We start from the raw sequence: 72,089 nt of genomic DNA, 5'->3' as shown, positions 1-72,089 counted from the left end.
CTTAGACCATGATAATATCATAGACTGGGTTACCAAATGGTTACTTTGAGGTTGCCAAATGTTACTCAATAATTAAGTGATTATAAAGGTGAGTTTTGTATACGAGAAAGTATGATGTGGTGCTAGATATGTCAAGACTAGGATTTTCTCCTCCTACTATGCAAAGATACACTCCATGTCCACTCGGTATTACGTTGTCCATCATCGTCTGTCAGATATTGTGACTAAGGAGTTCATCATAGGGAACTGGAATACGGTAACGAGAAGAGAGTACAAACCGGTAATGATGATAACTAGGTGTGATGATCAAGGAGTTGATCATGGGGACACCATCAAAATCTCACCTAATATTGTGTAATGTATTGCGAGTCAAAGGGAATTATATGTCGTAACACATGGTTCGCTTGATAAAGATCTTTAATGTTAGGTGGGAAGTATTATGTGTGTCCAGTTCCCGCTAGTAATTATTGACTGGTAGGTGTTCCAAACATGTACACGTATTCTAGAACCTATATGGTCAGATGCTTAATGACTAGTGACATTTAGGAAATATGTGAGATAATGGAGAATGAGAGCGAAGGGTTCTGAAAGTGTTTCTAAAGGTCTAACAAAATGTTTCAGGAGATCTCGGAGTATTCAGGTGATATCCAGACCAGTTTTGGAAGCTTGAATGTTCTAGAACATAACAGAAGCTTGGGGAAGGTCCATAAGATTCTAGAGCATTTTGTTGGGTCCCACTTGGCCAACCTCACACTTTCTTGAGGGTCAAGGTAGACCATAGGGGCCTAATGCAGCCAAGCCCAACCCCCATGCCTTGGGAGGCAAGCAAACCCTAGAGGGGAGTCCTAGGAGGACTCCACCTCCTCGTGGGGCTACCCCCTAGCCCCACCACTAGTATATAGGTGGGGAGTGCACTACGAGAGGCATCAGACTCCCCATGGTATATAACCTAGTTGTGGGAATTGGCGTGCTACACCGACAATCTTCTTTACTTTCTCTGTGTTGGTTGTTTGTATGATCATGGTTACCTATTCCTCTAGTGATCCTGGGCTTGCTCATGCGCAGTAATAATTTTATGTTGCATAGGATGTTCTCTCACACCGGGGCGACATGCTGCTTATGGCTCACCCTCGATAGGAGGCGATGACTCTGGAACAAAGAGGGGATATTCGCCTGCTGTCAGTCGCGACCGCTGATGGATGCGTGCATGGAAGGTCGTCTCACCCCATCACATGAAGCTCTAACTGGCACTCTGTGGCCATCCCCGATGATGGGAATCCTTGGTTAGGGACTCGCGAGAGCCCGGATGACCATGCGCTCATGTCATTCATGGTCGGCAGTGCAAACATACTCATATAGCTCGTACGACTGGAAGGAGTGCTCCATGGCGGCTTGCATATCTTGCTGAAATTCCTCGTCAATGATGAGGGCGCGGTGTAGATTGGCAATGCCGAGGGATTCAGTTGTGTGGCAGCCTGATTAGAGGGGGGTAGCGCATCAGAACGATCGCGCGGGCGAACAAGGGGGAGCACGAGAAAAGGAAGGCATCGACCCTGGTTGGCCACGACGTGTGGCCATCGGCGCCTCATGTGTGGCGGGAGGCAAGGAGGCTAACATGTTGGGGGGGGGGGGGGACCACGGTGCCATGTGTACATGGGCATATGCTTACCCACTCTTGTGCGACACTGTGTATATCACACACGATGGGTGTTACTGAACCATGCGCTCCACTTCACACATGATACACCTAAATGAAATCGGTGCGGGGGTTCTCTTCATTGTAAGCAATACATTTATTTCAATTGTGTGCACATTAACACATAAGTTTCATTTCGGGCATATGGTTGGTTTTTTTGTAATGTGCGTGTTGTATTCACCGCACGCAATTTGACATTAGAGTGTACAACAAGGGATTTAATAGCAAGATTCTGCATTTGAGAATTGTAAGTATGCTCGTTTCTACGTGTATGGCAACGACGGAACTAGAGACTATTTGTGTGAGGCCAGTATAGCCGATTCATCCACAAATTAATGGCGATGAAAATAGGTTCAACCATGGTAATTCAGAGATTGCAGCACCAAACCACCAGTGCAGTTTAGTCCAACGCAAACGGTTAAAATCATCTTTCGCTGACACAGTTTTGAACTCTCACATTGCAAAGGTGTGTGATATGGGCCCCTGTCGCACACGATATGGGTTAACCCTCTATGATAAGCCCCAATGTTTAGGAAAAACAAACTGTATCGATGCCTAAACATATCACACACATGAATCTTGCGGCAAGCATTTGCAATATATCAAATGTATCAAATGCTCCATCCGTCAAAATCGTGTGAGGTGATATATCTATCACACCCCCTCTTCTGTGGTGCAATATTTGTGATGTCATTTGTGTGCTATAAGATGCATATCACAAACATTTAACCCTACCATGCCATTTGTGATACGTCAAACATCATATACGTTTTAGAAATGTAAAATGTGTGTGGTGCTACCATTGTCGCACACGTTTTCTAGTTGTCCGCACATGTTTGTACCAAGAGAAGTGTGTGTGTGTGTGTGTGTGTGTGTGTTATGGGTTGGTCACACACGTTTGCCGAGAGAGAAATGTGAGTGTTGTTTATGGTTCATCGCACACGTTAGTGCTGGCAAAACGTGTGTGCAGTAATGGCAAAGTTTTGAATTTCAACCAAGAAAATTAATTTCGGCCATTTGGTCCGGGCTTGGAGTATATCTTTTTCAGCCAAATATTTTTGGCCTCATTAGAAAAAAAAACGTGGCTTACTTCCCATCAAGGTATTACCTCAGACAAAATATTATATTTGTACTCTTGCGGGTTATGTTGGACCGCTAACCTTTCCCCGCTTGATTTTAAATTTCAATCAAATGTCGGCCAATTTTATTCCAAAATATGAATTTTGATTTTACTATTTGGTCCATGTATTTTGCTTCTTCATTTTTGGAAATAGCCGAGAATTTCAGCCATCTCGGTCAGAGCCGGGAAAAAACACAAACCAAAAGCCAGAACCTTTGGTCTGCGAGACGTGTTTCCGGTAGAGGTTGATCGAAGACATTTTGGTTTGTCAAAGCATGTGCACCGTATTGATCTGCACAGCTGGGTTTTTTTCTCAATAATTTAATCCGTGTAATTTGAAATCCTCCATGATTTGAATTTAAAAGTAGGCAAACACTTATTTCATATCTCATATATACATACCCATTTTACGAAAGTTCAATAACCAATGCATAATCCTATTCATATGTAGCATATGTTAAAAATTGCAAAATCACAAATTAATAATGATTAGCCATATCTATACCTAATATTAAACTAGCTATTGCTTCTTGTTGTACGTCACAGAAATTTCTCTCAAAGTTGCGAAATATTACCCACCAATGCCATCAATGAGTGATTAAAAGGGTTTCACACAGAGGAATCTTCCGCCTGGCCGGCCCATGCAGTAGGGACCTCCTATACTGTATTGTGCTCTGCATGCTCGGAGAGGATGCAGCGTGCCCGTTTGAGCTGGCCCATATCCGGGCGGCCTGTTTTTAAAATTTGTTTTATTATTATTTTCTTTTTATTTTCCACTATTATTTTCTATTTAAATAATTTGGGAATTCAAAAAAGTTCCTAAAAATAAATAAATTTGAATTTCAAAATAAAATGTTTGTGGATTCAAAAATTGATCGCGATTTTATGAAAATATAATTGCTTATTCAAAAAATGTTTGAAATTTGAAAAAAATTGTTCAGAAAATAAAAAATGTTCATGATTTTCTAAAAATTTCATGTATTAAAAACTGTACGTGACTTACAAAATAGTTTACTCATTCATAAAATTTTCGCTGATTCCAAAAATGATCATGCATTTCAAAAAATGTTCGTCAAATCAAATAAGGGTTTGTTACAAAATGTTCTTGAATTTCAAAAATTGTTCCATCAAGTATCAAAAGAATGTTCCTCCATTCTAGAAATGTTCGCGGATTCAGGAAAATTGTTAAATACTTGTTCACAATTTTAAAAAAATGTTTACAAATAGTATAAAATGTTCATGAATTCAAAAAATGTTCATGAATTCAAAAAATGTTCTTAATTTTAGAAAATGTTCAAAATTTTGTAAAAGTGTTCATGAATTTGAAATTTTTCATGATTTTAGATATGTTGACGAGTTTAAGAAAAATGTTGATGATTTCACGAAATTAAGAGTGATAGTGTATGTCGGTGATGCAGCAAAATATATTCATGGCCATTGAAGATTATGATATTTTTTTTCTTTCCGTTGCAAAGCACGAGCCTTTTGCTAGTAGTAGTATTAAAGACGGTAAAGAACAAGGGGAAGGACATTCTTCCTGTTGGAGATAGTGAAGAAGCGAAATGGTCATATTGTGTCCTCCGTGCCAAAGACGCGACACACGGACCAAACTACGGAAAGCGAGACACAAAGTAATGCACTGGTAATCGGGCACAATCAAGGAAAGAGACACACAAGGTAAACGCACTGGTAATCAAGCACGACCAGCTGGGCCTATTTTTAAGCCGAAGCTGGTACAAAGACAGACTGACGGACTACAACCTCGATCCTTTTGCGAGGGAAGTGCAAATACCAAACTTAACTTGAGTAGTGGTGGAGGTGTACGGATAGCGACCAGCCTCCTTTATTCATAGTAGTAGCAGCAAATAGCGATGCTGCGTGCGTAGTCCATGCAGCCGTGTGTTAGGCAGAGGATGCGTCGAGGCAGACCCACTGGCCGACGAAGATCCTGACGCAGTTGATGTTGGGGTTGAAGCCCAGGAAGTCCTCCTGGGTCAGCCCGGCGTCCTCCGCGAGTGAGGAGCAAGTCTCGCCCTGTTGCACCGCGCTCACCTTGTTGCACGTCAGCGCCGGCACCGCCTTCTTGTTCGCCGCATAACCTGCGAAACGTACAGGCACATTTAGCCACTGCTACTGTACTACACATGCAGATCAACTGGATGATGTTGATTCGTTGACATGGACGTACTTCCTTTAATGCTGTCGCGCTGCACGTTCACGGTGATCCTGGCGTCGGTGAGGGTGACCGCCACCACGAGAAGGGACGCGATCAGGAGAGCGGCGACTCCGTGGTTGGCCATTTGCAGATGCAGATGCTGCCGGCGCGAAGGATAAGCTAAGCGGATATGTGCTTGTTTATGCTCTGCTTTGGTGGTGCTGTGGTGGAGAGAAGCTCATGCCTCCTTTTTATAGTGTAACGACTAACGAACTCGGTGCTTGAAAGTCGATAAGATGGAGGGAGAGTGTGACGCCATGGTTCCGGTCATGGCCTTGGAGACGGCTCCAATGTACGGGCGATACTGCTTATGCTGACAACGGTATGGACATGTCGTTCCTAACATTTACAAGCCGGTCCCGGGTAATCTCATCTGCGATTCCTATGGAACTGCTTTGTAATATTTTTAGCCGTGTGATTTGACCGAGCAAATATATTTTTTACCTTCACGTTCCCTGCTTTTCTTGAAATAAAATAAAAAACATTGTCATGCTCCATCACGAAACAGTAAAACTCAGCTACGCCCTTCCGCAGCGCTTTGACGTCCTTTGCCGTCGGATTTTCATTGGGCAAGAAAAAAGTTAAGTGGGCTAGCCCTATTAACTCATTGGGACCCCATCTTACCCACCAGCCACTTCCCTCGTCAGGTTTCTCTGGTGAAAAGATGAGCTGCCGCGGTGCTGGCACACTCGCACCGGCGCCGCTGCTCGATGCGCGCGGCCACCGCCTAGTCCTCCTTGCATGTAGTCCCTCCCCCGCCTCACAACTTCTGCTGCTCTATCTAATCCAGTGAACAAACAGCGAGACCACTAGCTAAATGAACCACACGCTGATCTACATCTGCTCCGCGTGTTGAGCATCTCCCTGTAGTGAGCAGCAAGTTGAGCCTCCGCAGCTGTACATGCTGTCGGACATTGCTGATGAAGTCGCCGCCCTCTCGTCCATGCACATGCCTGCGGCGGTATCCGGCGCCTGCAACCTCCTTCATTGTCGGTGTCAACACCGCGAGCTGCAGGAGCCCTCGCCGCGCTACACCAGCCGCACCGGCGCCGTCACCGAGGCGCGCTCCAACCTCCTCACCTCCGTGATCGGCTTCTTCGCCACCTTCTCCCTGGCCGCCTTCTCCGCATCGTTGCCCGTCTTGATCGCCGGCTTCCCCACGGTCGGCTCAGACCGGCTGCTGTTGTACTGTTGCTTGCCGCTTTCCTCGTCGTTGATGTTGTGGGCAGCGGAGAGGCCGTGCTCCATCACGGACGACGTGCGCGTCAGCATGGCTGGAGATGGCGGAGGGGCATACCGGCCGTTGTAATACTTCTGCTGGTGGTGATGGTGGTGGCCGTCGTTGCCGTGGTGGTAGTTGCGGCGGCTGTAAGAGCGGCCGAGCAAGAACGATGGTGCCAATGACGACGTTGAATACTCAACTGTGAAGTCCCTGTGCAAATTAGTGTGCTACTCCCTCCTTCCATCTATATAGAGCCTAATGCGTTATTTAAGACCGCCTTTGACTATTGATAAGATTAATAGTACATGACATGCAAATTGTGAGAATTATATCATTGAAAGCTCCTTTCACACACGAATTTAACGGTGTGCTTTGTGTAAATTACATGTCATATATTATTGCTCTAATATTTGGTCAAAATTAGCCTCGAAAAACGCATTAGACCCTATATAGATGGAAGGAGGGAGTAGGTGGGATCCTACTTGTCCCACATAATTTGTGTACGATCTGGCGAAATGCTCAATTACATCCACCAAAAGTATTGGGATTAAGTGGGCTAAAGGTGGGATGCCCAATTATACTCTCACCTGCAGCCTGAGTAGGCAATGATGTTTAAAGCACCTTCAGTCTGGCCCATAGGAACTCTCGATTCGACCTGACTCGAGCGATGTAAAACTGCAGACCTGGGTGACTCGAGCGATGCAACCTAATGAAGGCGTGATAAATGGTGGAAGTGAGGTTGCAGGTGATGCGTTGTGTTAACTTCTAATCTTCTTCATTTATTAGTCAATTTTAATCTACACAAGAGTGCTTCGATTCAAGATAAAGTCTACACGAAAAAGATGCACCTCGACGTTGTGGTCTCATTCACACGATCGATTAGTAGTTTCGTTCACTATAAATGTTCAATTTATGTTCATTTAAAGTTATTTTGAATGAATTTTGTCAAATTTATTGTGCACGGTGGACTGTTCGAAATTTCCTTTGTACGGCAGGTTCATCTCCTTGTTTCCCACGACTTTAGTGTTGCATGTTTTCTGTCTCAAAGATCGTAAACGAGTAGATTTAAATCATAGGTGTGGTATTTTTAATGACACTTCTTAATCTCCTTCATCTAGTCCCTTCTAATCTAAACTACGGTGCTTCGATTCAAGATAAGTTGTATACGAAAAAGGTACATATCGACATTGTTATTCCATTCAGACGACCGGTTTGTAAATTTGTTGACGGTAAATGTTTAAGTTCATGTTTCCAGCTATTCTGGACAATTTTTGTCAAACTCGGCGCGCACGGTCAACTGTTTGAAACTTCCTTTGACTAGTAGTTTCGTTTCATGTTTCTACTGTATTTTTTTGTTTCTTCAGTCATAGATGATTACATGTGTATCTCTCTATTGTACCGTATTAAGATGTTCGTGTGATGGTCCAGAAAAAGTTCAGAATTTTTGTTCTCACTGATCATCGTCAACCTTGCCGCATGGATGTCATGCCATTCCCCATGCTGCCAGCGGCATCGTTCCTCTCGACATCCTCGCCCGCGACCTACTACACTGACACCGACATCGCACGCACACTGCACTTTTCCTCCCCGTGCTCTGCCTCGACGCCCTCTTCCTCATCCTTTCTCGCGGACTTCCCATGCGGCAACGACGCAAGAAACTGGTTCACCACGCCACCGATAGGATTGCTCGCATGCAACTTCATGCTCATCGCGTCAGATGCGGGGCCATGGCCACTGTTCACCCTAGTCACTGACGCATTGTATCGTAACTATGCGTGTCATGTGTGGCTGTTAACTCTTAATTATGCCTAGTGTATGCAATCAAACACCGTGTACTGCATTAGCCTAGCCAACGCAGAGCACCAAACGCCAGGAAAAATTGTTTCCCTAATGTGGTTAGCCTATATGCAACCTACCAAACTACATGCAGAACATGGTGTTTACCCTGTATTCACTCAACCAGGCTCAACTGAGTAACAGATCCACAGAGGGGGAAACGATACAGCCTAAACACTCCCCAAACGAAAAGGGTCGCTACTTTGAAAATGAACCTCGGGGCATTCATGTGAACTGGGTTGTGGCTTCTGGCCGGAAGATTCGATGGCCCAATAAGCTTATCTGCTCCTACCGACCTGCCCAACATCTTTGCGAAAGTGAAATGGTTGAGAGAATGAACTTCTAATTTTATTGATTGAAGAGTAGGGTATTTATACCCCTGTTACAAGGCTCCTCCAAATACATGGCCGCCCTTGAGAATGTTCATCATCTTCGTCTTGAGAGATCATTTATATAATCTTGAAAGTCTCCTCCAAAAACCCTAGGGAAAGATATGAGGAGAATAGTGTAGATATGTTGCTAAAACTCTTTTAAACCCAGTGGGAAAATGATAAGGAGAAAATGGCAACATATAGTGATTATTATCTCTTGATAACTCATATGAGAAACCTTTGAAGAAGGAAAAAAACTCGATGGTGAGTTTAGAGAACAATAAATATGCTTTGTGTACTTTCCTTTAAGAAAAACCCTGTGGGGAAAAACTTGAAAGTATTGCATATGATGTTGAAAAGATATTGCCTCATTAAAAACCGTTATGAGAAACTTTGGGAGAAAACTCATAAGGGAAAAGAGTGCAATGTGATATGCCATTGAAAACTCCTTTAAAACCTAATGGGGAAATATAAGAAAAAAATGATATGGCTTATCCAGACACTTGTGTTTATATTGTCTCGGTAAAAACCTTTTATGAAAAACCATTATAGAAAAACTCATCAAGGGAAAAGAGTACAATATATGCAATTTGATGATTGTTAATAGGTTATATTTGGGTAGATTACTCCCCCTAAACTTTGCAAATCTGGAGGATGTGTCATACCAATTCCATTGATATGATCATGGCATTATGAATAATCTCTAGGATTTTCATAGTATTTTGTTTGCAAATTATTTCCTATCTTTTCTACAATTCGCGAGGATACGAAATTTCGAGCAATGTGGTTTATGATATTTCTCTCATAACCTGTAGGTATTGAGTAACACAAGTAGTGGCATCTTGATAAATCAAGTTATGTTGATTTTGATGAATCTCAACCACATGATTTTGAGTGTGGTTAATCATTCTGCTGAGACATGCATATTTTGCATTGCTTTTAGATAAAGCAATTATGTCAGAATGATAAGTGGAAGTAGTCATTAAAGTATATTTAGATGACTTCCATAAGAAGGCTATTCCAGCAAATTATGTCATTGATATGGCATTGTTGGGATCAAATAAAGTGCCAATATCATTATATCATATCATGGTCATATGTTGTTTTTCTTGGTGGAATTGTCCAAGATTTACTGTGAGCTTGAGATATAAGATCATATTCCTTATATCGACCACATACCTTTTGTTGGGGGTTACACTCTGAACAAAGATAGCAAATATAGTGTCAAGCCTGGTGTAGTTTGCGATTATATGAGTGCTTTGGCATTAATGATATATAAAACTTCGGATCCTGATATCACTTCATTATCACCCCTAGGTATGAATGTATTAGTACCCTATCAGGGAAATATGACCACACATGTCTTCTATTGTTATGATATATCCACATTTAACTTCTCATGTATGTTTTGGATATATGTAGGTTGATATGTATTCTTGAGAAAATGCTTGAATTGTAAATTGTAAGTTAAATTTGGTTTAGTCCAAATTTTCCGTCTTGAGATGATTTTGTCTATGTTTAGATCTTGCATAGACATTGATGATCAAGTCATTGATATACACTAAGTGATATAAGGAAATCAAATTTGGGATTCTATTATTGACACAAAATAATCATCATTCTTGAGTAATCCTTTTGAAGAAGGAACTTATTTAGTCGGTAGTACCATATGATTTTCGACTATTTTGAGTCGTAGAATGACTCTTGAAGGTTTACACTATACATGTTGCGATTTATTTTTGTATTCGGAACTGTAAGGCCTTCATGGACTTCAATATAGATTTCCGAAATGAGTGACTCATATGATTATGTAGCCACTTCATCCATCAACTGCATGGAAATTATTATTATTATTATTATTGCCAACGATATTTAATATCAAAACATAACTCCACTCATAGCAAGAGGGTATGTTACATCGTAATTGATGTCGGGTCTCTGTGTGAACCCTATTTGCTACATGCCTCGCTTCCCCACCACCTCACAGATTTGTTTATGAATGAGAAGTTCTTTGTATTCCATATGTGAGATACTTACGAGGAGGAAGTATTATTGTGGTAAATACAACTCTTTTGTTGAGCGAGTGCTATTCTTCTTTAACATGCTTCCTTTTATGTGAACCAATATGAGTGCAAGAGGCACTCTACCATGGATTTTGGTTCAGGGCCCAAAAGGTTTTAGCAATTTTGCAAAGAAATATATGTCGACAAATGTAGTCTTTGTGTTATATGATTCTTGTGGAATTGATGATATTTTCTGAAACAAGTTTATTTCTTTTTAACTCATTGTGATTTTCTACAACAATGGAGTCAAGGTGTTTTGATGTCCCGGCACCAAAACATTTGTGGACATTTATGTCGGGATTTGGATCATGAGCATCCTATGAGGTGTCTGTCAACTTGATGTTGAATTACATTTACTGGTTGAGTATCTGATTTCCTCTATTTCCACGGAAGCATGTGAGAAATTATATCTCGTGTGGTCAGATTTCTGCCCCTCTTGCTCTCATTTAGGGAGAAGAGTGGTTTATCAGGTACCTCCACTCATTCTGACACTTTACTGTAGGAATATAAAATTTAGTGGCATTGTTGTCATTAGTAAATGCATGTGGCAGATTTGCAATGTGTTGCAAATATATTATTTTCTAAACTTCTACTTCAGATTCTTTGAGTACGGGATATAAGGATTGAATGTCAATAACATGTGCAAGTGAAAATGATTGAGATAATGAACTTCTGATTTTGTTGATTGTAGAGAAAGGTATTTATACCCCCGTTACAAGGCGATAACTACATAGGCGGTAACTAGCGGTTGCTAAACTGCAAAACTGACCTAAGCATGGATTATTAGGATTTAATTAATCCTTAACAATCTTCTCCCCTACTTCTCCATTCTACGTGTCTCCTGAGACTGGTGTAGGCAAAAAAAATGGCGATGGAGCTCAACTGTCTCCCTCCCTGTGTTAACGGTAGTGGAGATGTGTTACGCTTGTTTGCCTCTTTTATCCCTCGAATCTTCCGTAACATTGTGTGTAATCGGCTGTTTTCCTCCTCCCATCTGGCATGCATATCAGATGTGCTTGAAAGAACTGTCCAACAATGTAATGCATTCGAAAGAGTACTCAAGACCCATGTGTTTTCCAAATTTTTAGGGACTCAAAACTACATTGCTAGGGCACTTCTATACCACACGATTATTCAAAGCCATATTTTATAGTATTATACACAAGAGTCATCAAATTATCAAAGGACATTATGAACAATATCATAAATGGATACAAAAAGAATTATGATCTTTATCATGATCAACTATAAACACCAGAGCATAAGTTATTGATAAACTTATTATGAATCTTCATGTGCATACCTCTAAGCATGGGGTGCAATACTAATAAATATGAGAAACTTCTGGATCACACCACGGTTGTTGATAGTATGGCCAAATGGATCACGTTGAAATTAAAATGTGAAGAAGAGACTCCTCCATAGCTGTCTTTAGTAGTGAAAATCAGATGAAGTGTATTAGAAAGATATATAGATGTGTGTGTCAATCCAACATGTGTTGATGTGCAGTGAGAGGGGCATGCTGCAAAACTTGAACATTAGGTGATACTTTCTCCGTCCCATAATATAAGAGCATTTTTTACACTGCACTCACAAGGATCCTAAGCCATTACTCCGCCATCACGGGATATTATTTCTGACGCCATCCCCGTGCCATTGAGACAGACAGACCTAATGCATAAGGGCCCGTCACCGACAGGACGGACAGATTCACGGTTTTTTTTGACCGCCACCCGCCGTGCAATTGAGAGACAATGTTTGCTGTTGGATCAGGTTCTACCTAGTGCATAAGGCCCACCGAAAGGACAGACCGATTCACGAGAATGGGCCCTACGACCTCGCTCATCACTTTGGAGACGGCGGCACTGCCACCGCCTCAACAACTCACGGCCGCCTTGACAAGGAGCTCGCCAAGATTGATGAGTAGTCGCTCGGTGACACCTCTGTTGCTGCCAGCAAGGGCACCGCGGCTGGGGTCGGCATTGGCCGCAGCGGCCTTCTGCATGGCGCAGGAGTAAGCAAAGGGGCTCCTCCGCGCGCGAGAACTAGCGCAACCGGTAAGTAGGTGAGCAAGCGTACAAACGAAGTGCAGCTATAAACCTTTGATCGTCAGTTTGGTGTTTATCATCAGAACTACGTAGGAGATTCCATTCACATAGCTTGTAGATGTGTCCGTTGCCGTGGTAGTCCTAAGAGCATCTCCACCGGACGTGGAAAAAGACGCGCGCGCGGTAAACTGGCCTTTTAGCGTGCGGGACAAGTTTTCGCGTGCTCCAGCGGAGGCGGGAAACTAGCACGCGCCAAAAGCTATTGCGCGCGTGGGAGATAGCGACAGCTCGCGCGATAGATTTGGCGCGCCGCTTTGTGCGCGCCTATAAAATGTGGCGCTCGCCACGCGCTCCACCACACCGCCACGCGCACATTTCCTCGCCTCCTCACCGCTTCCACTGCTTTCTCACCGCTTCCAGTACCCCGCCACCAGCGCACCACCATGCCATTGCGCCGCCGGGGATCTTCGGGCTACCGCGGCGTCCGCAAGCGCCCCAACGGCTGGTACTACGGCGAGATCCGGTCCGACGACGTCCGGCTCAGCCTCGGCATGTTCCAGAGCGCGCACGAGGCCACCCGCGCGTACGACGCGGCGGCGTTGCGCCTAGAGAGGCCTCCATCGCAGATGAACTTCCGTAACGTCTACACGCGTGAACAGGCGCAAGCCGTCGCCCCTCCGCCTCGTCTTATCACGGACCAGGACCGTGCGGACCACCTTCGATGGCAGCGCCGCCTCCTCGTCACCGAGGAGGACGAGCGAGCCATGGCGGAGTGGCGCCGACGCCACTCGGAGAACGTCGCCAATGAGGGCGCTGATGACCCACAAGTATAGGGGGTCTATTGTAGTCTTTTTGATAAGTAAGAGTGTCGAACCCAACGATGAGTAGAATGAAATGACAAGCGGTTTTCAGTAAGGTATTCTCTGCAAGCACTGAAATTGTAGGTAATATATAGTTTTGTGATAAGATAATTTGTAACGAGTAACAAGTAATGAAAGTAAATAAGGTGCAGCAAGGTGGCCCAATCCTTTTTGTAGCAAAGGACAAGCCTGGCTAATTTCTTATAATGAGAAAAGCGCTCCCGAGGACACATGGGAATTATCATCAAGCTAGTTTTATCACACTCATATGATTCGCGTTCGGTACTTTGATAATTTGATATGTGGGTGGACCGGTGCTTGGTTACTGCCCTTACTTGGACAAGCATCCCACTTATGATTAACCCCTATTGCAAGCATCCGCAACTACAAAAGAAGTATTAAGGTAAACCTAACCACAGCATAAAACATATGGATCCAAATCAGCCCCTTACGAAGCAACGCATAAATTAGGGTTTAAGCTTCTGTCACTCTAGCAACCCATCATCTACTTATTACTTCCCAATGCCTTCCTCTAGGCCCAAATAATGGTGAAGTGTCATGTAGTCGACGTTCACATAACACCACTAGAGGAGAGACAATATACATCTCATCAAAATATCGAACGAATACCACATTCACATGACTACTAATAGCAAGACTTCACCCATGTCCTCAGGAACAAACGTAACTATTCACAAAGCATATTCATGTTCATAATCAGAGGGGTATTAATATGCATTAAGGATCTGAACATATGATCTTCCACCAAGTAAACCAATTAGCATCAACTACAAGGAGTAATCAACACTGCTAGCAACCCACATGTACCAATTTGTGGTTTTGATACAAGATTGGATACAAGAGATGAATTAGGGTTTGGAGAGAAGATGGTGCTGGTGAAGATGTTGATGGAGATTGACCCCCTCCCGATGAGAGGATCGTTGGTGATGATGATAGTGATGATTTCCCCCTCCCGGAGGGGAGTTTCCCCGGCAGAACAGCTCTGCCGGAGCCCTAGATTGGTTCCTGCAAGGTTCCCCCTCGTGGCGACGGAGTTTCGTCTCGTGAGCTTGCCTCTGATTTTTTTTCCAGGATAAATGTTGGGGAACGTTGCAGAAAACAAAAATTTTCCTACTCGTTTCACCAAGATCATCTAGGAGTTCATCTAGCAACGAGTGATTAGATGCATCTACATACCTTTGTAGATCGCGAGCGGAAGCGTTCAAAAGAACGGTGATGATGTAGTCGTACTCGACGTGATCCAAATCACCGATGACCAGCGCCGAACGGACGGCACCTCCGCGTTCAACACACGTACGGAACAGCCACGTCTCCTCCTTCTTGATCCAGCAAGGGAGGGAGGAGAGGTTGAGGGAGATGGCACCAGCAGCAGCACGACGGCGTGGTGTTGATGGAGCTGCAGTACTCCGGCAGAGCTTCGCTAAGCACTATGGAGGTGGAGGAGGTGTTGGGGAGGGAGAAGGAGGCAACCAAAGGCCAAGGCATTCAGGTATGAAGTCCCTCCTCTCCCCCACTATATATAGGAGGGCCAAGGGGGGTGGCCGGCCCTAGGAGATCCAATCTCCTAGGGGGTGCGGCGGCCAAGGGGGGTTTCCCTCCCCCCCAAGGCACCTAGGAGGTGCCTTCCCCTCCTAGGACTCTTTCCCCTTCAAACCCTAGGCGCATGGGCCTATGTGGGGCTGGTGCCCTTGGCCCATTAGGCCAAGGCGCACCCCCTACAGCCCATGTGGCCCCCTCGGGACAGGTGGACCCACCCGGTGGACCCCCGGGACCCTTCCGGTGGTCCCGGTACAATACCGATAACCCCGAAACTTGTCCCGATGCCCGAAACAGGACTTCCCATATATAAATCTTTACCTCCGGACCATTCCGGAACTCCTCGTGACGTCCGGGATCTCATCCGGGACTCCGAACAACATTCGGGTTACTGCATATACATATCCCTACAACCCTAGCGTAACTGAACCTTAAGTGTGTAGACCCTACGGGTTCGGGAGACAAGCAGACATGACCGAGACGACTCTCCGGTCAATAACCAACAGCGGGATCTGGATACCCATGTTGGCTCCCACATGCTCCACGATGATCTCATCGGATGAACCACGATGTCGAGGATTCAATCAATCCCGTACGCTATTCCCTTTGTCTATCGATATGTTACTTGCCCGAGATTCGATCGTCGGTATCCCAATACCTCGTTCAATCTCGTTACCGGCAAGTCACTTCACTCGTACCGTAATGCATGATCCCGTGACCAGACACTTGGTCACTCTGAGCTCATTATGATGATGCATTACCGAGTGGGCCCAGTGATACCTCTCCGTCATACGGAGTGACAAATCCCAGTCTTGATCCATGTCACCCAACAGACACTTTCGGAGATACCCGTAGTCTACCTTTATAGTCACCCAGTTACGTTGTGACGTTTGGCATACCCAAAGCACTCCTACGGTATCCGGGAGTTACACGATCTCATGGTCTAAGGAAAAGATACTTGACATTGGAAAACTCTAGCAAACGAACTATACGATCTTGTGCTATGTTTAGGATTGGGTCTTGTCCATCACATCATTCTCCTAATGATGTGATCTCGTTATCAATGACATCCAGTGTCCATAGTCAGGAAACCATGACTATCTGTTGATCAACGAGCTAGTCAACTAGAGGCTCACTAGGGACATGTTGATGTCTGTTATTCACACATGTATTACGATTTCCAGATAACACAATTATAGCATGAATAAAGACAATTATCATGAACAAGGAAATATAATAATAATGCTTTTATTATTGCCTCTAGGGCATATTTCCAACAGTCTCCCACTTGCACTAGAGTCAATAATCTAGTTACATTGTGATGAATCGAACACCCATGGAGTTCTGGTGTTGATCATGTTTTGCTCTAGGGAGAGGTTTAGTCAACGGATCTGCTACATTCAGGTCCGTATGTACTTTACAAATCTCTATGTCTCCATCTTGAACATTTTCACGAATGGAGTTGAAGCGACGCTTGATGTGCCTTGTCTTCTTGTGAAACCTGGGCTCCTTGGCAAGTGCAATAGCTCCAGTGTTGTCACAGAAGAGCTTGATCGGCCCCGACGCATTGGGTATGACTCCTAGGTCAGTGATGAACTCCTTCACCCATATTGCTTCATGTGCTGCCTCCGAGGCCGCCATGTACTCCGCTTCACATGTAGATCCCGCCACGACGCTTTGCTTGCAACTGCACCAGCTTACTGCCCCACCATTCAAAATATACACGTATCCGGTTTGTGACTTAGAGTCATCCAGATCTGTGTCGAAGCTAGCGTCGACGTAACCCTTTACGACGAGCTCTTCGTCACCTCCATAAACGAGAAACATTTCCTTAGTCCTTTTCAGGTACTTCAGGATATTCTTGACCGCTGTCCACTGTTCCTTGCCGGGATTACTTTGGTACCTTCCTACCAAACTTACGGCAAGGTTTACATCAGGTTTGGTACACAGCATGGCATACATAATAGAACCTATGGCTGAGGCATAGGGGATGACACTCATCTCTTCTATATCTTCTGCCGTGGTCGGACATTGAGCTGAGCTCAATTTCATACCTTGTAACACAGGCAAGAACCCCTTCTTGGATTGATTCATATTGAACTTCTTCAATATCTTATCAAGGTATGTGCTTTGTGAAAGACCTATGAGGCGTCTCGATCTATCTCTATAGATTTTGATGCCTAATATATAAGCAGCTTCTCCAAGGTCCTTCATTGAAAAACTTTTATTCAAGTAGGCCTTGATGCTGTCCAAGAGTTCTATATCATTTCCCATCAAAAGTATGCCATCTACATATAATATGAGAAATGCTACAGAGCTCCCACTCACTTTCTTGTAAACGCAGGCTTCTCCATAAGTCTGTGTAAACCCAAACGCTTTGATCATCTCATCAAAGCGAATGTTCCAACTCCGAGATGCTTGCACCAGCCCATAAATCGAGCGTTGGAGCTTGCACACTTTGTCAGGATTCTTAGGATCGACAAAACCTTCCGGCTGCATCATATACAATTCTTCCTTAAGGAAACCATTAAGGAATGCCGTTTTGACGTCCATTTGCCATATCTCGTAATCATAGAATGCGGCAATTGCTAACATGATTCGGACGGACTTCAGCTTCGCTACCGGTGAGAAAGTCTCATCGTAGTCAACCCCTTGAACTTGTCGATAACCCTTAGCGACAAGCCGAGCTTTATAGATGGTCACATTACCATCCGCGTCTGTCTTCCTCTTAAAGATCCATTTATTTTCTATGGCTCACCGCTCAACGGGCAAGTCAGTCAAAGTCCATACTTTGTTTTCATACATGGATCCTATCTCGGATTTCATGGCTTCCAGCCATTTGTCGGAATCCGGGCCCGCCATCGCTTCTTCATAGTTCGAAGGTTCACCATTGTCTAACAGCATGATTTCCAAGACAGGGTTGCCGTACCACTCTGGTGCGGAACGTGTCCTTGTGGACCTTCGAATTTCAGTAGGGGCTTGATCAGAAGTATCTTGATCATTTTCATTAACTTCCTCTCTAATTGGTGCAGGCACCTCAGGAACATTTTCTTGAATTGCGCCATTTTCCGGTTCAAGAGGTAATACTTCATCAAGCTCTACTTTCCTCCCACTTACTTCTTTTGAGAGAAACTCTTTCTCCAGAAAGGACCCATTCTTGGCAACAAAGATCTTGCCTTCGGATCTGAGGTAGAAGGTGTACCCAATAGTTTCTTTTGGGTATCCTATGAAGACACATTTTTCCGACTTGGGTTCGAGCTTTTCAGGTTGAAGTTTCTTGACATAAGCATCGCATCCCCAAACTTTTAGAAATGACAGCTTAGGTTTCTTCCCAAACCATAATTCATACGGTGTCGTCTCAACGGATTTCGACGGAGCCCTATTTAAAGTGAATGCGGCAGTCTCTAAAGCATAGCCCCAAAAAGAAAGCGGTAAATCGGTAAGAGACATCATAGATCGCACCATATCTAACAGAGTGCGATTACGACGTTCGGACACACCATTATGCTGAGGTGTTCCAGGCGGCGTGAGTTGTGAAACTATTCCACATTTTCTTAAGTGTGCCCCAAACTCGTGACTCAAGTATTCTCCTCCACGATCTGATCGTAGAAACTTGATTTTCCTGTCACGTTGATTTTCAACCTCACTCTGAAATTCCTTGAACTTTTCAAAGGTTTCCGACTTGTGTTTCATTAAGTAGATATACCCATACCTACTTAAATCATCAGTGAGAGTGAGAACATAACGATAGCCACCACGAGCCTCAACACTCATCGGACCGCACACATCAGTATGTATGATTTCCAATAAGTCGGTTGCTCGCTCCATTGTTCCTGAGAACGGAGTCTTGGTCATTTTACCCATAAGGCATGGTTCGCACGTGTCAAATGATTCATAATCAAGAGACTCTAAAAGTCCATCAGCATGGAGCTTCTTCATGCATTTGACACCTATGTGACCAAGGCGGCAGTGCCACAAGTATGTGGGACTATCATTATCAACCTTACTTCTTTTGGTACTCACATTATGAACATGTGTAGCATCACGTTCGAGATTCATAAAGAATAAACCATTCACCATAGGAGCATGACCATAAAACATATCTCTCATAAAAATGGAACAACCATTATTCTCAGATTTAAAAGAGTAGCCATCTCGAATTAAACGAGATCCCGATACAATGTTCATGCTCAAAGCTGGCACTAAATAACAATTATTAAGGTTTAAAACTAATCCCGAAGGGAGATGCAGAGGTAGCCTGCCGACGGCGATCACATTGACCTTGGAACCATTCCCGACGCGCATCGTCACCTCGTCCTTTGCCAGTTTCCGCTTATTCCGCAGCCCCTGCTTTGAGTTACAAATGTGAGCAACTGCACCGGTATCAAATACCCAGGAGCCACTACGGGCACTAGTAAGGAACACATCAATTACATGTATATCACATATACCTTTTGTTTTGCCGGCCTTCTTATCCGCTAAGTACTTAGGGCAGTTCCGCTTCCTGTGACCGCTTCCCTTGCAATAAAAGCACTCAGTCTCGGGCTTGGGTCCATTCTTTGGCTTCTTCCCGGCAGCTTGCTTGCCGGGCGCGGCAACCTCCTTGCCGTCCTTCTTGAAGTTCTTTTTACCCTTGCCTTTCTTGAACTTAGTGGTTTTATTGACCATCAACACTTGATGTTCCTTCCTGACTTCTACCTCTGCTGATTTCAGCATAGCAAATACTTCAGGAATGGTCTTTTCCATCCCCTGCATATTGAAGTTCATCACAAAGCTCTTGTAGCTTGGTGGAAGCGACTGGAGGATTCTGTCAATGACCGCATCATCCGGGAGATTAACTCCCAGCTGAGTCAAGCGGTTATGCAACCCAGACATAGTGAGTATGTGCTCACTGACAGAACTGTTTTCCTCCATCTTACAGCTGAAGAATTTGTCGGAGACTTCATACCTCTCGACCCGGGCATGAGCTTGGAAAACCATTTTCAGCTCTTCGAACATCTCATATGCTCCATGTCTCTCAAAACGCTTTTGGAGCCCCGGCTCTAAGCTGTAAAGCATGCCGCATTGAACGAGGGAGTAGTCATCGAAACGTGCCTGCCAAGCGTTCATAACATCTTGTTCTGCAGGGAGAACGGGTGCGTCACCAAGCGGTGCTTGTAGGACATAATCTTTCTTGGCAGCTATGAGGATGATCCTCAGGTTCCGGACCCAGTCCGTATAGTTGCTGCCATCGTCTTTCAGCTTAGTTTTCTCTAGGAACGCGTTGAAGTTGAGGACTACGTTGGCCATTTGATCTACAAGACATATTGCAAATATTTTAGACTAAGTTCATGATAATTAAGTTCAACTAATCAAATTATTAGTGAACTCCCACTTAGATTAGACATCCCTCTAGTCATCTAAGTATTACATGATCCGAGTTAAACTAGACCGTGTCCGATCATCACGTGAGACGGACTAGTCAACATCGGTGAACATCTTCATGTTGATCGTATCTTCTATACGACTCATGCTCGACCTTTCGGTCTTCTGTGCTCCGAGGCCATGTCTGTACATGCTAGGCTCGTCAAGTCAACCTAAGTGTTTGCATGTGTAAATCTGTCTTACACCCGTTGTATGTGAACGTCTGAATAAAACACCCGATCATCACGTGGTGTTTTGAAACAGCGAACTGTCGCAACGGTGCACAGTTAGGGGGAACACTTCTTGAATTTATTGTGAGGGATCATCTTATTTACTACCTTCGTTCTAAGTAAACAAGATGCAAAACATGATAAACATCACATACAATCAAATAATAAACATGACATGATATGGCCAATATCACATAGCTCCTTTGATCTCCATCTTGGGGCTCCATGATCATCTTGTCACCGGCTTGACACCATGATCTCCATCATCATGATCTCCATCATCGTGTCTCCATGAAGTTGCTCGCCAACTATTACTTCTACTACTATGGCTAACGCGTTTAGCAATAAAGTAAAGTAATTTACATGGCGTTTCTCGATGACACGCAGGTCATTAAAAGAATAAAGACAACTCCTATGGCTCCTGCCGGTTGTCATACTCATCGACATGCAAGTCGTGAATCCTATTACAATAGCATGAACATCTCATACATCACATATAGATCATTCATCATTCATCACAACTTTGGCCATATCATATCACAAACCACTTGCTGCAAAAACAAGTTAGACGTCCTCTAATTGTTGTTGCAAGTTTTACGTGGCTGAATTAGGGTTCTAGCAAGAACGTCTTCTTACCTACGTTAAAGCCACAACGTGATTTGTCAACTTCTATTTACCCTTCATAAGGACCCTGTTCATCGATTCCACTCCAGCTAAAGTGGGAGAGACAGACACCCGCCAGCCACCTTATGCAACTAGTGCATGTTAGTCGGTGGAACCGGTCTCACGTAAGCGTACGTGTAAGGTTGGTCCGGGCCGCTTCATCCCACAATACCGCTGAAGCAAGAAAGGACTAGTAACGGCAAGAAAGTTGACAAATCTACGCCCACAACAAATTGTGTTCTACTCGCGCAAGAAGAACTACGCATAGACCTAGCTCATGATGCCACTGTTGGGGAACGTTGCAGAAAACAAAAATTTTCCTACTCGTTTCACCAAGATCATCTAGGAGTTCATCTAGCAACAAGTGATTATATGCATCTACGTACCTTTGTAGATCGCGAGCGGAAGCGTTCAAAAGAACGGTGATGATGTAGTCGTACTCGACGTGATCCAAATCACCGATGACCAGCGCCGAACGGACGGCACCTCCGCGTTCAACACACGTACGGAACAGCCACGTCTCCTCCTTCTTGATCCAGCAAGGGAGGGAGGAGAGGTTGAGGGAGATGGCACCAGCAGCAGCACGACGGCGTGGTGTTGATGGAGTTGCAGTACTCCGGCAGAGCTTCGCTAAGCACTATGGAGGTGGAGGAGGTGTTGGGGAGGGAGAAGGAGGCAACCAAAGGCCAAGGCGTTCAGGTATGAAGTCCCTCCTCTCCCCCACTATATATAGGAGGGCCAAGGGGGGTGGCCGGCCCTAGGAGATCCAATCTCCTAGGGGGTGCGGCGGCCAAGGGGGGTTTCCCTCCCCCCAAGGCACCTAGGAGGTGCCTTCCCCTCCTAGGACTCTTCCCCCTTCAAACCCTAGGTGCATGGGCCTATGTGGGGCTGGTTCCCTTGGCCCATTAGGCCAAGGCGCACCCCCTACAGCCCATGTGGCCCCCCGGGACAGGTGGACCCACCCGGTGGACCCCCGGGACCCTTCCGGTGGTCCCGGTACAATACCGATAACCCCGAAACTTGTCCCGATGCCCGAAACAGGACTTCCCATATATAAATCTTTACCTCCGGACCATTCCGGAACTCCTAATGACGTCCGGGATCTCATCCCGAACTCCGAACAACATTCAGGTTACTGCTATACATATCCCTACAACCCTAGCGTAACTGAACCTTAAGTGTGTAGACCCTACGGGTTCGGGAGACAAGCAGACATGACCGAGACGACTCTCCGGTCAATAACCAACAGCGGGATCTGGATACCCATGTTGGCTCCCACATGCTCCACGATGATCTCATCGGATGAACCACGATGTCGAGGATTCAATCAATCCCGTACGCTATTCCCTTTGTCTATCGATATGTTACTTGCCCGAGATTCGATCGTCGGTATCCCAATACCTCGTTCAATCTCGTTACCGGCAAGTCACTTTACTCGTACCGTAATGCATGATCCCGTGACCAGACACTTGGTCACTCTGAGCTCATTATGATGATGCATTACCGAGTGGGCCCAGTGATACCTCTCCGTCATACGGAGTGACAAATCCCAGTCTTGATCCATGTCACCCAACAGACACTTTCGGAGATACCCGTAGTCTACCTTTATAGTCACCCAGTTACGTTGTGACGTTTGGCATACCCAAAGCACTCCTACGGTATCCGGGAGTTACACGATCTCATGGTCTAAGGAAAAGATACTTGACATTGGAAAACTCTAGCAAACGAACTATACGATCTTGTGCTATGTTTAGGATTGGGTCTTGTCCATCACATCATTCTCCTAATGATGTGATCTCGTTATCAATGACATCCAGTGTCCATAGTCAGGAAACCATGACTATCTGTTGATCAACGAGCTAGTCAACTAGAGGCTCACTAGGGACATGTTGATGTCTGTTATTCACACATGTATTACGATTTCCAGATAACACAATTATAGCATGAATAAAGACAATTATCATGAACAAGGAAATATAATAATAATGCTTTTATTATTGCCTCTAGGGCATATTTACAACAATAAAAGACCTCATATAGCAGAAGATGGGCACCGGAGGGCCACCAGGGGGGCCAAGAGACAGGGGGCGCGCCCTGTAGGGGGGGGGCACCCTCCTAGCCAGGGTGTGGGCCCTCTCGGGTACTTTCTTTGCCCAATATTTCTTATTAAATCCAAAAATGACTTCCGTGGAGTTGTAGGACTTTTGGAGCTGTGCAGAATAGGTTTCCAATATTTGCTCCTTTTCCAGCCAGAATCCCCGCTGCCGGCATTCCCCCTCTTCATGGTAAACCTTGTAAAATAAGAGAGAATAGCCATAAGTATTGTGACATAACATGTAATAACAGCCCATAATGCAATAAATATTGATATAAAAGCATGATGCAAAATGGATGTATCAACTCCCCCAATCTTAGACCCCGCTTGTCCTCAAGCGGAAGCCGAAATCGAAAAATATGTCCACATGTTTAGAGATAGAGGTGTCGATAAAAATAAAATACGGACATGAGGGCATCATGATCATTCTTATAACAGCAACATATATAGAATTTGTCATATGATTTCTTATGCTCAAGTAACAATCTATTCACAATGTCAAGTATGGAACATAAACTTCATTGAAAACTAACAAACTATAATCTTAGTCATTTAAGCAATTGCAATTTATCATAACATCAGAAAGAGTCAAGAATAGAGCTTTTCAGCAAGTCCACATACTCAACTATCATATAGTCTTCTACAATTGCTAACACTCACGCAATACTTATGGTTATGGAGTTTTAATCGGACACTGAGAAAGATAGGGGCTTATAATGTTGCCTCCCAACGTATTCACCTTTAGGCGATGTCAACAATAATAGTTCATGCTAACGTACATCCAATTGGATATATATAGCATGATCTTTCTAACATGAGGTGCTTGCCAAAGGATAAAATGAAAAAGGGAAAGGTGAAGATCACCTTGACTCTTGCATAAAGTAAAAGACATAAAGTAGAAGATAGGCCCTTCGCAGAGGGAAGTAGAGGTTGTCATGCGCTTTTAGGGTTGGATACACAAAATCTTAGTGCGAAAGAACGTCACTTTATATTGCCACTTGTATATGGACCTTTATTATGCAGTCCATAGCTTTTATTGCTTCCATAACAAGCTCGTATAAAGTTTATTTTCTCCGTACTAATAAGTCATGCATATTTAGAGAGCAATTTTTATTGCTTGCACCGATGACAACTTACTTGAAGGATCTTACTCAATCCATAGGTAGATATGGTGGACTCTCATGGCAAAACTGGGTTTAAGGATATTTGGAAGCACAAGTAGTATCTCTACTTGGTGCTAGGAATTTTTGGCTAGCATGAGGGGGAATGGCAAGCTCAACATGTTTGAATGATCCATGACAATATACTTTAACTGAGATGTGAGAAAACATAAACCATTACGCTTTCTTCCTTGTCCAACATCAACTCTTTAGCATGTCATACTTTAATGAGTGCTCACAATCATAAAAGACGTCCAAGATAGTATATTTATATGTGAAAACCTCTCTTTCCTTATTACTTCCTATTAATTGCAACAATGACCAAAACTACGTTTATCAATTCTCAACAACTTTTAAGCCTCATACTTTCTATGTGAAGTCATTACTATCCACAAGATCGATATGAACTCTTTTATTCTTTTTATTCTTTCTATTTTTTCTCAAGATCATAGCAAGATAGCAAAGCCCTTTGACTCAACACTAATCTTTATTATAGATAACTCACGGACTCGATTACATAGAGATCACAAAGCAAAACTCAAAACTAATTCATACCAAGACTTCAGTCTACTAGATCAAGATATTACTAAAAGGATCGAACTAAGTAAAACGATAAAGATTGGAGTGTGATGGTGATACGATACCGGGGCACCTCCCCCGAGCTTGGAAGTTGCCAAGGGGAGTGCCCATACCCGTGTGATTATGTCTCCTTCTTCAAAGTTGGTGTTGTGATCTTTTTGGCGATGATGCCTCTCAGAATACGATTCTCCTCCTCGAGCTTATTCACTTGTTGCTTGAGGTTCATATTTTCCTTGCGGATCTTGCCCGTGACGGCTAAATCTCCTTTTACCCAAGGATGCTGCATAGCTTCTGGAGAACAAGTGACACTCTTTTTCATATTTTCATAAGAAAGAAATTTAACATTAGAAGGGATGACCGAGTTTGGAATAGCTGAGCTCTGTAGTTCCCCCATCATGAATCCTGCTTGGAAGCGAGAGGTGACTTCTTGATCCTCCTCCATGGCATCTATCCTTTTTAAGTTGGCTTCCATCTCATCCTCCGTTGATGGCCCAAGGTGATAAGCATCGCTGTTTGCTCCTGGATCTGGCGTCGGATGGGACACACGACTCTCCCCGACTAACTCTTGAGAAGACATCTTGTTCTAAATCTGCAACAGGAACAACTCGAAACCAAAACAAAGGATTTTTGCGTGATACAGTGGTCAAAACTTTCGGGAGATTATATAATGAATTTTTACTGACCAAAATACGTAACGTGCAAAAAACGGAGTCCGGGAGGCACACACGGTGTCCACGAGATAGGGGGCGTGCCCTGTAGGGGGGGGGGGCGCCCTCCACCCTCGTGGATGCCTCGTGTCCTTCCCGGATTACTTCTTTCTTCCATAAATTTCTAAATATTCCAAAATGGAGGAAAATTGCCATTAGAATTGTTTTGGAGTCGGTTTACTTACCGTACCACATACCTATTCCTTTTCGGAGTCTGAAACGTTCTGGAAAGTGTCCCTTATGTATTCCTCCGGGGTTACGGTTTCAATAATATTAGTTTCAACATTAATAGGATTACCTGAGATATAATGTTTGATTCTTTGACAGTTCACAACCCTCGGACTTGTGCCTTTGAAGTTGTTGATTTTTATGGCACCAGAATAATAGACCTCCTCGACAATGTAAGGACCTTCCCATTTAGAGAGATGTTTTCCTGCAAAAAATCTTAAACGAGAGTTGAATAGTAACACATAATCACCTACGTTAACTTCTCTCTTTTGTATCCTTTTGTCATGCCATCTTTTAACTTTTTCTTTAAATAGCTTGACATTTTCATATGCTTGGGTTCTCCATTCATCAAGTGAGCTAATGTCAAATAACCTCTTCTCACTGGCAAGTTTAAAATCATAGTTGAGCTCTTTAATGGCCCAATATGCCTTATGTCCCAGTTCAAGAGGTAAGTGACATGCTTTTCCATAAACCATCTTATACGGAGACATACCCATAGGATTTTTATATGTAGTTCTATAGGCCCACAATGCATCATCAAGTTTCTTGGACCAATTCTTTCTAGACCTATTAACAATCTTTTGCAAAATTAATTTGAGCTCTCTATTACTTAACTCTACTTGACCACTAGACTGTGGGTGATAAGGAGATGCAATTCTATGATTAACGTCATACTTAGCAAGCATTTTACGGAAAGCACCATGAATAAAATGTGAACCACCATCAGTCATAAGATATCTAGGGACTCCAAACCTCGGAAAAATAACTTCTTTAAGCATCTTAATAGAGGTTTTATGATCGGCACTACTAGTTGGAATAGCTTCTACCCACTTAGTAACGTAATCAACAGCAACTAAAATATGTGTATATCCATTAGAGGCAGGAAAAGGTCCCATATAATCAAATCCCCAAAGATCAAATGGTTCAATAACAAGAGAGTAATTCATAGGCATTTCTTGACGTCTACTAATATTACCAATTCTTTGACATTCATCACAAGACAAGACAAACTTACGAGCATCCTTGAAGAGAGTAGGCCAATAAAAACCGTATTGCAATACCTTATGTGCAGTTCTATCTCCAGCGTGGTGTCCTCCATATGATTCGGAGTGACACTTGCGTAGGATCTATTCCTGTTCATGCTCAGGTACACAACGTCTAATAACACCATCTACTCCTTCTTTATATAGGTGCGGGTCATCCCAGAAGTAATGTCTTAAATCATAAAATAACTTTTTCTTTTGCTGGTATGTGAAACTAGGTGGTATAAATTTAGCAACAATGTAATTAGCATAATCAACATACCATGGAGCAGTACGAGAAGCATTAATGACTGCTAATTGTTCATCACGAAAGCTATCATCAATAGGTAGTGGGTCATCAAGAACATTCTCTAGCCTAGATAAGGTGTCTGCAATGGGGTTCTCAGCTCCCTTTCTATCAATAATATGCAAATCAAATTCTTGAAGCAAGAGAACCAATCTAATAAGTCTAGGTTTAGCATCTTTATTTTCCATAAGATATTTAATAGCAGCATGATCAGTGTGAATAGTAACTTTAGAATCAACAATGCAAGGTCTGAACTTATCACAAGCAAATACAACTGCTAAGAATTCTTTTTCGGTAGTAGCATAATTTCTCTGGGCAGTATCAAGAGTCTTACTAGCATATTGAATACCATTTAATTTCTTATCAACTCTCTGCCCTAGAACAACACCTACAACATAATCACTAGCATCACACATAATTTCAAAGGGTAAATTCCAATCAGGTGGCTGAACAACAGGTGCAGTGATCAAAGCTTTCTTAAGTATTTCAAATGCTTCTACACAATCATCATAAAAAACAAAAGGAATATCTTTTTGCAATAAATTAGTCAGAGGCCTGGAGATTTTAGAAAAGTCCTTAATGAACCTCCTATAAAAATTGGCATGACCAAGGAAACTTTTTATACCTTTAATGTCCTTGGGACATGGCATCTTTTCAATAGCATCAACTTTAGCTTTATCAACTTCAATACCTCTTTCAGAAATTTTATGCCCCAAGACAATGCCTTCATTAACCATAAAGTGACACTTTTCCCAATTTAGGACAAGACTAGTGTCTTCACATCTCTGCAAAACTCGATCAAGGTTGCTCAAGCAATCATCAAAAGAGGATCCATAGACGGAGAAGTCATCCATGAACACCTCACAAATCGTTTCACAAAAGTCGAAGAATATAGCCATCATGCATCTTTGAAAGGTAGCAGGTGCATTACATAAACCAAAAGGCATACGTCTATAAGAAAATGTACCGAAAGGGCAAGTAAAAGTAGTCTTTGATTGATCTTCTGCTGACACAGGTATTTGAGAGAAACCAGAATAACCATCTAGAAAGCAGAAATGTGTATGTTTGGATAGTCTTTCTAGCATTTGATCAATAAAAGGTAAAGGGCAATGATCTTTATTAGTAGCTTTATTTAACTTACAAAAATCAATTACCATCCTATAAACTGTAATAATTCATTGCGGAATCAATTCATCTTTATCATTAGGAACAACAGTAATACCTCCCTTTTTCGAGACACAATGGACAGGGCTTACCCATTCACTATCAGCAACGGGATAAATTATACCAGCCTCAAGGAGCTTTAATATCTCCTTTCTTACCACTTCTTACATCTTAGGGTTTAATCGTCTTTGAGGATCCCTAACCGTCTTGGTGTCTTTCTCCATTTTTATTTTGTGCTGGCATAGAGTAGGACTAATGCCCTTAAGATCATCCAGAGTATATCCAATAGCAGCATGGTGCTTCTTTAGAGTTTTCATTAATCTTTCCTCTTCCTGCTCTGAAAGGTTAGCACTAATAATAACATGATATATCTTCTTTTCATCAAGATAAGCATATTTAAGATTATCAGGTAATGGTTTGAGCTCAAATAATAGATCACCCTTGGGTGGAGGAGGATCCCCTAGGATTTCAACAGGTAAGTTGTTTTTCAAGATAGGCACCTGCTGAAGGAATACTTCTTCTATTTCCCTTCTTTCATTCATAAACATATCATTTTCATGGTCTAGCAAATATTGCTCTAGCGGATCAGTAGGGGGCACGGCAATAGAAGCAAGACCAATTATTTCATCTTTACTAGGTAATTCTTTATCACGGGGTTGTCAATGAAATTTAGCAAAATTAAACTCATGAGTCATATCATCCAAGCCAATCGTAACAATATCCTTTTCACAATCAATCCTAGCATTAACAGTATTCAAGAAGGGTCTACCAAATATAATGGGACAAAAGTCATCTTGTGGGGAACCCAGAACAAGGAAATCAGCAGGGTATTTAACTTTCCCACACAAGACTTCAACATCTCTAACAATCCCAACTGATGAAATACTATCTCTATTGGCAAGCTTAATTGTAACATCTATTTCTTCTAACTCAGCAGGTACAATATCATGCATGATTTCATTATATAAGCAAAAAGGTATTGCACTAGCACTAGCACCCATATCAGATAAGCCATGATAACAATGATCTCCTATTTTAACAGAAATAACAGGCATGCCTACAACAGGTCTATGTATTTTAGCATCTGGTTTAACAATATTAGCAGTTTCACCACAGAAGTAAATAACATGCCCATCTATATTATCATCGAAGAGATCTTTAACCATAGAAATATTAGGTTCAACTTTAATTTGCTCAGGAGGTGTATATGTTCTAGTATTACTCTTACGAACAACAGTTGAAGCTTTAGCATGATCCTTTATTCGAACAGGAAAAGGTGGTTTCTCAACATAAGTAGTAGGAACAATAGGATCATTATAAATGATAGTCTTTTCTTCAACTGTAATAGGTGCAACTACTTTTACTTCAATGCGGGGATTATATTTAAACCACTTCTCCTTAGGGAGATCAACGTGAGCAGCAAAAGATTCACAGAAAGAAGCTACTATCACAGAGTCAAGTCCATATTTAGTGCTAAATCCACGAAAATCATTGGTATCCATAAAAGATTTAACACAATCAAACTTAGGTGTTATACCTGACTCCTTACCATCGTCGGAGCCCCAATCTACAGAGTTGCGTTTAATTCTTTCCAGTAAGTCCCACTTGAATTCAGTAGTCTTCAGCATATAAGAACCAACACAGGAAGTATCGAGCATGGTGCGATCATTGAGAGAAAGCCGAGCATAAATTTTTTGAATAATCCTTTCTCTTGAGAGCTCATAATTGGGGCACGAATATAACATTGACTTAAGCCTCCCCCAAGCTTGAGCGATGCTTTCTCCTTCGCGAGGCCAGAAATTGTAATTACGATCACGGTGAACAAGATGCATAGGATAGAACTTCTCGTGAAATTCCAACTTCAATCATTTATAGTTCCAAGATCCCGTATCATCATATAGCCTATACCATGTCAATGCATCTCCCTTCAAAGATAAAGGGAAAGCCTTCCTCTTGACAACATCATCGGGAATACCTGCAAGCTTAAATAATCCACAAACTTCATCCATAAAAATAAGGTGTAAATTGGGATGCAATGTTTCATCTCCTGCAAAGGGATTAGCTAGCAGTTTCTCTATCATACCTGAAGGAATTTCAAAGTAAACATTTTCAGTAGGTTCAGTAGGTTGAGGAGCAACTCTTTGCTCTACTGGTCGGGATGAAGATACCCCGAACAAGCACCTCAAATGATTAGTTTCCATAGTAACAAGTGATAGAAAATTTCAGCACACTATATAAATGTTTCCTTACCAAGTTCCACTCATCAAAGGCGCTTCACTCCCCGGCAACGACACTAGAAAAGAGTCTTGATGACCCGCAAGTATAAGGGGTCTATTATAGTCCTTTCGATAAGTAAGAGTGTCGAACTCAACGGGGAGCAGAAGAAAATGACAAGCGGTTTTCAGTAAGGTATTCTCTGCAAGCACTGAAATTGTAGGTAATAGATAGTTTTGTGATAAGATAATTTGTAAAGTAACAAGCAATGAAAGTAAATAAGGTGCAGCAAGGTGGCCCAATCCTTTTTGTATCAAAGGACAAGCCTGGACAATTTCTTATAATGAGAAAAGCGCTCCCGAAGACACTTGAGAATTATCGTCAAGCTAGTTTCATCACTCATATGATTCACGTTTGGTACTTTGATAATTTGATATGTGGGTGGACCGGTGCTTGGGTACTGCCCTTACTTGGACAAGCATCCCACTTATGATTAACCCCTATTGCAAGCATCTGCAACTACATAAGAAGTATTAAGGTAAACCTAACCACAACATGAAACATATGGATCCAGCAACCAATCATCTACTTATTACTTCCCAATGCCTTCCTATAGGCCCAAATAATGGTGAAGTGTCATGTAGTCGACGTTCACATGACACCATTAGAGGAGAGACAACATACATCTCATCAAAATATCGAACGAATACCAAATTCACATGACTACTAATAGCAAGGCTTCACCCATGTCCTCAGGAACAAACGTAACTACTCACAAAGCATATTCATGTTCATAATAAAAGGAGTATTAATATGCATTAAGGATCTGAACATATAATCTTCCACCAAGTAAACCAATTAGCATCAACTATAAGGAGTAATCAACACTGCTAGCAACCCACAGGTACCAATTTGTGATTTTAATACAAGATTGGATACAAGAGATGAACTAGGATTTGGAGAGGCGATGGTGCTGGTGAAGATGTTGATGGAGATTGACCCCCTTCCGATGAGAGTATCGTTGGTGATGATGATGGTGATGATTTCCTCCTCCCGGAGGAAAGTTTCCCCGGCAAATTTCCAGGGTAAAAGACCTCATATAGCAGAAGATGGGCACCAGGGGGCCCAAGAGACAGGGGCGCGCCCTGTAGGAGGCGCCCCCCACCCTCCTGGCCAAGGTGTGGGCCCCCTCGGGTGGAGTTGCGGGACTTTTGGAGCTGTGGAGAATAGGTTTCCAATATTTGCTCCTTTTCCAGCCAGAATCCCCGCTGCCGGCATTCCCCTCTTTTTATGGTAAACCAATAGCAAGTACTATGACATAACATGTAATAACTGCCCATAATGCAATAAATATTGATATAAAAGCATGATGCAAAATGGACGTATCAGGCGCCTACTGGGCGGAGAGGACGGCAAGGCGCCGCGCGGAGCTGGCGGACCGGCATCGGCGGAAGGCGTTGGCGATATCGCAGTGCGATACAGTTGAAGCGGGTGGGAGGTCGATCTTCACGTCAGACGATGAATGTTGGGACGACATATTGATCGATACATCGGACAACACCACCAAGGATGAGGATGATGATGAGGACTTGGAGTAGTTCTAGCTGCACCGTAGTTTATCTAGTTGCACCGTAGTTTAATTTTATGTAGTTGCACCGTAGTTCTGTTTTATCTATCTATGTTATGAACTTGTTTATCTATCTATGCTATGAACTATGTAAAATATCTTTGTATCGTTTTTATATCTATGTGAAATTTATTTTGTGTCTAAAATGCAACAAATGTGACATGCGCCGGTTGCTCGCGCACGCTGCAGGAGCTGCGCGCGCTGTATTTTACCACAGCTACTGAAGTCAGCGCTGCCCGCCACACCAAACCTCGTGATGGACGTGCCGCAAATCAGTTTTTACCGCCGCACGTTGGGCGGCTGTTGGAGATGTTCTAAGCCTAGCTGCGGATGTACTGAAGAAGATAATAACCCTTGTGTTCGCCCTAAACAGAGAAGTTCTATTTATTCGGCAACAACCAACTAAACCTTATTTTAGGAGAAGAAAAATCGCCTAGTTGTACTTCGAGTTGTTGAGCGTCTCTCCTTTCTGAGAGTCATCTTCCACACGCCATGCGTTGATGACCTGGTGGACAATCGGTCCTGCGTTCTCCGTGAGGCAGTTCTGCCCGCCATCCTCCACGCGCCATGCGCTGATGACCTGGGGGGCAATCGGTCCGCCGTTCTCCGTGAGGCGGCTCTGCCTGCCATCCTCCACGCGCCATGCGCTGATGACCTGGGGCTGGGGGACAATCGGTCTGCCGTTCTCTGTGAGGCGGTGCTGCCCGTCATCCTCCACCCGCCATGCACTGATGACCTGGTGAACAATCCGCCCATCACCGTCCATCGCGCGGTGGTTCTGAAAGAAACACAAGCGCGATTAAAAAGCTAAGAGAAGAAGAAAACGAAACACGATCGGTAAAAATGGATAAAGAGCATGTACCTGAACGTTGGAGGACTGCGGCGCGGCTTGAGCAGATCGGGCGGCAGGACCGCCCAAGGACCGCTTCGGCAAGGAGTAGAGAGCCAGAAAAGATTTAGGGTTTGATCGTAGTGCGACCGCACGGCGTGCGGATGGGTCTCTTTTATAGGCCCTTGCGTAAGTGAGGCTCTATGGGCCTCGGTTGCTGAAAGGCCCCAATAATGGGGAAATTGAGTAGTCTTTTGCGGCAAAGGCTATATCTCGCTATGTTTTTTCTACGGTCTCGAATAAAGCATTTTGGGCCCCACTACGGTACTGGGCCGGCCCTTTCTCATCTGTTTTTTTCTTTTACTGTTTCAGACAGGGAAGACGCATAAGAGGATACGTGGTCTTGAAATTTTGAGAAAAATGGCATCTTCACGCTCCGATCAGTATATCGTATGCTAGTGGATACAAAGAGAAGGAGATAGGAATGGTTGGAAAACAATGAACGGAGATCAAATTATGAAGAAGAAGCAAGGGAGTGGTCCTCGCTATGGTCTGTTGGGGTACCCGGAAAAATCAAGATTTTTTTGTGGAGACTTGCTAGATGTTCTATCCCCACAGAGGACATCCGTCTTAGCAGAAGCATGGCTGACAATGAGGATTGCCAACTATGTGGTGCACAAGATTCATGGCGGCACTCTCTGATGGAGTGGTCAGCATCAAGGTGTGTGTGGGCTCTAGCTGATGGGGATATTGTTGATCACATGGATACCACTAGGGAGCCGAACACCAAGAGCTCGATTTTCTTTATGATTGAGAGTTTATCCCACAAAAAACTCACATAGCTGTTTGTCACACTTTGGGCAATCTGGACGGCAAGACGGAAGGCGATTCATGAAGGTAACCTGCAGAGTCCACATGCAACTCATTCTTTCATAATCAGTTTCATAGTCGAGCTGGAGTCTTTACAAAACACAGAGAGATCACAAGGTGAGAGGGTGCGAGCGACCATAGCCGGGAGCACTTCTCCCCATAACCGGAGACCTCCAGGTGAAGGCTTTGTTAAGATCATTGTTGTTGGCAGATTCTCGGGGAACGGAGAACGAGGGGCAGCAGCAGCGGTTTGCAGAAACAATAATGGTACCTTTTTGGGCTCATCAGCAATGGTCTTTGAAGGTATTAACGACGCAACTACACTTGAGTCCGTGGCTCGGAGGGAAGCTCTTTCATTAGCCCTCGATCTTATGGAGGACAGAATTGTTGTCGCTTGTGATTCAAAATCGGTGGTAGCAGATATTAGCAAAGGCACATTGTGTTACAATCGAGGGAGTTCTCCACATGTCATATCAAATTCGAAGGTCGGGCTTCCAACTGGGAAGCGCATTGCTTAGCAAAATTTTCGAGTTCATTAGATGTTGGACGACATGTGTGACTAAGTTATCCCCATGATCCCCTAATTATTCATGTAAACCTTAACATTATTCAATAAAGTGTGGTTTACTGCTAAAAAAGATAGGGGAGATCGCTCGTGATGGTTGATGTACTTGTTTCTTTTGGGGATTTTTTCTCTCTTTCCTTTTCTTTTTAATATTTTTACGAGAAAAACTACCGATGTATTCATCAACTGTCATGGTAGTACAAAGAGCACCAGAACTAAAAATTGCATTCGACAAGTCCGTAGACCATCTAGCGACGACTACAAGCATTAGAGCGAGCCGAAGGCCCGTCGCCGTCACCGTCTCTCCATCATCGGATCTGGGCAAACCTTGTTGTAGTAGACAGTCGGAAAGTCATCGTGCTAAGACCCTAAAGCACCAGCGTAGTAGAACAACAACAGTCGTCGATGAAGAGAAGCATAGGTCGGAAGGGTCTAACCTGTGAACATGGGAAAATAGACGAACGAAGACCGGATCCACCGACGACAAATGCTGACCAAATCTCGTGAAATGCACCAGAGACAAACCTCCACACGCCCTCCGACGACGCTAGAAGCACCACCGAGACAGGGGAGGGGATCTCATTCCATCTTCAGAAAGCCACCGGCGCCCCACCTTCCTTTGTAGGACACAAACCTACCAAAACTCAAAACAATTACCTAGATATGGAGCCCTCCAATCGGCAAGGACCAGGATCCACCGCGCCTCCATGGCCCTAAGCCCAAAGAAGATGAGGCAGGCTGGCTGCGGGAGGCAGTGGAAACCCTAGCATTGGGTGCCTTGCATGCGCCAGGCATACTGAGTTCTAGATGGTGCTGATGTTGGAGAAGCTTCTCGTAATCAGTGTTTTGTCAAGCGGTAATAGTTCTTGATGTTTTGCTGTATTATCCTTTTTATATATTTTTTAACACAGTACTGACATGAACGCTCATACATATACACATACACTCACCTCTATGAATGAACACATGCACACCTTCGATTGATTGAGCCGACATATCATCTTAAATTAATAAAGTCGTCACATGCGCCTTTGTAGTCAACTAGAACATCTCCTCACCGAACAAACATCGCCGAGCTTGAAATAAATCCAAGAAAATGCGAGCACTAGTGTCTAGTCTGGGACTTGAATCTTAGTGGACTGGTCTCACCACAAAGAACCTAACTATCTGAGCTAGGCTCAGTTCGAATAAAGGTTGGGTGTGTTTTCGTTGTTTTTGTATCTCTTTGACATGACATTATGAGTCAATAAAAGCATAATTTATGGAGAGAGAAAATTTAGTTATCTAATTCTTTTTGTGAGGTGTTGACGTATAAATGCATAGCCCACCTTTTCTTACCAGTTTGAACTTTTGAGTGAACTGACTGATGCGTGCTATTCACATGATATCAGAGTCAAGAGGTCTTGAGTTCAAGAACAGACTACCTTATCAGTTTGAACTTTTGGATGAACTGACAGTACAAACATCAAACTGAACTGAAGGTGAGAGATGTTTAGGAGGTACAATGGTGTTTAACCCCTCAAAGTAGAAAGTTTAGAGAGATACGCACTAGTAGAAAAAGGGTCAAATGTGAGACACATTAGTCCCGGTTTGTAACAGAACCGGCACTAATGTGTCCATTAGTGCCGGTTCCAACGGCTAGCCGGGAGGAGCTCTTTAGTACCGGTTCGTGGCAAACCTTTAGCACTGGTTCGTGCCACGAACCGGTACTAATGAGAGTGGTGGCAGGATGTTGTCAGAGTGGGGCCCTTCCAGCACCTTTAGTACCGACTCGTGGCACGAACCGGTACTAAAGGTCGTCCTATATAAATCCTTTGTCCACCCGCACTCTGTTCTTCCCCCTTTCCCCTCTCCCTCTCTTTTGTTCTTCCCTTCTTCCTCTCGAGTTCATCACAAAATTTGCCCCAAATTTGTCAAGATTTGCAGGCCCTCATCCATTCAAATGATCACCAAGGTTAGCAACTTTGTCCTTTCATCTCTCATTGCTAGATTAGCTCTTGCATTGGTTTATATAGTGATTAATTGTGGGTTTTAGTAATTTGGGAGGAATTATATGTGGTAGTATTTGATTTATATGCAATTTGAGGTCAAAATAACACTTAGTTTGCATATGTAGGTGTGGTTTACTTAGTGCCTTCTAAATCTCCGTCGTAACCACCGTCGATCGCCCGCACCGTCCCGTCGCCGGCACCACCTTGTGGTGAGCCTCTTGTTCATGAAATTTTATATAAAAAATGATGTTTGTGTGATTTGGATATATAGTTACTCGTATAATAATTATCTTACCCGTACGTTGTTTGTTATACATAGTGCCATGGTTTTGATATCCGTCCCCGTCGGCCCTCGTCCTTGTTATGATTCGGATGTGGTATATTCTCTTTTAAAACTATTTGTTGCATTTCGTGTTTATGACAAATAATTATGCCCATCAAGTTGACATAGATATTTTTATCTAGGAGGTATGTGAACCGGAAATTCCAACCGACCCTATTGTCGAGAGGTTAAATTTAGTTGAAAGAGAAAACGAGTACTTGAAAGAAAAATTGAAAAGAATTGAGGGGGAGAAGATGGAATTGGAGTTGCATGTTGCCGATGTCGTCGATGATCACAAGATCAAGATGGAGAAAATGCGCTTGAAGATTAGAAAGATTAGAAAATATGCCATCGATAGTGAGGCTTGGTATCATTATGCTGTTGGATCAATTGTTACCTTAGTTGCGATCTTGATCGCATTTGTTGTTGCATTTAAATGCTTTAGCTAGAGAGTTATTTGTTTGTTGCATTTAAGTGTTGTATGAACTTTATGTATGAACTTGTATTAATTTGGTCTATTCGGTGTTGTGTAATGAAGATGAGCCGGCAATGGATGTACGATGACCGATGCTCTCCCCAGTTCGTTGAGGGCGTGCATACTTTTCTGCTTGCGGCTGAGGCAAACAAGCGGGCGGATGGTTTTATGCCTTGTCCATGTGCTGGCTGTAAGAATGATCGCAATTACTCTACGTCAAGAACCATTCACGTCCACCTGTTTGAGTCCGGTTTCATGCCCCACTATAATGTTTGGACCAAGCACGGAGAAAGAGGGGTTATGATGGAAGACAATGAAGAAGAAGAGGACGACGACAGCTATCCTGGCCATGGGTTCCCTGAATACGATGATACAACAATGGGGGAAGAAGCTGAGCCGGTAATGCGGGAAGAAGCTGAGCCGGCAATGCGGGAAGAAGCTGAAGAAGAGGCATCAGATGAGCCCGTTGATGATCTAGGTCGGGCCATTGCCGATGCAAAGAGAAACTGCGCAAGTGATTTGGAGAAGAAGAAGTTGCAGCGCATGTTAGAGGATCACAAAAAATTGTTGTACCCGAATTGCGTAGGTGACAAGAAAAAGCTGGGCACCACACTGGAATTGCTGCAATGGAAGGCAGAGAATGGTGTATCTGACAAGGGATTTGGAAAGTTGCTGGTAATGATAAAGGATATGCTTCCAAAGGACAACGAATTGCCCGAGAGTACGTACGAAGCAAAGAAGGTTGTCTGCCCTCTAGGGTTAGAGGTGCAGAAGATACATGCATGCCCTAATGATTGCATCCTCTACCGCGGTGAGTACGAGGATTTGAACGCTTGCCCGGTATGTGGTGCATTGCGCTATAAGATCAGCCGCGATGAGCATGGTGATGTCGAGGGCGAGCGCCCCAGGAAGAAGATTCCTGCCAAGGTGATGTGGTATTCTCCTATAATACCACGGTTGAAACGTTTGTTCCAAAACAAAGAGCATGCCAAGGCGATGCGATGGCACAGAGAAGACCGTAAGAAAGACGGAAAGTTGAGAGTACCCGCTGACGGGTCGCAGTGGAGAAAAATCGAAAGAAAGTACGGGAAGGAGTTTGCAGATGACGCAAGGAGCGTATGGTTTGGTCTAAGCGCAGATGGCATTAATCCTTTTGGGGAGCAGAGCAGCAACCATAGCACCTGGCCTGTGACTCTATGTTTGTATAACCTTCCTCCTTGGTTGTGCATGAAGCGGAAGTTCATTATGATGCCAGTGCTCATCCAAGGCCCTAAACAACCCGGCAACGACATTGATGTGTACCTAAGGCCATTAGTTGAAGAACTCTTACAACTGTGGAATGGAACAGGTGTACGTGCATGGGATGAGCACAAACAGGAAGAATTTGACCTAAAGGCATTGCTGTTCGTGACCATCAATGATTGGCCTGCTCTCAGTAACCTTTCAGGACAGACAAACAAGGGATACCACGGATGCACGCACTGTTTGGATGATACCGACAGTATATATTTGAATAGTTGTAAGAAGAATGTGTACCTGGGACATCGTCGATTTCTTCCGAGCAGGCATCCCGTAAGAAAGAAAGGCAAGCATTTCAAAGGTGAGGCGGATCACCGGACGAAGCCTCGCCACCGTACTGGTGCTGATGTACATGATATGGTCAAGGATTTGAAGGTGATATTTGGAAAGGGTCCTGGCGGACAACCTGTTCCAAAGGACGCTGACGGACGCGCACCCATGTGGAAGAAGAAATCTATATTTTGGGACCTGCCATATTGGAAAGACCTAGAGGTCCGCTCCGCAATCGACGTGATGCACGTGATGAAGAATCTTTGCGTGACCCTGCTTGGCTTCTTGGGCGTGTATGGGAAGACAAAAGATACACCTGAGGCACGGGAGGACCAGCAACGTATGCACGGAGAAGACGGCATACATCAGGGTCATGCAAGCTACGCTCTTACCAAAGAAGAGAAGGAAATCTTCTTTGAATGCCTGCTCAGTATTAAGGTACCGTCTGGCTTCTCGTCGAATATAAAGGGAATAATAAACATGGCAGAGAAAAAGTTCCAGAACCTAAAGTCTCATGACTGCCACGTGATTATGACGCAACTGCTTCCGGTTGCATTGAGGGGGCTTCTACCGGAAAACGTTCGATTAGCCATTGTGAAGCTATGTGCATTTCTCAATGCAATCTCTCAGAAGGTAATCGATCCAGAAATCATACCAAGGTTACAGAATGATTTGGTGCAATGTCTTGTCAGTTTCGAGTTGGTGTTCCCACCATCCTTCTTCAACATCATGACGCACGTCCTAGTTCACCTATGCGAAGAGATTAACGTTTTGGGTCCTGTATTTCTACACAATATGTTCCCCTTTGAGAGGTTCATGGGAGTCTTAAAGAAATATGTTCATAACCGTGCTAGGCCAGAAGGAAGCATCTCCAAGGGCCATCAAAATGAGGAGGTCATTGAGTTTTGTATTGACTTTATTCCTGACCTTAAGCCGATTGGTGTTCCTGAATCGCGGCATAAGGGCAGACTGGATGGAAAAGGCACGCTAGGAGGGGAACAAATAATATGTATGGACGGACATTCTCTCACTGAAGCACACTACACAGTTCTACAGAATTCCGCCTTGGTGGCTCCGTATATGGATGAACACAAGAATTTGCTACGCTCCAAACACCCGGAGCGGTCTGATGACTGGATTACACGTGAACAAACCAGGAGTTTCGCCAGCTGGTTGCAGACACGTACCATGCATGACACCTCTATTGAAGATGACCTGTACTTGCTGTCCCAGTTACCATCTTCGAATATAATGACTTTCAAAGGGTACGAGATAAATGGTAATACATTTTACACGATCGCCCAAGATAAGAAGAGCACCAACCAAAACAGTGGTGTCCGCTTTGATGCAGAAACCAAGACGGGAAAGGAAACATATTATGGTTATATACAGGACATATGGGAACTTGACTATCGACGTGGTTTAAAGGTCCCTTTGTTTCGGTGCAAATGGGTCAATATGACACGAGGCGGGGTAACGGAAGACCCGCAGTACGGAATGACAACAGTGGATCTCAACAATCTTGCGTATGCAGACGAACCATTCGTCCTAGCCAATGATGTGGCACAGGTTTTCTATGTGAAGGACATGTCTACCAAGCCAAGAAAAAGAAAAGATAAGGAAGCGAATGCATCGTACGATGAGCCAAAGCGGCACATAGTTCTTTCTGGGAAGAGAAACATCGTGGGAGTGGATGACAAGACAGACAAGTCAGAAGATTATGAAAAGTTTGATGAAATTGCTCCATTCACAGTGAATATTGACCCGAGCATCCCGTTAAATGATGAAGATTTTCCATGGTTACGGCGCAAAGGGACACACGCGAAGAAAAAGTTTCACACCCAAAGATCTGGGATGTGATCGGCTTCACTAGCTATCATCACTTTCTTCTGTGTTTCGCACCGAGAGGGGAATCTCTGTAATAGTTAGGGTAGTTATGTGTTTTGGCATTTGAAACGCGAAGAAATTTTATGTGCAAACAAATTCACACTAATTTCAAATAATTCAAAATTTAAACTATTCAAATTTGAAAACTACGGGCACTAACAGAAAAAATAGCAGAAAAGAAAGAAAAACTATAGCTGAAAAGAAAAAAACTATATAAAAAACTACTCAAAAATAAATAGAAGAAAATAAATATAGCAGAAAAGAAAAAACTACTCAGAAATAAATAGAAGAAAAAATAAAGCAGAAAAGAAAAAAAATTATATTTGCTATTTTTCAATCGTTTACAAAATGACCGTGAAATTGAAAATCACTACAAAATGAACTCTGAAAATGTTGAATTTTGGCAAACTAGATGAAAAACTACTCACAAATAAATAGAAGAAAATAAATATAACAGAAAAGAAAAAACTATACAAAAAACTACGCAAAAATAAATAGAAGAAAATAAAGCAGAAAAGAAAAAAACTATAAAAAAATTGGGGCGCTGCCCTGTGGGCCTGATAGGCCACAGGTGTGTAATTACAGGCCTTAAAGGCCCAGCAGACTCACAGGGCAGCGCGCAGAGTTTAGGCCCACAAGCCTGCTAGCTATATAGAGGAGTTCGAAGTGGTAGCCGTGGCTGGGTTTATAAACCAGTGCGGCTGCCCTTCGCCCGGCGAGGTGGGACTAAACTTTGGGGTGGCAGCGCGACCCCTTTAGTACCGGGTCGTGGCACAAACCGGTACTAAAGGGGGGTCCTTTAGTACCGGTTTGTGCCACCACCCGGTACTAAAGGGGGTCGCTTCCCGCCGCTTGGCCTGGCCAAAACAGGCCTTTAGTACCGGTTGGTGGCTCCAACCGGTACTGAAAGTGCCTTCTATATATACTCGACTTATGAAATTTTCATTCATCCTCTGTTTCCGTTGTCTCCATCGCCGTCGCCGCCCCCGTCCCCGTCGCCACCCTCGTCTTCGTCGCTGCCCCCGTCCCCATCGTCGCCCCCGTCCCCGTCGCCGCCCTCGTCTCCGTCGCCGCCCCCGTCCCCGTCGCCGCCCCCGTCCCCATCGCCGCCGTCGCCTCGCCGTTGCCTCGCCGTCGCCGTCGCCCCGCTGTGAGCTCTCCCCCTCTAACCTCTCTCCCTCGCCCCCGGCGGCCACCATGGGCGCCGCCCCTCCCGGCCCCGAGCACACACACACACACACAAGCGCATGAATTAGTATATAATTTAGATTATTTAGATTATTATTATTTTAGTTATCAAAACACACACACACACACACACACAAGCATGAATTAGTATATAATTTAGATTATTTAGATTATTGTTGTTTTAGTTATCAAAATTTTTTATATGGAAACACACACACACACACATATGTATGAATTAATGCATGTATATATTAGTATATACGTATTTTATATGTTTAATTAGTTTAGATTATTTAGATTATTATTGTTTTAGTTATCAAAAAATTTATATGGAAATTAGTGTTTAATTAGTATGGAAATTTTTTATGTTTAATTAGTATATAATTTAGATTATTATTATTAGTATATAATTAGTGTTTAATTAGTATGGAAATTTTTTATATAATGTTGTTTTTCAGTTTTTTAATGGATGTATAGAAGTTGTGTTTTCTGTTTTTAGTGTTAGATGCTTAATTAGTATGAAATAGTATATAGATTTTTGGAATAGTAGAAATGTTAGAAATTTTAGTTATCAAAATCCAATCATTAAAAAAATATTACTTTTTGCGGGCATATAGCTAGTATTTGTTCTCGACGATGCCCGGCCCGCATCCTCGCCGTCGACCCGTCCGCGACGACGTCCAGCCGACCCATGTCCGGGACTGGGCTCCGCCGGGCTGGCACTGGGAGGTGCTGCCTGGAGGGGCGCGCCGCTTGATGAGGAACCCGGCCCCGGGTCCCGTCGTCGACCCTGATCTCGTTTGGTGGCGTTCGCGTGGGCCAGTTTCGGTGCGGAGGGACCCGGCCCCGCCGGAGGTGGTACGTCGCCGTGTCAGGGAGGAGGACGAGCACGTCCATCGCTACATGGTTGCGTTAGAGGGCGGCAGGTTCTCCAATACCTGGCAGTATCTTCGGGGATCTCACTTCAGCTATGATCCTGTGAGGGTTCCTTCTCTTTGGGTGTCCACCGCCCGCGCCGCAGGAACCGCGAGTGTCCTAGATTCTTCTGTAGTATTCGATCTTTAATTAGCTAGCCAGTGATGTACTATTCAATATTATATATTATTCGAGACGATGTATTCGAGATTATATCTATTATTCTAGACGAAGTATTCGAGATTATATCTATTATTCGAGACGATGTAATTTGAATACTAAATTGTTTTATATTTCTTTTGAATTAGTTAAATAAAAGCTATGGCAGACAATACCGACAGAGAGGGAGAACAGACCATGTTCGATATGATACGCGGGCCAGATGATGATCAGAATGAAGAAGATTATGACGGCTCCGAATTTCTAAACAACACCGGAGAGGGTGATATGATATTCGATCGCGACGACCGAATTGATGAAGTCATGAACTACGATTATGACGATGACGAAGAACATGTTGATCCTGAAACAACAAAGACCGGCGAGGTATATATATTTATATAAGCAGGTATCTGGTGATCATCACATGTTTTAAATGACTTGAAGATATATTAACGAATCGATCTTTGTTCTTTCAGCCATCCGGATCGAGCAAATCTTCAGGCAAAAGGACGAAACGAGGCCCGAACAAAAAGTTGAAGGAGGGCGTAAAGTACAATATCGAGGCAGTCAGACCTAATGGCGAACCATTAGCGCCTAAGAAGATTGCGGACAAGTTCGTTCGTCAGTGCGGAGTTCTTGTGAAGGACCAACTCCCGATCTCCCTTCAAGAATGGAGAGAGCCAGCAAAAGACAAAAGACAAAAAGGCAAAGAGGACGCTGCTCCACGTCCAGATGTTACTTTTGTCGACAAGAATCAAAAAGATCTGCTTTGGGATACTCTCATGGAACATTTCACCCTACCAGATCATTTCACAGAAGCAGATGTGCAGAAAGTCAAGGACGCTGCTCTTAGGAAGATGGCGGTTGCATTCAAGAACCACAAGAATCGTGAATGGGACAAGTACGTCAAGGGAGGAAGGAAGACTCCAGTATTCGAGGGAACACTAGAGAACCAACGTGCTCATTGGGACGATTTCGTGAAATTCAAGGATTCGGAATTAGCTAAGGAACGGTCGAGAATAAACAAGAAGAATGCCGAAAAAAAGGATAAGTTCCATAAGCTGGGGCCAGGTGGCTATGCGGTGGCAATGCCTAAGTGGGATAAGTCTGAGAAAGAGATGGAGGATGCAGGTGCCACTCCGGTTACTAAGAGCTGGCCCCCCAGGGTCAGGACTTGGTTCTATGCGCATGGGGGGGAGTTGGACCCGAAGACAGGCAATGTTTCGACGAGGGCAAGTCTGAAGGGAGCCGACGATGCGATACTTGTTGCAATAGAAGAGGCACGATCGGGGGTGTTCCAGCCCAACAGAGAGAACGACGAGCTTACGCGTGCCCTGGGAAATCCTGAACACCCGGGAAGAACACGAGGCAAGGGCGCTATTCCGTGGTATGAGGGGTTTTCAGACTGGAACACCGACTACAGAACCCGTGCGAGAAAGAAGATTGCGGAGGAGAAGAAGAGGAAGATGGAGGAGGAGCAGAGGAAGCGGGACTATGAACGCCTTCAAGGCCTAGAAGCAAGTCAAGCGGAATTGGTAGTCAAATTCCAGCGGCAGCAGGAGCAGATCGACTCACTTACCCAGCAAAGGGGGTCTCAGCAGCTGCAGCAGCTAGCGAATGATCCAGCATTGGATAGCACCGCCCCATCCATGCCGAGAAGCAGCGTGGGTTCCGCCCCGGACGACGCAATGCTGGGTAGATACCCCGTGGATGACATCACGGAGAACACTAGCTGCGAGCTACACGTCAAAATGAAGAACATATCCATGAAGGTGGCGGACGCCGTTGCTTTTACAAATCCCCCCGAGGCAACCTTCCATTGCAACCCGATTCCAGCGGGCTATGCTCGTGTCTTGGTTGATGAGGTGGTGGACCCATATTCGGAGCTAGAGCTTGACATTCCTGGAGGTGACGACGAGCGCTTTCTCGGAGACGCCAACCATCGTATCATCCTATGGAAAAAGGATTGCATCATCTTTCGAAGGCCACCGACACCGCGTCAGCCGACTCCTCGTCGAAGTCCGCCACCGAGTCAGCAGTCTCCCGCTCCTGCAAGTCCACCAAGTCCGGCAAAGTGTCAGGCCACTCCTCCTCCAAGTCCGGCAAAGTGTCAGGCCACTCCTCCTCCTCCAAGTCCGCCACAGCGTCAGACGTCCACTCCTCCTCCAAGTCCGGCACAACCTCAGGCCACTCCTCCTCCAAGTCCGGCACAGCTTCAGGCGGCCACTCCTCCTCGTCCAACTCAGCCCCGTCAGCCGTCTCCGCCGCCTCAGCAATCGCAGAAGAGACACCCCGCAGCTATGGTGCGTAGCGGTACGAGTCGAGGTAGTACAGGAAGTACAGGCGGAGGCAAGCGATATAAATATGGTCCAAGCCTCACGCCTCTTCCGCAGAGGGCTTATGACAGGTCCGAGGAGGAAATCGCAGCCATATCGAAGTCCGAGGTGGAAGCCCATTTTGCACCGAAACCGCCAACGCCGCCAAGGGAGAAAGTGCCTGAGGAAACGATTGACCACTTCATTCGTATGGCTCAACCACCAGCTCCCAAGCCTGTTGACACAGACTATGAGCGCCACATCAGGAAGTTAAATCGAGCACGTCTACGTAAGGAGGCGAGCTCGGGATCGAGCAAACAAGAAGCAGCTGTCAAAAAATGCGGGAAAACCATTCCCCAGCTGGGAGAACAGGCGGCGCAATCGATCCCCTCGCTTGTTGTGCCAACAACACGTGACAGTACGCGCGCCCAATATTATTGTGGGCAAACAGTTTACGTTCCTGAGGTGGGCAATGTGGTAATAACGGAGGACCATATAATGCAGGCTGAAGTTCTCAAAATCACTGTTGGACAACTCCTCGAGATCGAGCCCATGCCTGTGCTTAGAGAGGATGAAATAAAACGGAAATATGTCCGGGGCCAACCTTTGGTCGAGCCAGACAAGGTCAAGAACCTCCCAACGAGAATGTATGAATTGCATCAATGGTACATGAACATTACCAAGATTTCCGATCGATTGTCCCTCATGGTGAATGTCAAGGAGGGGCATTACTACCATGAGAAAGCTGTGTCCGTTGAGTATTCTGAACTGTTTCAGTTATACAATCAAGACGCACTCGACAAATCTATCGTCAGTTGCTATTGTCTGTAAGTGATTTCTTTCTGTAATTTAAGTCTCAAGCTAGCTGTAGTGATCCTTTTGATCAATCATTACCTGTAATTATCCTCACTATATTCTTTTCTGTGGTATTATATGCAGGATGAAGATGTATGAAATGAGAAAAGGTGGACGCTTGGCATTGGGTTCATTGACCCAAACACCGTTAATGAATACACATGGAAAATAGATGCACGTCATCAAAAGGCCGTAGAGGACAGCATGCTAGAGTTCTTGAAGCGCCTCAAATACAATGAAGATATACTACTTCCTTACAACTTCCAGTGAGTCACACTGTCTTGTACTACAAATTCTCTGTTTTTGCCTACTAGCTAGCTACATGTTTTTGCTTACATATGCCCGCTTAATTAAGACATGCAAACGTGTGTGCATGCAGATTTCACTGGGTCTTGTGTATCATTAAAGTTGACGCCGGAACAGTTGAAATACTGGACTCACTACTCAAAGAAAAAACTGACTATAACATCTTGTTTGGGATAGTCAACAGGTAATTTCAATCATTATTAACTATATATCTCGGCCTATTTAGTTCGTCATTTCATGATATGAACTATTTAATAACCCCTTTATTCATTTTCTTTGTCGGCGGGCAGGGCTTGGGCAAGGTTCATCAGCGTCACGGAAGGCGAATGGAAAGAAAAGCTTAAATGGGGAAGACCCAAGGTAAGTAATTAAGTAGTACTAGCTAGCTAGCTAGCTGCCATCTCTTTAATTATCATGCTTGATTAATTATTATCTGATCAAATTCCATTCTCGTAAAGGCCCTGAAGCAGGCGCAGGGGACTGATCTGTGTGCATTCTGCGTTTGCGAGAACATTCGCATGATGGCGTCCGAAAGGAGCAGATCTCAAAGACAGGAATGGGTACGCTTGTCAAAACACTATTCACAATTTTTACACCATTATCGATATCTAGTCACACAACTAATACACATGCATATTGATCTCCTTCTTAACAGTTCAGAGAGGTGCGGGCGAAGCTCCTAGAAACGGAGCGCGTAGAAGCACTTCAAGAGGAAATAGCGGGATTTTTGCTCGACCAGGTCATAAATCCGAAGGGAGAATACTATTACCCGCTACCGCCCCCATGAAAACCACTTCCAATTGTCATCGTGCTCCGAAGGCACCAATTAGGCTAATGCCACTGGCTCCGAAGGCAACATGCATATGTAGGAGAAATTGTATATAGCTATACATGTGCGTATGTGTGAATTAATTAATATGATGGTTTGTGAGACATTGATGATATATATATGCATGATTGGTTCTACTAGAAATTCTATTTGCATAACGTGTACAATGTGTAGTATCGTAAAATACCAGCAAACGAAAAAGAATTAAAATGGAAACACAAAATTAAATGAAAAAGAAATCATAAAACTAAAAATCCCCCAAACCTTATAGTACCGGTTGGTCTTACCAACCGGTACTAAAGGGCTCCAGGCCCCAGGAGCTGGCTCGTGCCACGTGGTTTCCCTTTAGCACCGGCTCATGCTGAACCGGTACTAAAGGGGGGGGGGGCTTTAGTGCCCACACTTTAGTGCCGGTTATGGAACCGGCACTAAAGGACCTTACGAACCGGTGCTATTGCCCGGTTCTGCACTAGTGACGTATTCCCTTCTATTCATATTAAATGACGCTTCTTTAATACAAATATGTACTAAAGTTTTACTAAAGCAACGTCAATTAATTTGAATCGGAATGTATAACATTTTGAGGAAAGGACTGTAGATGCTCTTAGAGCATGGTTAATAATATAGCCAAGAGCCGGCTATATGGAATTGTCATGTCACTTATAGCCAATCTAATAGCCCATTCATACATTACTTAGCCATACTAGTATGTTATATAATTAATATATGGTCCGTCTTTTTCTCTTACAAAGCTTGTTGGGTGTCGTGCTATAGCCGGTTGTAATTGTAACCCGTTTCTCTTCTGTCTTCTCTCTTCTCTTCTTCAATTAGGTACAAATTTGATATGGCATCTCTTATAGCCCGTCCACATTACTCTATTGTATTTGCTCTATGGTGTAATCATGATAATTCGGAGACTGCAGCCACAACACAAGGACGAAATTTACGGAAAGCGACACACCAAGTAACGCAGTGGCAATCAGGAACAACCAAGGAAAGAGAGACACAAGGTAAACGCACTGGTGTAATCAAGCTTAAACTAACTGAACCGGTTTTTAAGCCAAAGCTGGCACAAAGACAGATTGACGGACTACAACCTCGATCCTTTTGCGAGGGAAGTACAAATACCAAATTCAACTCGAATAATGGCGGAGGCACACTGAAGAGCGTCAGAGCGACTTAGCCTCCTTTATTCATACATAAGTAGCAGCAACTTGACGATGATGCGCACGTACATCCAACGGCGCGTTAGGCAGAGGATGCGTCGAGGCAGACCCACTGGCCGACGAAGATCCTGACACAGTTGATGTTGGGGTTGAAGCCCAGGAAGTCCTCCTGGCTGAGGCCGGCGCTCTCCGCGAGGGAGGAGCAGGTCTCGCCCGTCTGCACCGCGCTCACCTTGTTGCACGTCAGCGCCGGCACCGCCTTCGTCAATGCATAAACTGCGAAACGCACAGACAGGCACACGTCCAAAGGGTTACAAACTTACAATCCAGCACATTTGGCCAGATCATGGACGATGTTGATCGGTTGACGCGGACGTACCTCCGTTAATGCTGCCGCGCTGCAGCTGCCCGGTGATCCTGGCGTCGGCGAGGGTGACCGCAACCACGAGCAGGGACGCGATCAGGAGAGCGGCGGCTCCGTGGTTGGCCATTGCAGATGCAGATGCTGCCGACGAGGAGGAGGGATGTATAAGTGGATAGTAGGTGCTCGTCAGGCTCTGCTTTGGTGGTGATGAGAAAGCTTAGCCCACGCCCTTTTTATAGCGTAACGAGCTCGACACTCGAAAGTCGATAAGATGGAGGGTGTGACGAAAAGATTCCGGCCATGGCCTTGGAGACGGCGTCCGACGCACGGGCGATACTGCTTATGCTGAGAACGGCATGGACATGTCGTTCCTAACATTTGCAGGCCGGGCCCTGGGGTAATACCATCTGTGATTCCTATGGAACTGCTTTGTACTACTGTAATATTCTTCGACCGCCGTGTGATTTTGACCGGGCACAATATTTTACACTCACGTTGCTCACCTTTTTCTGTTTGAAACTGTCTTGCTCCATGTTGGTGGTACCGCAGTGACAGTGGAGAAACAAGAAGGAATCGATCGCAGGAGAGAGAGAGGAGGACACTAGCATCAGAGAGGACTGCAGTCAACCGGCAAAAAGGAAAAGAAAAGAGGACTGCAATCTGAGTTGGCGAAATTTTACGGCATGACACGACTGCGCAACCTGTAAACAGATAACAGATTTTTTTTATTTTTTTTTTTGAGAAAAAGAAGGGGTGAAATGCGATTGTTATCTATCACTCTCGATCCGTGTGGTCAGTGTAGTTCAGTCTCCAGTATATCAGTTAGAGCATCTCTAGCAGACCCCGTAAAACGCCGACCCGCATAAGGCTTTTGCAGTTCATGGAAAATGGTATATGCGGGCTGGCGTGGGCGCGGTCAGACTCAGATTCCGCAAAACGGACCCGTAAAAAAGGATATTCGGTGAGTATGCTCTTTTACGGGTCGGCTACGCGGGGTCTGCTCGGGCACCGCCACGTCCACCGCAAGACGCCCAATTATCGAATTTGAGATCGATTCCGACAAATGAGTTCAAATTCAAACAATAGAACACAGTTCACACGCAAATAAAAGCTTAGTTTTGTATGACAAATGCAAAATGGGGTCTTGCAAAAGTGACGACCATGTCCAGCGTCACCTTGGTCGATCTTCACTCCGCGCCACCGAGTCCATTGAGGTCATCGCAACCACCGAGTCCACCTCCGGCACTTGTTCTAACTCCGGCACCAAAATCATCGGTTGGTGCACTGTAACACGCACTGGCCGACGCAAGCATTCTCCTCTTCAAGATATCTCTTCTTGCCATATCATGCCATTCTCTAGTGAGGTCGTCCATGTCATTGCGGTTCAGTGTCATGATCTTGTTCTCTTCGGCAACCAACTTGGACATGGATTTGTTTTCAGCGGCACGTACTCTTCTCTCCTCAATGGCCGCTTTGCGCAGCCCCTCGTCCTTGAGCAATTGCCATTTTTCTTGCTTCTCTCGTGCCTTCTTCTCGGCCAACTCCTTCTTTATCTCCAACGTCTTCGCTAACATCAACTCATTTGATCGCACCATGGCATCAATCTCGTCCCGGAAGCTCGATGCTTCGTGCTCTCTCTTCATCTTCTCCTTAGTCTTCTTGTCACCATCGGGTTTGTTCAAGTTTCTTGGGTCATCTTCATCCATGTTTACAAGTGAACCTTTCTTCGGTGGGGATTCTTTGTCAATCCACTTCCACTTCTCGCACTCTTTGAGCAAGTCCCAATAATGTTCTAGTTTGAAGAATTTGCCTACCGAAGCTTCCATGTCTTTATATCTTTGTTGGGCAATTTTGTCCTACACAATTTAAGCAAAGTCAAATGATGCAATATGATGCAATTCTTCTTCACCACCGTGATCATCCGCGCCGCCCTCCGTTTCATTGTAATCGAATGCAGCGAACGGGGCTTGATCGATGTCAACGGCGTTAGTGTCCAACAAGTTTACGAACTCGGCAGTGGCATTGTTAGAACCACCGCTATAGTGAGCGACAAACAAGTCACGAGCTACCGCAAATGGTGAAAAGCAAAGAAAATTGAAGGGACCGAAGAGGCATACCTTCCGGCCATTTCATCAAACACCTCGCTTGCGGTGGAAGCAGCGCCGTTGAGCAGCATCGCCGGGGAACCTCTTGCCGGGGCAGAGGGAGTGGATGAAGGAGTCGGCCTCTTTTTAGCCGGAATCTTCTTCCGCTTTATGCCCAAGACCTTGGCGACCTTCTCCACCGCCAGCCGGCAACGGGCATCGGCATTGGCGCCCGGAGCGCGGGCCTTCCAGGCGGTGGCAGCAGGATTCCCACCCCGCACGACCACGTTGCCCTGTCGCTTGCGGGCAGGCGCAGCGGTGCCTTGGGCGACGGCGGGGCTATGATGCCCCTGATTCAATCGTACACTAATCACGCACTCAAATGTGTACGATCAAGATCAGGGACTCACGAGAAGATATCACAACACAACTCTAAAAATAAAATAAGTCATACAAGCTTCATATTACAAGCCAGCGGCCTCGAGGGCTCGAATACAAGTGCTCGATCATAGACGAGTCAGCGGAAGCAACAATATCTGAGTACAAACATAAGTTAAACAAGTTTGCCTTAAGAAGGCAAGCACAAACTGGGATACAGATCGAAAGAGGCGCATGCCTCCTGCCTGGGATCCTCCTAAACTACTCCTGGTCGTCGTCAGCGACCTGCACGTAGTAGTAGGCACCCCCAGTGTAGTAGGATTCATCGTCAATGGTGGCGTCTGGATCTTGGGCTCCAACGTCTAGTTGCGACAACTGAGAAGAAGAGGAAAAAGAGGGGAAAGAGGTAGCAAAGCAACCGTGAGTACTCATCCAAAGTACTCGCAAGCAAGGACCTACGCTACATATGCATGGGCATATGTGTAAAGAGGCAATATCGGTGGACTGAACTGCAGAGTGCCAGAATAAGAGGGGGATGGCTAGTCCTATCGAAGACTATGCTTCTAGCAGCCTCCATCTTGCAGCAGTAGAAGAGAGTAGATTGAAGTCCTCCAAGTAGCATCGCATAGCATAATCCTACCCGGAGATCCTCCCCTCGTCCCCCTATGGGAAAGCGATCACCGGGATGTCTCTGGAACTTGTCTGGGTGTGTTTTATTAAGTATCCGGTTCTAGTTGTCATAAGGTCAAGGTACAACTCCGGGTCGTCCTTTTACCGAGGGACATGGCTATTCGAATAGATAAATTTCCCTGTAGGGGTGCACCATATTTCCCAACACACTCGATCCTCTTTGGCCAGACACACTTTCCTGGGTCATGCCCGGCCTCGGAAGATCAACACGTTGCAGCCCCACCTAGGCACAACAGAGAGGTCAGCACGCCGGTCTAAATCCTATGCGTGCAGGGGTCTGGGCCCATTGCCCATTGCACACCTGCATGTTGCGTGGGCGGCCGGAAGCAGACCTAGCCCCCTTAATACAAGAGCAGGCTTACGGTCCAATCCGGTGCGCGCCGCTCAGTCGCTAACGTCACGAAGGCTTCGGCTGATACCACGACGTCGAGTGCCCATAACTGTTCCCGCGTAGTTGGTTAGTGCATATTGGCCAGTGGCCAGACTCAGATCAAATACCAAGATCTCGTTAAGCGTGTTATTACGAAGTAACCGCGGACGCCGACCAGGGCCAGGCCCACCTCTCTCCTATGTGGTCTCAACCTGCCCTGTCGCCCCGCCACAAAGTAACAGTTAGGGGCCGTCGGGAACCTTGGCCCACCTCTACCGGGATGGAGCCACCTGTCCTTTCAGCCCCCACATCAGAATCAACCGCGGGTACTCAACAAGCCGACCCGACTTTAGTCACCAACTGTATAGTATGTATGAATGTAAGTATATACCCGTGATCACCTCCCGAGTGATCACGGCCCGATAGTATAGCAAGGCAGACTGACAAGAATGTAGGGCCATTGATGATAAACTAGCAACCTATACTAAGTATTTACGATTGCAGGTAAGGTACCAACAGATGTAGCAACAATGACAGGCTATGCAACAGAATAGGATTAATCAAAACAGTAACATGCTATACTACTCTAATGCAAGCAGTAGAGAGAAGAATAGGCGATATCAGGTGATCAAGGGGGGGGGCTTGCCTGGTTGCTCTGGCAAGAAGGAGGGGTCGTCGGTGACGTAGTCGTACTCGGCAGCAGCAGCATCGGTCTCGTAGTCTACCGGAGGGAAGAGGGGGGAGAAACAATAAATACAATGCAAACATAAGCATGACGATGCATGACATGACAACGAGCGGTGTTAGGTGTGCCCTAACGCGGCAGTAGGTGGTACCGGCGAAGGGGGAAAACATCCGGTAAAGTATCCCCGGTGTTTCGCGTTTTCGGACAGATGGACCGAAGGTGAAATGTTGCAGGTTCACTATGCTAGGGACGCGTGGCGGACGAACGGGTTGCGTATCCGGATTCGTCTTGTCGTTCTGAGCAACTTTTATGTACAAAGTATTTTCATCCGAGTTACGGATAATTTTATATTAATTTTCAAAGTTTTACTCATTTTCTAGAATTAACAGATTATTATAATTCAAAATTTCATTTATGACGCCAGCATGACATCAGCAGTCAACTCTGACCGTTGACTAGTCAAGCTGACACGTGGGTCTCACTTTGATTGACAGACTAACTAACTAACAGATTTAACTAAATTAATTAGTTAATTAGATTAACTAACGCAGGTTAATTGGTTTAATTAATTGTCCTAATTAATTAATTACATCTTTATTATTATATATTTTTATTTTTTATTTTTTATTTTTTTAATTTAGTTTTTTTATTATTAAATCGTTCTACGGGTGGGCCCGAATGGGAGTGGCCTATCAGGCCTAACGGGCACTGGGCGCTAGCGGTTACAGGATGCGGGTGCTAGCGGCGCCCGACCAGGCGAGGGCTGAGCGGCACAGATGGGCGCCGGCGTCAGGCGACGACCGGGGCCGCGGTGAGGCCGGCCAGGAACGGCACCGGCGAGGCCGGCCGAGTGGCGGACTGCCGCAGAGGACGGCGGGATTGCGCGAGAGGGCGGTGGAGACGGTTGCGGCCAGAGACGGCGTAGAAGTGGTGTAGTAGTGAGCACGGGTCATCCGGCGCGACGCAGGAGGAAGGCAGCAACATTGGGAAAGTGGGTCGGCGGCAGGGGGCGGAGGAACGCCGGAAGTTGCGGCAGGCAGCACAGCTCGCGAGCGGCCAAGCGGTGACGGCCGGCGAGGCATGCACCGCGAGCAGGGGCGCAACACGGGCGGGCGAGTTGGGCGTGGCAGTAGTGGGCACAACGTTGGGCAAGGCAGGGCTTGGCCAATGCGGGCGCGCGGCCAGGCGGCGCGCGGGCGATGGCCACGGCAGGATGACGTGAGCAGAAGCGGCAGAGCGAGGCAGGGCCGCGGGAAGGAGGCCACGGCGTGAGCGCGTGTGCGCGAGGGGGAGAGGAGTAGGGGGGAGGTCACGGGGATAGGGCAGTGTGCTCGGGGAGGAGTTGGGGTCGGCGTGACGAGGCAGGGGAGCTCCGGGCGACGAGCTTTGACGGAGGGGTGGTCCTCGGGCCTTGGGGAGGGCATTGGGGACGGCGAGACAGCGACGAGATAGTCCTGGGCGGGGTGGCAAGGGTGAGGCGGCACCGGTGATGGGAGGGTGGCGGGGTGGCTCCGACAGGGATTCCTTGCGGCGGCAGCGGCGAGCGCCCCGGTCCCGATCTGGATCAGGGAGGGAGGTAGAGGGGGAGGGAGTGGGTGCGAGTGGGGTGGGGGTTAGGTTTTCTGGGGAGTGGGGGGTTGAGGAGGCGGGGTGGGCCGACCGGCTATGGCCTGGTGGTCTGCTGTGCCACTTGGTCCGGGGGGGTCTGTTGGGGAACGTTGCAGAAAATAAAAAAATTATATGCTTCATCAAGATCAATCTATGGGGTCATCTAGACCCGAGAGAGAGGAGTGCATCTACATACCCTTGTAGATCGCGAGCGGAAGCATTCAAGAGAACGGGGTTGAGGGAGTCGTACTCGTCGTGATCCAAATCACCGGAGATCCTAGCGCCCAACGGACAGCACCTCCGCGTTCAACACACGTACGGTCGGGAAGACGTCTCCTCCTTCTTGATCCAGCAAGGGGGGGAGAGGTTGATGGAGATCCAGCAGCACAACGGTGTGGTGGTGGAAGTAGCGGTGATCTCGGCAGGGCTTCACCAAGCTGAGCGAGAGGGAGAGGTGGTGCAGAGGGAGAGGGAGGCGCCAGGAGCAGGGGTGTGCAGCCCTCCCTCCCCCCTCTTTATATAGGGGCCCTGGGGGGGCGCCGGCCCCCTAGAGATTGGATCTCAAGGGGGGGCCAAGGGGGTGGCTTGCCCCCCCAAGCCAAGTGGGGCGCCCCCACCCCTAGGGTTTCCAACCGTAGGCGCAGCGGGAGGCCCAAGGGGGGCGCACCAGCCCCCCAAGGGCTGGTTCCCTTCCCCACTTCAGCCCATGGGGCCCTCCGGGATAGGTGGCCCCACCCGATGGACCCCCAGGACCCTTCCGCTGGTCCCAGTACAATACCGGTGACCCTCGAAACTTTCCCGATGGCCAAAACTGGACTTCCTATATACAATTCTTTACCTCCGGACCATTTCTGAACTCCTCGTGACGTTCGGGATCTCATCCGGGACTCCGAACAACTTTCGGGTTACCGCATACTAATATCTCTACAACCCTAGCGTCACCGAACCTTAAGTGTGTAGACCCTACGGGTTCGGCAGACATGCAGACATGACCGAGACGACTCTCTGGTCAATAACCAACAGCGGGATCTAGATACCCATGTTGGATCCCACATGCTCCTCGATGATCTCATCGGATGAACCACGATGTCGAGGATTCAAGTAATCCCGTACACAAATCCCTTTGTCAATCGGTACGTTACTTGCCCGAGATTCGATCATCGGTATCCCAATACCTCGTTCAATCTCGTTACCAGCAAGTCACTTTAGTCGTACCGTAATGCATGATTCCGTGACCAAACACTTGGTCAGATTGAGCTCATTATGATGATGCATTACCGAGTGGGCCCAGAGATACCTCTCCGTCATATGGAGTGACAAATCCCAGTCTCGATCCGTGTCAACCCAACAGATACTTTCGGGATACCTGTAGTATACCTTTATAGTCACCCAGTTACGTTGTGACGTTTGGTACACCCAAAGCACTCCTACGGTATCCGGGAGTTACACGATCTCATGGTCTAAGGAAATGATACTTGACATTGGAAAAGCTCTAGCAAACGAACTACACGATCTTGTGCTATGCTTAGGATTGGGTCTTGTCCATCACATCATTCTCCTAATGATGTGATCCCATTATCAACGACATCCAATGTCCATAGTCAGGAAACCATGACTATCAGTTGATCAACGAGCTAGTCAACTAGAGGCTTACTAGGGACATGTTGTGGTTTATGTATTCACACATGTATTATGATTTCCGGATAACACAATTATAGCATGAATAATAGACAATTATCATAAACAAGGAAATATAATAATAATCCTTTTATTATTACCTCTAGGGCATATTTCCAACAGTCTCCCACTTGCACTAGAGTCAATAATCTAGTTACATTGTGATGAATCGAACACCCATAGAGTTCTGGTGTTGATCATGTTTTGCTCGCGGAAGAGGTTTAGTCAACGGATCTGCGACATTCAGATCCGTACGCACTTTGCAAATATCTATGTCTCCATCTTGAACATTTTCACGAATGGAGTTGAAGCGACGCTTGATGTGCCTGGTCTTCTTGTGAAACCTGGGCTCCTTGGCAAGGGCAATAGCTCCAGTGTTGTCACAGAAGAGGGTGATTGGCCCCGATGCATTGGGTATGACTCCTAGGTCGGGGATGAACTCCTTCATCCAGATTGCTTCATGCGCTGCCTCCGAGGCTGCCATGTACTCCACTTCACATGTAGATCCCGCCACGACGCTCTGCTTGCAACTGCACCAGCTTACTGCCCCTCCATTCAAAATATACACGTATCCGGTTTGTGACTTAGAGTCATCTAGATCTGTGTCGAAGCTAGCGTCGACGTAACCCTTTACGATGAGCCCTTCGTCACCTCCATAAACGAGAAACATATCCTCAGTCCTTTTCAGGTACTTCAGGATATTCTTGACCGCTGCCCAGTGTTCCATGTCGGAATTACTTTGGTACCTTCCTACCAAACTTACGGCAAGGTTTACATCAGGTCTGGCACACAGCATGGCATACATGATAGACCCTATGGCTGAGGCATAGGGGACGACACTCATCTTTTCTCTATCTTCTGTCGTGGTCGGACATTGAGCCGAGCTCAATTTCACACCTTGCAACACACGCAAGAACCCCTTCTTGGACTGATCCATATTGAACTTCTTCAATATCTTATCAAGGTATGTGCTTTGTGAAAGACCTATGAGGCGTCTCGATCTATCTCTATAGATCTTGATGCCTAATATGTAAGCAGTTTCTCCAAGGTCCTTCATTAAAAAACACTTATTCAAGTAGGCCTTAATGTTGTCCAAAAGTTCTATATCATTTCCCATCAAAAGTATGTCATCCACATATAATATGAGAAATGCTACAGAGCTCCCACTCACTTTCTTGTAAACGCAGGCTTCTCCATAAGTCTGCATAAACCCAAACGCTTTCATCATCTCATCAAAAGCGAATGTTCCAACTCCGAGATGCTTGCACCAGCCCATAAATGGATCGTTGGATCTTGCATACCTTGTTAGCATTCTCAGGATCGACAAAACCTTCCGGCTGCATCATATACAGTTCTTCCTTAAGATAGCCGTTAAGGAATGCCGTTTTGACGTCCATTTGCCATATCTCATAATCATAGTATGCGGCAATTGCTAACATGATTCGGATGGACTTCAGCTTCGCTACGGGAGAGAAAGTCTCATCGTAGTCAACCCCTTGAATTTGCCGATAACCCTTAGCGACAAGTCGAGCTTTATAGATGGTAACATTACCATCCGCGCCCGTCTTCTTCTTAAAGATCCATTTATTTTCTATCGCTCGCTGATCATCGGGCAAGTCTGTCAAAGTCCATACTTTGTTTTCATACATGGATCATATCTCGGATTGCATGGCTTCAAGCCATTTGTTGGAATCTGGGCCCGCCATCGCTTCTTCATAGTTCGAAGGTTCACCGTTGTCTAACAACATGATTTCCAGGACAGGGTTGCCATTCCACTCTCGTGTGGAACGTGTCCTTGTGGACCTACGAAGTTCAGTAGCAACTTGATCCGAAGTACCTTGATCATCATCATTAATTTCCTCTCCAATCGGTGTAGGCACCACAGGAACATTTTCCTGAGCTGCACTACTTTCCGGTTCAAGAGGTAGTACTTCATCGAGTTCTACTTTCCTCCCACTTACTTCTTTCGAGAGAAACTCTTTCTCCAGAAAGGATCCGTTCTTGGCAACAAAGATCTTGCCTTCGGATCTAAGGTAGAAGGTATACCCAATGGTTTCCTTAGGGTATCCTATGAAGACGCATTTTTCCGACTTGGGTTCGAGCTTTTCAGATTGAAGTTTCGTGACATAAGCATCGCATCCCCAATCTTTTAGAAACAACAGCTTAGGTTTCTTCCCAAACCATAATTCATACGGTGTCGTCTCAACGGATTTAGACGGTGCCCTATTTAAAGTGAATGCAGCTGTCTCTAGAGCGTATCCCCAAAACGATAGCGGTAAACCGGTGAGTGACATCATAGATCGCACCATATCCAATAGAGTACGATTACGACGTTCGGACACACTGTTACACTGAGGTGTTCCAGGCGGCGTGAGTTGTGAAAGGATTCCACATTTCCTTAAGTGCATACCAAATTCATGACTTAAATATTCTCCTCCACGATCTGATCGTAAGAACTTTATTTTTCGGTCACGTTGATTCTCTACCTCATTCTGAAATTCCTTGAACTTTTCAAAGGTCTCAGACTTGTGTTTCATCAAGTAGACATACCCATATCTACTTAAGTCATCAGTGAGAGTGAGAACAAAATGATAGCCTCCACGAGCCTCAACGCTCATTGGACCGCACACATCAGTATGTATGATTTCCAATAAGTTGGTTGCTCGCTCCATTGTTCCGGAGAACGGAGTCTTGGTCATTTTGCCCATGAGGCATGGTTTGCATGTGTCAAATGATTCATAATCGAGAGACTCTAAAAGTCCATCATCATGGAGCTTCTTCGTGCGCTTGACACCAATGTGACCAAGGCGGCAGTGCCACAAGTATGTGGGACTATCGTTATCAACCTTACATCTTTTCGTATTCACACTATGAGTATGTGTAACATCACGTTCGAGATTCATTAAGAATAAACCATTGACCAGCGGGGCATGACCATAAAACATATCTCTCATATAAATAGAACAACCATTATTCTCGGATTTAAATGAGTAGCCATATCATGTTAAACGAGATCCAGATACAATGTTCATGCTCAAAGTTGGCACTAAATAACAATTATTGAGGTTTAAAACTAATCCTGTAGGTAAATGTAGAGGTAGCGTGCCGACGGCGATCACATCGACCTTGGAACCATTCCCGACGTGCATCGTCACCTCGTCCTTCGCCAGTCTCCGCTTATTCCGCAGCTCCTGCTTTGAGTTACAAATATGAGCAACCGCACCGGTATCAAATACTCAGGAGCTACTACGAGTACTGGTAAGGTACACATCAATTACATGTATATCACATATACCTTTAGTGTTGCCGGCCTTCTTGTCCGCTAAGTATTTGGGGCAGTTCCGCTTCTAGTGTCCCTTTCCCTTGCAATAAAAGCACTCAGTCTCAGGTTTGGGTCCATTCTTTGGCTTCTTACCGGCAACTGGTTTACCGGGCGCGGCAACTCCCTTGCCGTCCTTCTTGAAGTTCTTCTTACCCTTGCCTTTCTTGAAACTAATGGTTTTATTGACCATCAACACTTGATGCTCCTTTTTGATTTCTACCTCTGCTGATTTCAGCATTGAAAATACTTCAGGAATAGATTTCACCATCCCCTGCATATTGTAGTTCATCACAAAGCTCTTATAGCTAGGTGGGAGCGACTGAAGGATTCTATCAATGACCGCCTCATCCGGGAGGTTAATGTCCAGCTGGGACAAGCAGTTGTGCAACCCAGACATTTTGAGTATGTGCTCACTGACAGAACTATTTTCCTCCATCTTACAACTGTAGAACTTGTCGGAGACTTCATATCTCTCGACCAGGGCATGAGCTTGGAAAACCATTTTCAGCTCTTCGAACATCTCATATGCTCCGTGTTGCTCAAAACACTTTTGGAGCCCGGTTCTAAGCTGTAAAGCATGCCGCACTGAACGAGGAAGTAATCATCAGCACGTGACTGCCAAGTGTTCATAACGTCTTGGTTCTCTGGGATGGGTGCTTCACCTAGCGGTCCTTCTAGGACATATGCTTTCTTGGCAGCTATGAGGATGACCGTCAGGTTCCGGACCCAGTCCGAATAGTTGTTGCCATCATCTTTCAGCTTGGTTTTCTCTAGGAACGCGTTGAAGTTGAGGTTGACATGAGCGTTGACCATTTGATCTACAAGACATTTTTGCAAAGGTTTTTAGACTAAGTTCATGATAATTAAGTTCATCTAATCAAAATATTTAATGAACTCCCACTCAGATTAGACATCCCTCTAGTCATCTAAGTGATACATGATCCGAGTCAACTAGGCCATGTCCGATCATCATGTGAGACAGACTAGTCATCATCGGTGAACATCTCCATGTTGATCGTATCTTCCATACGACTCATGTTCGACCTTTCGGTCTCTTGTGTTCCGAGGCCATGTCTGTACATGCTAGGCTCGTCAAGTTAACCTAAGTGTTTTGCATGTGTAAATCTATCTTACACCCGTTGTATGTGGACGTTGGAATTTATCACACCCGATCATCACGTGGTGCTTTGAAACAACGAACTTCCGCAACGGTGCATAGTTAGGGGGAACACTTCCTTGAAATTATTATGAGGGATCATCTTATTTACTACCGTCGTTCTAAGCAAATAAAATGTAAAAACATGATAAACATCACATGCAATCAAATAGTGACATGATATGGCCAATATCATATAGCTCCTTTGATCTCCATCTTTGGGGCGTCATGATCATCTTCGTCACTGGCATGACACCATGATCTCCATCATCGTGTCTCCATGAAGTTGCTCGCCAATTATTACTTCTACTACTATGGCTAACGGTTTAGCAATAAAGTAAAGTAATTACATGGCGTTTAATCATTGACACGCAGGCCATACAATAATTAAGACAACTCCTATGGCTCCTGCCAGTTTTCATACTCATCGACATGCAAGTCGTGATTCCTATTACAAGAACATGATCTCATACATCACATATGTATCATTCATCACAACTTTTGGCCATATCACATCACAAGGCATATGCTGCAAAAACAAGTTAGACGTCTTCTAATTGTTGTTGCATGTTTTTACGTGGCTGCAATAGGGTTCTAGCAAGAACGTTTCTTACCTACGTGAAATCCACAACGTGATATGCCAATTTCTATTTACCCTTCATAAGGACCCTTTTCATCAAATCCGATCCGACTAAAGTGGGAGAGACAGACACCCGCTAGCCACCTTATGCAACTAGTGCATGTCAGTCGGTGGAACCTGTCTCACGTAAGCGTACGTGTAAGGTCGGTCAGGGCCGCGTCATCCCATGATGCCGCCGAAACAAGATAAGACTAGTAGTGGCAAGAAAATTGACAACATCTACGCCCACAACAAATTTGTGTTCTACTCATGCAAAGAAACTACGCATAGACCTAGCTCATAATGCCACTGTTGGGGAACGTTGTAGAAAATAAAAAATTTCTACAATTCACCAAGATCAATCTATGGAGTCATCTAGCAATGAGAGAGAGGAGTGCATCTACATACCCTTGTAGATCGCGAGCGGAAGCGTTCAAGAGAACGGGGTTGAGGGAGTCGTACTCGTCGTGATCCAAATCACCGGAGATCCTAGCGCCGAATGCACGGCACCTCCGCGTTCAACACACGTGCGGTCGGGAAGACGTCTCCTCCTTCTTGATCCAGCAAGGGGGAGGGAGAGGTTGATGGAGATCCAGCAGCACAACGGCGTGGTGGTGGAAGTAGCGGTGATCTCGGCAGGGCTTCGCCAAGCTCAGCGAGAGGGAGAGGTGGTGCAGAGGGAGAGGGAGGCGCCAGGAGGAGGGGTGCGCAGCCCTCCCTCCCCCCTCTTTATATAGGGGCCCTGGGGGGCACCGCCCCCCTAGAGATTGGATCTCAAGGGGGGCGGCCAAGGGGGTGGCTTGCCCCCCAAGCCAAGTGGGGCGCCCCCACCCCTAGGGTTCCAACCCTAGGCGCGGGGGGAGGCCCAAGGGGGGCGCACCAGCCCACCAGGGGCTGGTTCCCTTCCCCACTTCAGCCCATGGGGCCCTCCGGGATAGGTGGCCCCACCCGGTGGACCCCTGGGGCCCTTTCGGTGGTTCCGGTACAATACCGGTGACCCCCAAAACTTTCCCGATGGCCGAAACTGGACTTCCTATATACAATTCTTTACCTCCGGACCATTCCGGAACTCCTCGTGACGTACGGGATCTCATCCGGGACTCCGAACAACTTTCGGGTTACCGCATACTAATATCTCTACAACCCTAGCGTCACCGAACCTTAAGTGTGTAGACTCTACGGGTTCGGGAGACATGCAGACATGACCGAGACGACTCTCCGGTCAATAACCAACAGCGGGATCTGGATACCCATGTTGGCTCCCACATGCTCCTCGATGATCTCATCGGATGAACCACGATGTCGAGGATTCAAGTAATCCCGTATAGAATTCCCTTTGTCAATCGGTACGTTACTTGCCTGAGATTCGATCGCCGGTATCCCAATACCTCGTTCAATCTCGTCACCGGCAAGTCACTTTACTCGTACCGTAATGCATGATTCCATGACCAAACACTTGGTCACATTGAGCTCATTTTGATGATGCATTACCGAGTGGGCCCAGAGATACCTCTCCGTCATACGGAGTGACAAATCCCAGTCTCGATCCGTGTCAACCCAACAGATACTTTCGGGGATACCTGTAGTATACCTTTATAGTCACCCAGTTATGTTGTGACGTTTGGTACACCCAAAGCACTCCTACAGTATCCGGGAGTTACACGATCTCATGGTCTAAGGAAATGATACTTGACATTGGAAAAGCTCTAGCAAACGAACTACACGATCTTGTGCTATGCTTAGGATTGGGTCTTGTCCATCACATCATTCTCCTAATGATGTGATCCCATTATCAACGACATCCAATGTCCATAGTCAGGAAACCATGACCATCAGTTGATCAACGAGCTAGTCAACTAGAGGCTTACTAGAGACATGTTGTGGTCTATGTATTCACACATGTATTACGATTTCCGGATAACACAATTATAGCATGTATAATAGACAATTATCATCAACAAGGAAATATAATAATAATCCTTTTATTATTGCCTCTAGGGCATATTTTCAACAGGGTCTTCTTCTATTTTTTTCCTTTTGTTTTGTTTTGTTTTTCTTTTAAATTTTCATTTTTTTAACTCTATCAAAACATAAAATGAGCACCTGAATTTAGTTTGTTAAATATACCACTGCCACCTTGTTTTGGACAACTAAATAAAATTAGTTTCATATTTTATTAATTGGAAAAGGTTTTCAATAACATGTTTTGCTGCTGTTGTAATTATTTTGATGACCTTAAACACTTTATAACAATGTGGTTTCTTCACTACTGTTAATCATGATTTATTTGCTATAACTTGAACATTTTTGTTTTGATATTAGAAAACTTTCATTGTTTGACTTTATTTCAAATTTGAATTTTGGATTGATTTGAATCAACGTGGGACTTAGCAACAATACAAATGGTGACCTGACATCATTAGCAGGGGACTACTGTAGCTTGAATTTTAGGGCGTCACAATTCTCCTCTACTACAAGAAATCTCGTCCCGAGATTTAAGAGGGGGACTAAGGGGGAAAGGTCTGGTTATGAAATTCTAACGAATCTTCTCGGTCTTGGCCGCTCTTCTTGAAGAAGTTGATCCATTACATTGATGTTTTCATTACTCTGCTTCAAGTCACCATGATCAAGTCGTCATCCTTTCTTCAGGATCTCCGTCGTCCTACGAACGTGACCAAGGGAAAAAACTCTGGAAGAATGCATCTCCACAAAGCTGGGCATCTGACAGTGAACTCAATGGGAAATACACAAGGTACCCCACGAGTTGTATTTCACTGAATTCGCTGAGTGCAGTATACGATGGTACCATAGTTTCAAATGGGTAGGCAATCATTTGATGACTAGACAGAAGGTGGAATGGGGGTTTGAACAACAAGAATAACATGGTGTTTGATTCCAGGATGAATAATGGTATAGCATTTAGCTCGTGAATCACATATGAAGCCAGGTGCAAAGGATACATTAGAATCCGGGTTGTAAAGAAGAGTCAGGTTTCGATCCAGTGGACCTGTGGGTTATGGGCCCACCATGTGGGTTGAAGGTAGGAAGGGTGGTGACACCTTGCACAACCGTGACACGGAGGCATGTCAGTGAATAGCTTGTCAGCTATGCCGGCAAGAATGTCCGTACCAAGGACATGGAACGAAGATAGCAATTTTTCTTGCTTGTTGAACGCGGCGAACCAATTGGCAAAGTTATCACCCATCGGTGGTTACCGGAATGTCATCAATAATAGTAACAGGGTCTTACAGACAGAGTGGTACAACAAGGTGCCTACCTAAGCAGGGAATTATCTCTGCTCAGTTAAGTCAGATTCAGGAAAGGTTAAACAAAAGAATGGAAAGAAAAAACGCGATTATCATATTAAACAGAACAATGGAAAGGAAAATTGTGATTACACACAATTATTAGGAGTATATCCTTCCCATGTACAAGCAAAACATGGCATACAGGATAGGAGAGCAAGTACCCAACCATTCAGATAAGAGGCAAGGATTAATCAAGATGTTACACATACAAGGGTGTTTGGATAACTGACCAAGAAACATTTAGCATCGCGCCTCCAATGTTCTTGTTAATGAGCGGGGTATCATAGTCATGCTTCGAGGTAGCAATGATATGGTGTTTCAATCAAGGGACGGACTTTGGATACACAAATGATCCGTGAGGAGCAACTTATAAAAAAGTCTTACAATTTCCTCCAGGAAGAATGGTTACCCTTGCAAAAGAAATTATAATGATAGGCCCTCCAGCCAGGGGGTGCTAGGCATGACATCATATTACCGGGTCATCAAAGGACCAACATCATAACTCCTGGAGAGTTGTCCCAACCATCATATCTGACCGAGATTCAGATCCTATTGGTGTCATGATACCTCAGACTCAGGATGTCCGAGAAGAAAAGGTGCCAGACAAATCGACGAAATGACATTGAAAGATTCTTGGGAAATGAACTATGGGAGCAGGTTCCCGAAACAATAGTTCATCATTAAACCAAGGAGGGGATGAGGATGTGGCTGATGGGCTCAGCGATAATTCATCGAGAATTCTAATCGGATGGATTTCCACAATAATGTGAACAAGAAGATGACACTTGTCAATTCAAATGATATAATGTTGTATGCTCGAGGAAAACATACACCATCAATCATTAGTTGAAAGGTGTGCCCGAAATATGGCCTTAGGCAGCAAGATCAGTGTTAGAGTGACAATCCAATAACCAACAGTCTAAGAACGAACATTCGATTGTTAACTTCTAAGCAATAGGGTTTCTAGAAGTACAGAACTCAAACAACATCATTAGCATATTGGTATCCTGGTTAAAAACAACATGGGGACCAAGGAAGAATGGTGATGGTGAGAAGTATCATCATACCGAGAATTTCTAGGAGGTGGAGCTATCCCCACATCATTCTCAACAGAAAAGACAGTAATACTTCAAGGCAGAACACAACACTAGCTGGAGAGCAAGTTGTATTCATAATGTGGACAAGTTTGCGATGAAAGGAAGTCAAGGGTGTTGTCGATGATAATAGAAATCATCGAGGGCAAGGAGAGTATTTCTCATCATGAACACAGTTGGCATCTCGAAAGAAGTCAAAGTTTTGAAGGTGATCCGACACATTTGCCGGTAGGTTTCAAGAGGATGCAATCAAACACACGGCAACAAGCATGGGAAAGAAGAAGTGGCAAGTTATAGGATCAATATATAAGATGCAAGATCGGAACCAAAGTTGCCTTTCAAGACAAGCAACATGATGTTGAAAGCTCGACGTAAGTCGTGCTCACACAGTGAATAATTCGGGCACCAGAGAAGGATGAGGTAGCACAGTCAAAGGTAGCAAGACCAGGATGCAGCCGATAGTCTAGGAATCACCAGATTGAGTTCAAAATTTCCTAGTAAAAATACTAGGGGTATTTGATTTGTAGTGCGGAATAATTCAATTAGTCGGTGTCCTCGGTTGACAACAACCCAGAACCCGTAGAGTGACTACGACAAGGAAAGACATTACTTCAACAAAGTTAGTAAGATGTGGTGCAATGGCAAGACATCTTCGAGATACCAGGGGGTAATACTAGAAGGTAGAACATGATAGAAGTAGAACCGGGCCATTGACCTATGACAGTAGATACTTCAACCTTGCCAAAAATAGACGAGGCACTGGATTGAATTCCCATTAGATATATCAGATCAGGACAGCATGGTCGGAACCATAATTGTAAGGAATCAATTACAAGAATACCGAAAGAATCATATAGCAGGATAATCATTTGCAAGAAGCTTCCGAGACGGTCTACATCATTTCTTGGGCATGAACACAAAGTTCAAGGTCGACTCCCACTTCTTTAATGCATAACATTTCATTCACCTCTCGCTTTGATAAAACTGTAGTGTTGGAATTTTATTTGGTAGAACACCGAAAGAGTATGAATTGTGAAAACTTTCGGGTTCTCACGGATTAGGGGAAGGCATAGGTTCAACCCACCGGGCATCTTAGTAACATACACCATAAGTTTCAAAAGTAAATACACAAGCTCGAAACCAGAGCATGGTTGGCCAAGCAGAGGATACAACTTACCAAAAATATTATGTATCAGGGGAAGAACTCACAAGGTGATTGGATATGAAGGACACTGTCGGATAAAATCCAACAATGGACCGGGCGATCCACAACGGAGCTGATGTGAGTATCGGTACTCACTCAGAGGAATAAAAGAATGTAGAGGCATCAGATTCAAGAATCACCTGATTAGTCTGATGCTTAAATAGAAAGAAATTATGGTTTCCAAAACGAAGGATCATAAGCAGACGCTCTAATCAAGGATGGATAAGTTGAAAACACTTAGTTGGCAATCAATAAAGGTTTGAATTGCTGAGAACCAACTCCTGTCCGGAATGACGTCTGAGTCGGAAAGATAATTTTAAAAAGGATAACCTATTATCGAGGACTACTAGTCATATGGAATTAACCATAAAGCCAGAAGGCAAAAATTTCAAGAATAATAGTCTGCAAAGGATTTTCAAAAGATCGAAAAGTATTCCGAAGAATTATGTGAGACACATGAACAATTGTGAAGAACGGATCCTCGATAAATGTGAGGGAAAACCCATAAGGGTTTTCATGCGAAATAAAACTGCAAGACAGTAAACTCATAGGATTCTCGGGACAACAGAGAATAGTTCGAGGCATCTTGTAACAACAAGAGCGACAAGAAATGATCATGAGAATGACAAGTGCATACAGATATCCATAGGGATATATCGGTGATAGTGGATTGCAAAGGCGATGAGCACAAGGGTCTCAGGAAAATATTGAGGGATATCCTAAGAATCTTCTGACGAAGTAGGTGATCTTCCGGAATGAGGGCTCTCCGGGAGAAATGGTTACGAGAACCTAGTGTTAGAGTTAGCAAAATCATTTAACCCAAATAGAAGAGAGATCAGAGTCCTAGAGTATAGACGAGGAGTAAAAGATCCTAATACCACCCAATGGTGACGTGGGCCCATAAGCCGCACAGCCAAGTTAGTAAAAACCTTTTTTATGACTAGACTCAACTTTGGCAAAGGATTTTGGAAGGGGGATTCCTACAGGCAGTCGGCTCTGATACCAACTTGTGACGCCCCTGATTCAATCATACACTAATCATGCACGCAAATGTGTACGATCAAGATCAGGGACTCACGAGAAGATATCACAACACAACTCTAAAAATAAAATAAGTCATACAAGCTTCATATTACAAGCCAGGGGCCTCGAGGGCTCGAATACAAGTGCTCAATCATAGACGAGTCAGCGGAAGCAACAATATCTGAGTACAGACATAAGTTAAACAAGTTTGCCTTAAGAAGGCTAGCACAAACTGGGATACAGATCGAAAGAGGCGCCGGCCTCCTGCCTGGGATCCTCCTAAACTACTCCTGGTCGTCGTCAGCGGCCTACACGTAGTAGTAGGCACCCCTAGTGTAGTAGGAGTCGTCGTCGACGGTGGCGTCTGGATCCTGGGCTCCAACGTCTGGTTGCGGCAACCGAGAATAAGAGGAAAAAGAGGTGAAAGAGGGAGCAAAGCAACTGTGAGTACTCATCCAAAGTACTCGCAAGCAAGGATCTACGCTACATATGCATGGGTATATGTGTAAAGAGGCAATATCGGTGGACTGAACTGCAGAGTGCCAGAATAAGAGGGGGATAGCTAGTCCTATCAAAGACTATGCTTCTAGCAGCCTCCATCTTGCACAGTAGAAGAGAGTAGATTGAAGTCCTCCAAGTAGCATCGCATAGCATAATCCTACCCGGCGATCCTCCCCTCGTCGCCCTGTGGGAAAGCGGTCACCAGGATGTCTCTAGAACTTGTCTGGGTGTGTTTTATTAACTATCCAGTTCTAGTTGTCATAAGGTCAAGGTACAAGTCCGGGTCGTCCTTTTACCAAGGGACACAGCTATTCAAATAGATAAACTTCCCTGCAGGGGTGCACCACATTTCCCAACACGCTCGATCCCCTTTGGCCGGACACACTTTCCTGGGTCATGCCCGGCCACGAAAGATCAACACGTCGCAGCCCCACCTAGGCACAACAGATAGGTCAGCACGCCGGTCTAAATCCAATGCGCGCAAGGGTCTGGGCCCATCGCCCATTGCACACCTGCATGTTGCGTGGGCGGCCGGAAGCAGACCTAGCCTCCTTAATACAAGAGCAAGCTTACGGTCCAATCCGGCGCGCGCCGCTCAGTCGCTGATGTCACAAAGGCTTCGGCTGATACCACGACGCCGAGTGCCCATAACTGTTCCCGCGTAGTTGGTTAGTGGGTATAGGCCAGTGGCCAGACTTAGATCAAATACCAAGATCTCGTTAAGTGTGTTATTATGAAGTAACCGTGGACGCCGACCAGGGCCAGGCCCACCTGTCTCCTAGGTGGTCTCAACCTTCCCTGTCGCTCCACCACAAAGTAACAGCCAGGGGCCGTCGGGAACCCAGGCCCACCTCTACCGGGATGGAGCCACCTGTCCTTTCAGCCCCCACATCGGAATCAACAGCGGGTACTCAATGAGCCGACCCGACTTTAGTCACCAACTGTATAGTATGTATGAATGTAAGTATATACCCGTGATCACCTCCCGAGTGATCATGACCTGATAGTATAGCAAGGCAGACTAACAAGAATGTAGGGCCACTGATGATAAACTAGCATCCTATACTAAGTATTTAGGATTGTAGGTAAGGTATCAACAGATGTAGCAACAATGACAGGCTATGCAACAGAATAGGATTAATCAAAACAGTAACATTGTCGTGGAATTAACACGTCAGATGTCCTTAGTATCAGGACTTAGTGGCGAGACCAACGCATCTATGTGGTAGCTTGAGAGGGGTTGATCGGGACAAGAGACGCAACACACAAGAAAAGGATTTAGACAGCTTCGTGCCCTGGGAAACATCATCCGGTAATAGCCCTACATGTTGTTTGTGGCTAGGTCTCATTATGCTCATGGGAGTCGCCGTAAACCGGTTCTTCGTGTCTATCCCTAGAGATTGTTTCTTGTCGCTTCTCCCTCTTTGGGGAGCCCTGCCCCTCCTTATATAAGTTGAAGGGGCGGGTTACATGTAGAGTCCTATTAGGATTAGGACTAGTCTACCTTCTAATACAAACCGGATACAAGTCCGGGTCTTAACTCCTTGAAAGGTAAACATTCTTCACGCCTTTCCACTTAAACCGGCCCGTCATTAACATAAACCGGCCTTCTGGGCCTTGGGCCTTGTCATCCGTCTGTCCCGTCCGCCGGGTTACTAGTGAGTCATAATGTTCAGATAGGTTGCTTGTAAACCGTCTGGTCAGGGCGGGTCGCTAGTGAATCGCCAAGTGTAAACCGAATCTCAAGTAAACCACCAAGTCCGGCCGGGTCATATTTCTGGCCGGTTCATACCGCGGGGTATATCCCCGACATTAGCCCCCAGTTTAATTTGGATTCATCCATGTTAAACTGATCCTGTAAAACAAACACAAGAACAAACTTGGCGGCTTGTGCTCCGGGTTAAAGATTCTTATAAACTGGCGCTTGATCATCCTTAAATCCTTGTCATTTCTTCCTTCTAGAAAATCTGAGTCAATAGACCAGCTTCATAATCAATTTGCTTGCAGAAGAAATATTGTAAATAAAGAATCCATTTGAATCGGCCTTCAATGCTCTGCTTTGACAAAAATATTGGGTTTCAAATATTCAACTGATATTCAGCCGGCTTGAAGATGTAGAACTTGTCGATCTATGATTTCCAAAATCGACGGGTTATAAAAAACTGATAATTTCGGGTCATGATTGTTTCCAACGCCGCTTCATGATTGTTGCTAACGCCGGTTCATGATTGTTGCAGACACCGGGTCATAATGATTGGTGATGCCGGGTCATACTGAAAATCAGAAGATATTTCTCCCTTATAGCCATATTACCTGTAGCCCCCAAGTCTTGAACAGAACAAAGTGATGATTTGAGACTTGTTTCCATTTAATTACTACCACTTTGAAGAAATCCATGTTGTTCATCTCAGTCACTAGTAAAAAACTGAATACTCCATATATGTAGCCCCCAAGTGTCGGGTTGTCATGCTTGCAGCAACCTGGGACTTGAAATTGCCTTATGCTCATAAAAACTTCAACCAGTGTAGCCCCCAAGGGCCGGGTCATTACGCAATAATGAGCAGGAACTTTGTAAATATAATCATGTAAACTTTGAACACTAACGTGTAGCCCCCAAGGGCTGTCTCAGTAAGATAATATTGAGCTAGGACTTGATATATACTTCAATGAAAATAACATCATATGATGTAACCCCCATCATGGGGCTTGAACCCACGTCCACTCGGGACTATTCCTTTAATTGTAGAATAAATCATATCCATTGATAATATGATAGCCATTGCGCTAAAGCAACTTTGAAAACCTTGATCATAATACTGTTTATTGATAACCATAATAAAATCCAGCCATGTTGGCTATTTGAAGATTTGAATAATATAATCCAATGATTTATGAGCGCATGATTCCAATGGCGCAATCCAAATATATACTGGCGACTTATAGTCCAAAGCCAGGCCGGTTAATAAACACCGGATAATTTAGCATCATACTGGCGACTTAAGTCAAAAGCCAGGCCGAGTTAATAAACACCGGTGATTTATAATTATGCTTTATTCAACCTATTTCTACATACAACATGTTTAAAGTGTCCTGGCGGTTTACCAACGGACGAGTCATAATGCCCAACATATCACCCGGGTTTATAACCAAGGCTGCACTTAAGAATAGTCAAATATGAAATATATCATACCTGTGACATTGAATCACATCGTTGGTTTACCAACTTTTTGTTGTATGGGTGATAACCCAAATCTTGAGTACTGATAACTCCTCCCAAATTTTGCCGGTTTATAATAAAACCGTACCGGGTTGTAATAAACACCGGTTTATCCATATATAATACCGGCGACTTGTAGTCGAAACCAGACCGGGTCA

General features: G+C 44.9%; 2 protein-coding genes across 2 annotated transcripts; both read right to left on the bottom strand.

The window, feature by feature from the left end:
• Positions 1-32,491: 32,491 nt before the first annotated feature.
• LOC123065778 (uncharacterized) lies at positions 32,492-33,296 on the bottom strand. The gene is made up of 2 exons (XM_044488995.1): positions 33,250-33,296; positions 32,492-33,165 (listed from the first exon to the last, which is right to left on the bottom strand). The coding sequence occupies exon 2, from the start codon at positions 33,151-33,153 to the stop codon at positions 32,821-32,823; it is 333 nt and encodes a 110-aa protein (XP_044344930.1). The 5' UTR covers positions 33,154-33,165; positions 33,250-33,296; the 3' UTR covers positions 32,492-32,820.
• A 15,194-nt stretch (positions 33,297-48,490) lies between these two features.
• Positions 48,491-49,188, bottom strand: LOC123065777 (lysM domain-containing protein ARB_03438). The gene is made up of 2 exons (XM_044488994.1): positions 49,011-49,188; positions 48,491-48,907 (listed from the first exon to the last, which is right to left on the bottom strand). Exons 1-2 carry the CDS (start codon positions 49,120-49,122, stop codon positions 48,714-48,716), a joined length of 306 nt encoding a protein of 101 aa, XP_044344929.1. The 5' UTR covers positions 49,123-49,188; the 3' UTR covers positions 48,491-48,713.
• Positions 49,189-72,089: the final 22,901 nt, after the last annotated feature.

The sequence above is a fragment of the Triticum aestivum genome, chromosome 3B, assembly GCF_018294505.1.
Source record: "Triticum aestivum cultivar Chinese Spring chromosome 3B, IWGSC CS RefSeq v2.1, whole genome shotgun sequence".
NCBI classification, from domain to species: domain Eukaryota; kingdom Viridiplantae; phylum Streptophyta; class Magnoliopsida; order Poales; family Poaceae; genus Triticum; species Triticum aestivum.
The sequence above is the reverse complement of the archived record's forward strand: the minus strand, read 5'-3'. Positions and strand labels throughout refer to the sequence as shown.

Bases quoted from the DNA above. Each gene is read 5' to 3' on its own strand.
- LOC123065777 (XM_044488994.1), bottom strand. From the start codon at position 49,122: ATGGCCAACCACGGAGCCGCCGCTCTCCTGATCGCGTCCCTGCTCGTG. The intron at 48,908-49,010 runs GTACGTCCGCGT...TGCGTTTCGCAG, and splicing joins GCGCGGCAGCATTAACGGAG to TTTATGCATTGACGAAGGCG.
- LOC123065778 (XM_044488995.1), bottom strand. From the start codon at position 33,153: ATGGACGGTGATGGGCGGATTGTTCACCAGGTCATCAGTGCATGGCGG.